The sequence below is a fragment of the Hemibagrus wyckioides genome, linkage group LG05, assembly GCF_019097595.1.
Source record: "Hemibagrus wyckioides isolate EC202008001 linkage group LG05, SWU_Hwy_1.0, whole genome shotgun sequence".
NCBI lineage: Eukaryota > Metazoa > Chordata > Actinopteri > Siluriformes > Bagridae > Hemibagrus > Hemibagrus wyckioides.
The window spans coordinates 677,343-749,431 of NC_080714.1; the positions used below are offsets into that span (position 1 = coordinate 677,343).

At 43.9% G+C, this 72,089-nt stretch overlaps 2 protein-coding genes across 4 annotated transcripts; both read right to left on the reverse strand.

Moving 5' to 3' along the window:
* Positions 1-32,680: 32,680 nt before the first annotated feature.
* LOC131352684 (rano class II histocompatibility antigen, B alpha chain-like) lies at positions 32,681-34,540 on the reverse strand. 2 transcript variants are annotated; one of them, XM_058388976.1, is made up of 4 exons: positions 34,408-34,540; positions 34,055-34,306; positions 33,582-33,761; positions 32,681-33,493 (listed from the first exon to the last, which is right to left on the reverse strand). In XM_058388976.1, exons 1-4 carry the CDS (start codon positions 34,460-34,462, stop codon positions 33,360-33,362), a joined length of 621 nt encoding a protein of 206 aa, XP_058244959.1. In that variant the 5' UTR covers positions 34,463-34,540; the 3' UTR covers positions 32,681-33,359. The 2 variants fall into 2 exon arrangements, with proteins under 2 accessions (XP_058244959.1, XP_058244958.1); XM_058388975.1 differs by having other exon boundaries at positions 32,686-33,493; positions 33,582-33,863.
* A 15,350-nt stretch (positions 34,541-49,890) lies between these two features.
* LOC131353582 (class II histocompatibility antigen, B-L beta chain-like) lies at positions 49,891-52,188 on the reverse strand. Of its 2 annotated transcripts, none has more exons than XM_058390721.1 (6): positions 52,080-52,183; positions 51,109-51,372; positions 50,732-51,013; positions 50,531-50,644; positions 50,178-50,204; positions 49,891-50,063 (listed from the first exon to the last, which is right to left on the reverse strand). In XM_058390721.1, exons 1-6 carry the CDS (start codon positions 52,129-52,131, stop codon positions 50,020-50,022), a joined length of 783 nt encoding a protein of 260 aa, XP_058246704.1. In that variant the 5' UTR covers positions 52,132-52,183; the 3' UTR covers positions 49,891-50,019. The 2 variants fall into 2 exon arrangements, with proteins under 2 accessions (XP_058246704.1, XP_058246703.1); XM_058390720.1 differs by having other exon boundaries at positions 49,893-50,063; positions 52,071-52,188.
* Positions 52,189-72,089: the final 19,901 nt, after the last annotated feature.

Here is a 72,089-nt window from a genome sequence, read left to right on the forward strand (position 1 = left end):
ATTAAAAAATAAATTAATAGTAAAAAATGTATTCACATAATTAATATTACCTATTAATTAAATTCTTATTTATAAATAAACAAAATCTGTTTGCAATGCCACATGCCATATGTATATTTAAAAAGAAATTAGAATAACTGGGGCAGGTAGTCAGTTAAGTAACAAGTACCACATTTCAGTTGTACAGAAATTTGTCGACGGTCCCTAAACTACCGCTTCCGAATGTCGGTCTAATGTCTGAATATCAAGCTAACTTCACTGCGGTGATTGTGACATATTTTCTCCTTGATGAGAATGTTCATGCAAACTTGCTTTAAAATAATAAGCTTGCCCAGTGACACATTACATAATTATGATTTTAGTTTCAAAACCAGGTCAAAACACACAATTATACATTTTACTGGCATTAAAAACTTATATAGATATATTTGCATGTCGCAAACAATGCTTAATGATCATATTTATGTTTTACAAACATTTTAACAATCTAATAAATATAATAAAATGAATAAAGATACTTACTTTAAACGATGAAGTGTGTCGTGATCTCGTGCTGCACGTTTGACTGACGTTCAAAATGGCCCATCACCTCCTCATCACCTGTGTTTCCTGCAATAAAAAAAATTGACAATATCAGGCAAAAAATTCAGGTTATTAACTTAAAACCAAATTATTTGATAGATAATCTTTCAGATAATATAACTATTTCTGATCAGAGTTTAGAATGGTTTACTCCACTTCAAGAGTCTGATCTAATTTCACTAATTTCATCATCAAAACTTTCAACCTGCATTCTAAATCCTTTACCCACGTCTTTCTTTAAACAGATATTACCAGTAGCTACCGAACCCCTTCTAAAAGTTATTAATTTTTTCCCTTAGCACTGGCTATGTGCCTAAATCTTTTAAGCTAGCAGTTATCAAACCCTTTATTAAAAAAACCTGACCTCGACCCCTGTCAGTTGTCTAACTATAGACCGATATCAAACCTGCCCTTTATCTCCAAGATCCTACAAAAGGCTGTAGCACAGCAGTTATGTTCATAATTACATAGGAATAACATTCATGAAATGTATCAGTCAGGATTTAGGCCTCATCATAGCACAGAGACAGCACTGGTTAAAGTGGTAAATGACCTGTTACTGGCTTCTGATCAGGGTTGTGTCTCCTTACTGGTGCTACTGGATCTTAGTGCAGCTTTTGACACCATTGACCACACTGTTCTACTTGATAGGCTAGAACATGTTGTTGGTGTTAAAGGAACAGCCCTCTGTAACGTCCTGTCAGACGTAGGAGTATTAGAATCCATTCGCGGACAATGTAAAGGGCCGAAGGCTAAGATCTTGGTCGAGGTCACAGAGAAACAGGGTCAAAACCAGAAAGCTATGAAGAAACAGTCAAAACCAAAACGCTAGTCCAGAAAACGAAGTCAGAAGAAAACAAGCAGGGTCATACAGGAAGAAACTAGACAATAGATAAATCAAGGCTTGGCAGGTAACACTAAGGAAACAATGCTTCGCAATGAGACTGAGATAGCGTGCTGCTTTTATACGTCACTGAACCGGAAGTGAGCAGAAACAGTTAATATTCGGGCGATGGCTCCCTCTGGTGTTCAGGCCTCGTGACAGAACCCCCCGTCTAAGAACACCTCCAGGTGTTCGGCGTCGAGGGCGTCCCCTCGGGCGAGGAGCGGGTCTGTGGGGAAAGTTCAGGTGGAATTCTTTTATGAGAGCGGGGTCCAGGATGTCGTGTGCATTGACCCAGCAGCGCTCCTCCGGGCCATATCCCTCCCAGTCCACCAAGTATTGGAGGCGGCGGCCCCGACGACGCGAGTTAAGGATGGTGTGAACCCGATAGGCGAGGGAACCGTCAATGTCCAGGGGAGGGGGTGGCTCATGGGCAGTGGGGCCCGGCGGTTTGTGGCTCGTGATAGGGCTTGAGCAGAGATACATGAAAAGTGGGTGCGAGGCGGTAAGAGGCAGGCAGCTCTAGGCGAAACGAGACGGGATTAACCTGGTGAATAATTTTGAAAGGACCGATGAATCTGGGGCTGAGCTTACGACAGGGCAGTTTGAGTTTCAGGTTGCGCATGGATAACCAAACCTTTTGACCCACTTGGTAGGTAGGATGGGGTTGGCGTCGGCGATTGGCTTGAATCACCTGCCTACGTATAGCCCGTTGAAGGCGAACATGGGCTCGTTCCCAGATCTCCTGGCTTCGCCTGGACCACTCGTCAACCGTGGGGACGTCGGAGGGCTCCCCGGACCACGGGAACAAAGGTGGTTGATAGCCAAATACACATTGGAATGGTGTCAGCCCCGTAGAGGAATGGGTTAAGGAGTTCTGAGCATATTCGGCCCATGGGAGGAATTCACTCCATCGGTGTTGTTCCTTGCTGCAGTAAACCCTCAAGGACCTTCCTAGTTCTTGATTCAGATGTTCGGCTTGCCCGTTAGATTGGGGGTGGTATCCTGAGCTCAGACTGACTTTGATTTTCAGCTGCTTACAGAACTCCTGCCAGACCCTGGAGGTAAACTGCGGCCCTCGGTCCAATACTATGTCTTCAGGGAGCCCAAAATTCCGGAATATATTGTGAAAAATGGCTAAGGCGGTTTCCATAGATGTAGGTAATCCCTTCATGGGGACCAATTTGCAAGCCTTGGAAAACCGGTCAATGATGACCATGATGGTCGTGAAGCCCTGTGAGTCGGGGAGGTCAGTGAGAAAGTAAATGGAGATGTGAGACCAGGGACGGCATGGGACGGCATGGGACGGGTAGCGGCTCCAACAGACCTTCAGGCAAATGGCATTCGGTTCGAGACTGGGCGCAGACGGAGCATGAGCGTACAAATTTCTCCACATCCTGGTGAAGAGAAGGCCACCAAAAGGTTTGACGCAGCAATTGGGCCGTACGATGGATGCCTGGGTGGCCGGAGCTGGGGCATTCATGCGTCCACCTGATCAGTCTTAGATGGAACGTGGTGGGAACATAACGTTTGGAGGGTGGACAATTTGGGGGAGGAGCCTCGGATGTGTAAGCCTTTTCAATTTCTCCAATGAAATCCCAAAGAATGGGGGCTACTAAAACAGATGGTGGGAGGATATTATTAGGGTGTGAGGGTGACTCAATGACCTCATGAATTCTGGAGAGGGCATCTGCTTTCCCGTTCTTCGAGCCGGGACGATAGGTGACCGTGAACTTGAACCGTGAGAAAAATAATGCCCACCTGGCTTGGTGTGGATTAAGGCGTTTTGCTTCTCGGAGATACGCAAGGTTACGGTGATCAGTGAGAATGAGGAACGGGTGAGCTGCCCCCTCCAACCAATGTCTCCACTCTTCCAGGGCAACCTTCATAGCTAGAAGTTCCTTGTTGCCCACGTCGTAATTCAATTCCGCCGGTGTTAGTTTTCGAGAGTAGAAGGCACATGGATGTAGTTTGCCGGACTTTGTAGTTTGGCTGGCATTGAGAGAGTACTGCTCCCACCCCGCTGTTCGAGGCGTCCACCTCTACTGTAAAAGGTAAGTCAGGTCATGGGTGTCGGAGTATTGGGGCGGAGGAGAAGCTGTGCTTAAGCTTATCAAAGGCTGTTCGGGCTTGATCAGTCCACTTTAGTTTCTGTGGTTTACCCTTTAACAACGAGGTTAGAGGACTGGCTATGGTGCTATAGTTCCGAATGAAACGGCGATAAAAGTTAGCAAACCCCAGGAATCGCTGGAGGCCTTTAACATTGGTGGGCTCAGGCCAGGACATGATCGCGGACACTTTGGACTGGTCCATCTCCACCCCCTTTTGAGAGCTCACGTAACCAAGAAATGTGATGGAGGAACGGTGGAACTCACACTTTTCCAACTTCATGAAGAGGTTATGGGTTGCCAGGCGGTGGAGGACTGCTCGAACGTGGGAAACATGTTGTTTCAAGTCTGATGAGTAAATCAAAATGTCATCAGTGTAGGCTATTACGTGGCTGTGGAGCATGTCCCTGAATATTTCATTTATCATGGATTGAAACACCGCCGGGGCGTTAGTGAGTCCGTAAGGCATGACTAAGTACTCGTAGTGTCCATTAGTGGTGTGGAAAGCAGTCTTCCATTCGTCTCCTTCTCTTATCCTGATCAGGTTGTAGGCACTGCATAGATTGAGTTTAGTGAATACTTTGGCCCCTTGTAGCTGTTCAAGGGTGGCTGGAACTAAGGGGAGAGGATATGGGTAAGGCACGGTGATAGCGTTCAAACCACGATAGTCAATGCATGGACGGAGCCCTCCATCCTTCTTTTCCACAAAGAAGAAGCCTGCCGCCACCGGAGATGTAGAGGACCGTATATAACCTGCTGCAAGGGCCTCTTCGATGTAGTCCTCCATAGCCTTTTTTTCCGGGATGGAGAGAGGGTAAACTCGGTTCTTGGGTGGTACGCATTGGGGAGGAGTTCTATGGTGCAGTCCCATGGTCTGTGTGGTGGGAGCCTGGTTGCCTTTTCCTTACTGAAAACCTCACGTAGGTCGTAGTATTCAGGAGGGAGTGAAGTGGGACTGGACGAAGCTGGGCTTTCAACAGAAGTAGCGAGGCATGGACGAGGAGTATGATTCAAAAAACAGTTCTTTATGCAGAAAGGGGCCCATCTTCGGAGGTCACCGTCCTTCCAGGAAATGTCTGGGTCGTGAAGCTGAAGGCCCAGCACTATGGGGTTGGACGGGGAAGAGATGACAAAGAAAGATAAACGTTCATGATGGAATAATCCGAGTTGGAGGTCAATAGGTTGGGTTTGCTGAGAAATAAGACCCCCTCCGATGGGCTGATCGTTGATGGCGGTCACTCTGAGCGGGGGTATGCATGGGACTGTGGGGATGTGAAGATCGCGCACCAGAGTCTCGTCCATGAGGTTGACCGCCGAGCCTGAGTCAATTAATGCTGTGACAAAAAACTGAGAATGAGCAAAGAGGAGATATGCTGGAAGAGAAACTTTGGATAAGCGTACTATGGTTTTCTACCTGTGGCGTAGATGGTTTTTCAGGACATCGGAGCACTCTATGACCGGGTTTTCCACAGTAGAAGCAGAGGTTGAGTTTAGTACGCCGTTCACGCTCCTCCGCTGTGACTCGTGCCCTTCCCAGTTGCATGGGTTCAGAATGATCCTCTGTGTACGGTCGCACTTCCATTTTATAACGTGGCAGGGGCGTGAGGTGGTGGCTGTAGGTCGGTGTTGGCGGCGCAGGTTATCCAGACAGATGGCAGTGGAAATGTATTGAGACAACGTGACGTTCGTGTCGCGGCATGCCATTTCTGCTTGTAAATCCGGGTTGAGCCCCTCGCGGAAAACCGCCATGAGAGCAGTAGCATTCCATCCCGACTGAGCTGCCAACGTGCGGAATTTTATAGCATAATCTGCGGCTGTGCCCCCCCCCCGGCGTAATTCCAGCAGCTGAACGGAAACATCCTTGCCGCCTGCCGGGTATTCAAACACTTCCTTAATTAAATTAGCCAAATAATCCGCGGATGATTTAACTTGGGGGTCGGAGTCCCAAACTGCTGCTGCCCAATCTAGCGCTCTACCGGTTAGCAGGGATAATATAAACACGCACCTGGTTCTTTCGTCGCGGTATGCCTCAGGTTGGTGAGTGAAATAGTTATCGCACTGACGAAGAAAACCCCGGCAACGATCGACGGATTCGTCAAACTTCTCAGGTAGAGCAAAACGAGGAAGTTCGCTGCGAGCGTCGTACACTGGCGCCGCGGCTGCCGCCTGATCCAGTGGCTGCTGCTGGAGCTGTTGGTTAGCTGCTTTCAGTGCATCGACCTCCGCCTGATAAGCTTGAATAAGGACTCGCTGTCGCCATAGCGCCGCTTGCATATCCGCTGGACTCATCTCAGGCGAAGCATTCTGTAACGTCCCGTCAGACGTAGGAGTATTTGAATCCATTCGCGGACAATGTAAAGGGCCGAAGGCTAAGATCTTGGTCGAGGTCACGGAGAAACAGGGTCAAAACCAGAAAGCTACGTAGAAACAGTCAAAACCAAAATGCTAGTCCAGAAAACGAAGTCAGAAGAAAACAAGCAGGGTCATACACGAGGAAACTAGACAATAGATAAATCAAGGCTTGGCAGGTAACGCTAAGGAAACAATGCTTCGCAATGAGACTGAGATAGCGTGCTGCTTTTATACGTCACTGAACCGGAAGTGAGCAGAAACAGTTAATATTCGGGCGATGGCTCCCTCTGGTGTTCAGGCCTCGTGACACCCTCTCCTGGCTCAGGTCTTATTTGACTGACCGATATCAGTGTGTAAATCTAAATGGTGACTTCTCTATGCATACCAAGGTTATGTTTGGTGTTTTACAAGGTTTTAGGGCCACTGCTTTTTTCTCTATATATGCTACCCCTTGGTCCAATTATTCGTAAACATGGTATTAGCTTCCACTGTTATGCAGATGACACACAGCTATGTTTCAGTGAAGTCGGATGAGAGACACCAGCTTATTAAGATAGAAGAATGTGTCAAAGTACATTAGACATTGGATGGTCACTAAATTCCTCCTGCTAAAATCTGACTAGGACCACATGCAGCTAGAAGTGAGCTTTCTGATTACAGAGTAACTGTGCATGGTCTTTCTGTTTCATCTTGTCCAGCAGTAAAAGATCTTCGTGTGACCCTGATATTCCTGTACAATTGGACATTTATATTTGCCTTTTTATATATATATTTATCTTATGAATGCACACTGTACATACTGTATTTATTTATTGTCATAAAATTTATATTTGTCTTTTTACAAACGTGTATATTATATATATTGTATTTTTCTATATATTATAGATGTTTATACATACTTATTATTTATATATTATTTGATATATATTATTATCCTTTATTATAATATAGTATATTATTATTATTATATATAATATTATTGTTTATTATTTAAAGTGAGTACACCCCTCACATTTTTGTAAATATTTTATTATATCTTTTCATGAGACAACACTGAAGAAATGATCCTCTGCTCCAATGTACAGTAGTGAGTGTCCAGCCTGTATAACAGTGTAAATTTGCTGTCCCCTCAAAATAACTCAACACACAGCCATTAATGTCTAAACCGTTGGCAACCAAAGTGAGTACACCCCTAAGTGGAAATATCCAAATTGGGCCCAATTAGCCATTTACCCTCCCAAGTGTCATGTGACTTGTTTGTGTTACAAGGTCTCAGATGTGAATGGGGAGCAGGTGTGTTAAATTTGCTGTTATCGCTCTCACACCCTCTTATACTGGTCACTAGAAGTTCAACATGGCACTTCATGGCAAAGAACTCTCTGAGGATCTGAAAAAAAGATTTGTTGCTCTACATAAAGATGGCCTAGGCTATAAGAAGATTGCCCAGACCCTGAAACTGAGCTGCAGCACGGTGGGCAAGACCATACAGCGGTTTTACAGGACAGGTTCTACTCAGAACAGGCCTCACCATGGTCCACCAAAGAAGTTGAGTGTATGTGCTCAGTGTCATATCCGGAGGTCGTCTTTGGGAAATAGACATATGAGTGCTGCCAGCATTGCTGCAGAGGTGCAAGGGGTGGGTGGGTCAGCCGGTCAGTGCTCAGACCATATGCCACACACTGCATCAAATTGGTCTGCATGGCTGTTGTCCCAGAAGGAAGCCTCTACTAAAGATGATGCACAAGAAAGCCCACATATAGTTTGCTGAAGACAAGCAGACTAAGGACATGGCCAGAACCATGCCCTGTGGTCCAATGAGACCAGGATAAACTTATTTGGTTCAGATGGTGTCAAGCATGTGTGGGGGCAACCAGGTGAGGAGTACAAAGACAAGTGTGTCTTGCCTACAGTCAAGCATGGTGGTGGGAGTGTCATGGTCTGGGCCTGCATGAGTGCTGCCGGCACTGGAAGCTACAGTTCATTGAGGGAACCATGAATGCTAACATGTACTGTGACATACTGAAGCAGAGCACGATCCCCTACCTTTGGAGACTGGGCCGCAGGGCAGTATTCCAACATGATAACGACCCCAAACACACCTCCAAGACGACCACTGCCTTGCTAAAGAAGCTGAGAGTAAAGGCAATGGACTGGCCAAGCATGTCTCCAGACCTAAACCCTAAGGTGTGGGAGCACAAGGTCTCTAACATCCACCAGCTCTGTGATGTCATCATGGAGGAGTGGAAGAGGACTCCAGTGGCAACCTGTGAAGCTCTGGTGAACTCCATGCCCAAGAGGGTTAAGGCAGTGCTGGAAAATAGTGGTGAAAGCATGCCAAAATGCTCTGGGCCAATCAGAAGCTCCGCTAAGCTTTTCACCCTCCAGCAGAGAAACACAACAGAGAGGCTGGCCCCGCTGGCCACACGAGGTAAGGCCTACCCCCTGCTGGACTAACAGGAACTCTATGCTTTGTTTACGGGCAGCTCAGACTAAAGCCAGGCCTTTGTGGAACCGCCGAAGCTCTGCTTCCCTTCTGGATCTGCACCAGCCGTCTCCTGCTGTCTTCAGCCTTTGCCAGGACCCCGCTGCTGCCTCCAGCCTGTCTTTGCCTGAGCCCTTTCTATGCCCCTTCAGGGAAGAATCGTCTTAGTTGGCTCTTTTTGCTATTTTTCTTTCCTCCCTTTTGCTCTCCAGCTATCCTGAGTTCCTTTTCTTCCCTACTTTTCTGTTTTATTTAGTATTTAATTTAATTTAATTTAATTTAATTTAATTTAATTTAATTTAATTTAATTTAATTTAATTTAATTTAATTTAATTTAATTTAATTTAATAATTATTTAGTAATTAAAAGCTGGTGTCAGCATGCTCCCTGGCTAGGTGTGGTGTTCTCTGTCCCCGCTCAGTGTGCTACAGTACAAAATAACAACACAAAACAAGACAAATAAGTACAAAAAGACCACACAAAAAAACAGGACACTTAGTGCCGAACAAGAACATGTGCAATGAAACGTGAAATAAAATAAAATGAAATGATGTACAACTTGAAAAACTGTAGAAAAACCAGGGAACTAATAACATATATGATTGTAACATATATATATATAGTGGCCTGATAACATGTATTGTGCAAAAAAATGCAGTAGCAGATGTTGAGGTAGTGCAATAAGTAATGAACAATATAAGTTTGTTCACACAGGTGAGAGATTGAGTGTGTGTGAGAGAGACAGACAGTTTTGTGCAGTTGAGTCCTGTGAGTGTGTTAGAGAGAGAGAGTTTTGTACAGTTCAGTCCTGGGTGTTGAGGAGCCTGATGGCTTGAGGGAAAAAACTCTTGCACAGTCTGGTTGTGAGGGCCCGAATGCTCCATTACTTCTTTCCAGATGGCAGGAGGGTGAAGACTGTGTGTGAGGGGTGTGTGGGGTCATCCACAATGCTGTTTGGGATTCAGACACAGACCCAGTGTTTAAGTCTAGGCTGAAGACACATTTGTTTAGTCAAGCTTTCAATGCGTAATTGAACATAATTATTCTTAGGTAAAGGAGCAGATCTGGAAGGCTCATGGTCATAGAGTGTTTGGTGTACTGGGATGTTTGGATGCTGTCATCTTACCACCCTCACAAGTCGCTCAGGTTTGCTGACTGTGAAGTGGTTGGACGCTTTATGTCCTGGGAAGCCTTCATGTCTGTCACCTTCTGGCTCTCCCTTTTAGGTATGCTGTCATAGCTAGTCTTGCCGGAGTCCGTGCCTGCACTTTACACATAATCTGCATTGTCCTTAAAAATCACATGATCACAAGCATACTTAATATCTTTCTCTCTCTGTCTTTCTCTGTTGAGCTATACACCCCACTCCTGAGCTCCCAGTGTTTGCCAGTTTCTAGTGGGACCACTGCCTCTACCCTTGGTCGGAGTCTTCTCACTTGGTGGTGCTCTCTGATGCTGTGGATGGATCTGTGTGGATAGCCTGTGACCCAAGAGACAGCCATGGACTTTCACACCATTATAGATCTTCCATTTCATCTGTCAGCTTGTGACAGCAGGGAATTAGTGTCTATAATGAACTCAGAAACTACACTGACCTATTAGTTCCTTATGGGCCATTGATTGCTGTTGTAGACATGGCATTAATCAGTTACAATTACATTTACTGTACTTTGTCACACAAATGAGGATGGGTTCCCTTCTGAGCCTGGTTCCTCTCAATGTTTCTTCCTCATATCATCTCAGGGAGTTTTTCCTTGACACCCTCGCCACAGGCTTGCTCATTAGGGATAAAATAAAATGGGGATAAAATAGTTTAATAATTTATTTTTATTTTTAGTTATTTTTTCCCCTCTTCTTTCTCTGTTTCTCCTCTTTTGCTTTGTGGCAATGTCCATTGTAAAAGGCGCTATACAAATAAGTTGAATTGAAAAAATTTAATTAAGGGCTCTGAGTGAGCAGAGCAAGTGTGACCTCTCCTGTTCTGCCGAGTCATGGGGCGGAAGACAGAAGGCATATAACAACTGGACTGGATGACTGGCCATCCTAGGCACCTTCGGGACATATCCATCCCTGGGGTGCTGGATAGCCTTGGACATGCCAGGGCCAATCTCCAGGCGGGGGGCAACCGATAGAGCCTGCAGAGCCCCTTCCCTAAAAGAAACCAAGGCTAAAAGCAGAACCGTCTTAAGGGTCAGAAACTTTTCTGAGGCTGACTCCATGGGTTCAAAAGGGGCTTCCAGCAACCTATCCAGGACCACTTCAAGAGGTCCCAGAAGGGGAGGCGGGGTCTGCAGGAAGGCCTCAGCTGCCTGGCACCATGCAGAAAGAGAGAGACCAGAGGGTGCCTAAATAGGGAGGCACTGAGGACAAGGGCATGGTTCGCAGCAATGGTGGCCACATACACCTTTAAAGTAGAGTGGGGGGAGGCATACAGGGAGCATACAGCTTCCTAGTGGAGCTAGCCCTAGCATTCAGGAGAGTCTCCAGAACCTCTGATGAGAGACCTGCCTCTAGAAACTGGTCCCCCTCATGGGCCAAACCCAGAGCTTCCACATCTCTGGGCGGGGGCAAACTGCCATGACGGGTGATATAAGCAACCACTGTGGTGCTGTCTGTGCGCACCAGTACATTGAAGCCACTGAGGCGTGGGAGAAAGCAGTTCAGTGCTAGAAAAAGCCCTCATCTCCAGGTACTTTATGTGCCACAAGAGTTGAGGGCCTTCCCAAAGACTGTAGGCAGGCCGTCCAAGACTGCTCCCCCGCCCAAAAGTGAAGCATCTGTCGAAGGAGTCCTGAGACAATGGCACACCTCTAGAGTGGGACCCAAGGTCAGAAACCAGAGTCTTCCACATAAGAAGAGTATGAAGCCCGCAGTGCATAACCCTTATGGCACCAAGGGGATGCGCCTCTGCAACAGAAAGGCATCGGTCTAGCCGAATAGCATTCACTGCTAACAGTATGGAAGCCACCCAAGCAGGAAATAGACATGCCTTCACTGTGGTGGAATCCAAAATTACCCCCAAGAGGGTGGTTCTCTGAGAAGGAGAAAGTACACACTTCTCTAGGTTCAACCTGAGGCCTAGAGTCTCATAAAGGTAAGCACAGCATCCTGATGAATGGCTGCCATGGCCTATGACTGGGCCAGGATGAGCCAGTCATACAAGAAATGAAGTACACGGATGCCCTGGAGATGCAGTGGTGCCAGGGCAGTATCCATGCACTTTGTAAAAGTGCGCAGCAACAAGGCTAGACCAAAAGGAGGAACCCGTAATGATAAGCTTCGTGCCTGAAAACAAACCTGAGGAACTTCCTGCGTTTTGGCAGAATACCTATATGAAAATAGGCATCCTTGAGGTCTCTCTGAGCATCACAAATGAGTCCTCGGACCTGATCTATGAAGTGATCAGTTTCATAGTGAGCATTTTGAACCTGAACGCCCTTATGGCAGTGTTCAAAGCTTGCAGATGACCTAAAATTGGACGCAGCCCCCTTCTATCTTGGGAACAACAAAATACTGGCTGTAGAAGCCAGAGTCTCGATCTTGAACCTGAACATCATTAGGGCAGAATTCAGAGCTCGTGAATGACCCAAAATTGGACACAGCCCCTGTCTCTCTCGGGAATGACAAAATACCAGCTGTAAAAGCCTAAGGCTCGATCTGGAAGGGGAACATGTTCTACAGCTCCTTTTCTCAGAAGAGAGAGAAGTGAAGGAACATAGTTTGGTGAGTGCCCACAATTGTGGGCAACATTGCCTGAAATGGAAGAGGACAGGTGGCAATCTAGATCCTGTACCCTTACCCTATGGAACCTAGGACCCACTGAGAGACACCTGCCAGAAGTTTGCTCGCTGCCAGACTGTCTGAGATGTCAACCTCGTGTCCCGAAACAGTGAACTGGCAGGTGAAAACCAGGGGGAATAGATTTATGAGAAACGGGAGAGAGGGTGGGCCCTACCAACCCCCAAAATGCCAGCGGTGGTGGGGTAGATGATAGGGAAAGCCTCACTAAGGAGGATGCTCTCAGGAACCCTAGACACTGGCCATCAGGATTCCTTCATGGTCCACCTGGCCAAGATGACAGATCTCAGGTCAGGTCTCATCAATTCAACTGTGGACCACAATCTGGTGTCCTCTGGAAGGCTGTAGGTGCAGAACACATGGTGGAATAGTGTTGTGGCAGGCCCTTGAGTGGCACCAGGTGGCATGCCTTAGAGAACCTGTCAATAACCACCAGGATAGTGTTGTAGCTCCTGGAGCTAGGGAGATCGGTCACAAAGTCGAGTACCATGTGTGACCAGGGTCATTAAGGGATGGGCAGGACCCATCGTGCTTCATGTGAGTTCAGTCTCTTGGTGTTATGTAAATATTCCAGATAATACGAGGAATGGATGGTATGCCCCCTCCAGCCAGTGATGCCACTCCTCTAGATCATCCTTTATGGAGAGTAGCTCTTGGTTCCCCACGTCGTAATTTGCTTCAGCTGGGGTCGATTTTTGTGAAAAGTAGGCACACATGAAAACTTGGGTTTCCATGGCACTGTGACAGGATGGCCCCTATCCCACAGCTGGAGGCATCCACCTCGACGATAAAGGGCAGGCTCAGGTCCAGTTATCTCAAGGTACCATGGTAAAACTGGCTTTAAGCTGTATGAAGGTGGTTTGTGCTTGGTCCATCCAGTGTAGTTGTTATATGCTTTACATAGGTCAGCTTTAGTGAAGAGTCCCATGGGCGGCATGGCAGTAGCTGGGTGGCTTTCTCCTTGCTGAAGACATAACATAAGTCCTGGTATTTGCATGGGATCATGGTGTTCCCAGGTGCATCTGGGCTCTCGACAGAGGGGGCAAGGCATGGACATGACAGGAACTGACAAATGCAGTGCTTGTGGCAGTAGGACGACCAGCATACCAGTTTTCCCTCCTTCCAGGACATGATGGGGTCATGATGCTGAAGCCAGGGGAAGCCCAGGATGATATGGCTGGTTGGGGATGAGATGATGTAGAAGGAGGTCCTCTTGTAGTGAAGTAACCCAACCTGGAGGGTGAATGGGCAGGTCTGACGTGTGATGAGGCCCCCCCGAAGGGGCCGGTTATCGACAGCCATCACTCACAGAGGGATCTTGCATGGTTGTGTGGGGAGGTGAAGCTCCTTGGCAATGGATGGTGGCCCCAGAGTCCACTAGCACTGAAACCACAACAGACCCCTGAGCATGATGCAAAACCACCTTTAGTGATAAACAAGAATGCCAGAAATCCTCTCTCACCTTTGAGGTGGATGACTACCTGGACAGTCCATGACCCACTGGCCTGAACCCCCGCAGTAGAAGCAAACGTTCAGAGGAACTCAACACTCTCTCAGGGATACTCTGGTGGCCCCTAGCTGCATGGGTTCTGGCCCTTCCTCTCAAGCACAAAATTAGTAATGGAGGCATGGAACTGCTGGCGGAGGAGGTTGTCCAGGAGGATGGCGGTAGTGATATTTTCCGACAGCGTGACATTAGTGCTATGGCATGCCATCTCGGCCTGGAGTGCTGGATTCAGTCCCTCACAGAACACAGCTAGGAGGGGCTTAATTTTTTGCAAGGCAACTTGAGTTTTATGTTCTGCATGGAAAGCCACAACATCTGTCTTGGTTGTTAGGGGGGTGAGGGTGCCATCAATAGTTTGCCCAAAGTTCTTGGAGTCATGCCACCAAGGTGTATGTGGGCCTTCTCCCACACCTAAATGCTGATTGAGACAGCTGTCTATCCTACATACATCGAATGTTTCAGTTGCCCAAGGGAAGAGTGGGGGGCTGGTAACCCAGAAGGCACTGAAAGGGAGTTATGGTGGTGGTGGAGTAGGTTAGGGAATTTTGGGCGTTTTCCACCCATACGAGGGTCTTACTCCAGTGTTGCTGTTCACTGCTCCTGGTTGACTCATTCGACCTGGCCACTGTATTGGGGGTGGTACCACATGATGAGGCTGAAATGGATTCATGAACTCTCACAGAAGGCCTGCTATACCTGCAATGTGATCCAGACTCCTAAATCTGATACAATGTTCTCTAGCATGCTGTAGTTCCTGAAGATGATATTGACAAGTGCTTTGGAAGTTGCCATGGACATTGGGAGCCCCTTCAGTGGCTTGGGCCCATTGTAACTCCTTCCAACAGACAGGAGCAATTTCAATGCAGGGTAGGAGTTGAGTTTGGGTGATACAGGCTTATTTATTGAGGTTGTGTCAGTGGGAGAGAGCATTGTCCTTGCTGTTCTTGGTGCCTGGGTGATAGGTTACTGTGAAATTGAACCTGGTGAAGAAGAGGGCCCAATGGGCTTGACAGGGGTTAACTCCTTTGGCATTCTTGGCATACTCCAGGTTCTTGTGGTCTGTCCCCTCCAGCCATTGCTTCTTTGATGGATAGCAGTTCTCTGTTGCCAGTGTCATAGTTATTTCAGCAGGGGTAAGTTTTCTGGAGAAGTAGGCACATGGACAAAGTTTGCCCAGGAAGAGCACACACAATGCCACAGTTGGATGAGTGCACTTCCACGACAAAGGGGAAGTTGGAGCCATGGTGTTGCAAAATAGGGGCCATCATGAAATTAATTTTGGGCATATTACCCATATAAGGATCTCACTCCAGGGCTGCTGTACACTGCTTGTGGTTAACTTGTTTGACCTCACTGCTGGATTGGGGGTGGTACCCCAAAGTGAGCCTGATGTTGATCCCCAAACTCTCCCAGAAGGCCTGTCATACTTGCACAGTGAACTGGACCCCTCAATTTGATATAATGTCCTCTGGCATGCTGTAGTTCCTGAAGACATGGTTCACAAGTGCTTTGGAAGTTTCAAGGGACTTTGGGAGCCCCTTCAGTGGCACCAGTTTGCAGGCCTTTGAGACCAGGATGGTAGCCAGAATGACAGAGTGTCCCTGAGAGTGTGGTGTCGGAGGAAAAAATAATATACCCAGCTTTGAATTATATACCTAGCTTTAAAAGTAGCTTAAGTAATAATGTACTCAATGCTCTAAGCTCTGACTCTGATGCAATATTCTGCCTAAGAGTAGTGTGTATCTCTCAAGAATTATTTAGCCATTGATTAAGTAGTTAACTTTGATTAATAATAGCTATAATAATCAGATATAGCCTCATAGTCTTTATAATAATCATGCAGAATTATTAATGGCAGCATGCTAGCATAATAACCACACTGGGACTGAAGAAACAGAAAAGAGGAGAGATTTATTGGAACATTAGGAGTTACAACTCAGTCAGCCAGCCTATCCAATGGGATCAGTGGGACCGGAGGGTCAGTTGTAGAAGACGGAATCTCGGGATCCTGAGGAGAAGTTGGAGAGTAATCAGTGGGAGAAGTTGGGGGCAAATAGTCAGGAGAAGACTGAGGAATATCATGAACACTGTAAGGCATAGGCACAAATTCAGGAGAAAGTTGGGGAATGTCAGGGGAATTAGGAGATGAAGAAGAGTCAGAGGAAGAATCATTAGAGGAGATCTCAACAGGGAAATCCTCAGTCTGGATGCCTTGAGAGGTGGTGCGTGTCCAGTGCCAGTAGAAGGTCTGAGTAGACTGATCACAGGTTGTGGGGTGAAATTGGGTGCTCTGATCAAGACAGTCGGTATCTCACAGTGTGGGAAGTAGGCCAGGTCACTGTGACATGATAGTGATAGGCGGGTAGAGGAGACAATAGCATTGGAATACTAGCAATCAACAGTGATGAAAAGAGAAAAGGATATGAGGGAGCTTAATGGCACAGCTTATTTTAAAAATAGTAAATAAAACTTAGATCAAGTAAGTAGAGGGAAAAGTTATCATGACATAGAGGAAGAGAGCAAGGTACTTACCCATTGTTGTGGAGGGTAATGCGCGAGGTCAGGATGAGCCGAGGAAGCACCTTTAACAGTTGACGGTCAAATGAAGTCAATAAGGAAGTGGCGCCTATAAGTAAGCGCCAATTTTTTCTAAAAATTGTTGACTTAGCCTAAAAATAAGGGGAACTGGAGAGGAGGAAAATTGACGTCATCGAGGGGAGGATGGTATCAATTTAGGGGCGGTATCGGGACAAATGCGAAAATAATGGGAACTGGGAAACGTATGTAAACTAAGGAAGGAGGGACTAAAGTAGCCATACACTGAATATAATGGGAAATTGCTGGAAATATTTAAATTAGAGAAAAGGAGGCGCCCCGGGGCACCTGGGGTATAAGTAGAGGGGACTTTTTCGGGGTTTTGGAGACCAGCTGCTCTCTTCAGATATGCATGTTGTTGACTGCATGGCTGAATAAAGAAACCCGCTTCTTCTCATCTGTTGACTGAGATCTCTTTTATTTCGGCTAAGTTTTATAGCTTGTGGAGGTCATTGGGAAAGCTAAGAGGAATAGATACAAACAAAAATTCCACCCCGTGATATGTCCACTCGGAGGGGGCTCTGAGTTCCGACATATTTATTGGTGCCGAAACCCGGGAACTTGCGTGGGAAGGCTGACGTGAGTCCGAAAACCTGAGCTAGGACCGCAACTACTACGGGCTGCAGATTGCCGGCATCAAAACAGAAAGGTAAGCAGACACCTGTTATATTCAAAGTCTGTGTTAAATCTATATCTGTAGCCTGAGTAGAGTGGCCCTGGGAAGGGTGAAGGCAGTTGGCCTCACACCAAGAATTAGAGGGTGGTGAAGACAGATGAGAACGAGCGGAGAGGTGTTTTTGTTTTTTGGTTTTATGAAGTGTTAAGGTTTTATAAGTGAATAAGTGTGTGCAAGAAAATTCCTGTGGGCTAAAGCAGGTGGCACAAGTGAAAAAAATTCCTGCCGGTTGAGGCAGGTGGAGTATGAGGAAATTCCTGCGCAGGTGGAATATTTGTCCCTAGATACCGCTGTTGTATATGGAAAACAGGTCTGCATGGTAGGGATGTCGGTGAGTCACTGCGGAGAACAGTATAGTTAGTTTTCAGGAACGCAGGGTTGGACCTGAGGAAATGTGTTAAAGTGTTAATGTGATATGTTAGTGTGAAATGAGGTGATGTGCCGTTGTTGAGAATGTGTTGTTAAGAAAGGAAGGATTGCTGCTGGCAGCAGGTGTGTGTGTATAGGAATTGCGTTAGGAAGAATAGAAGCATGAGTTGGAGTAGTGGCATGGATGGATAGGTGATTAACGGTACTGTTATATAGATCTGCTAGTATAAATACTGTTGTAAGCAGAAGCTGTAAAAAGGAAAGAGAGGAGGGGTAAGTAACCCAGCAGACACACACTCACAGAAGCAGCACATATATACACACACACACACATAGACACATAGACACAGGGGAAAGCCCCATTACACAGAAGGAGAGTTGAGTCGAGAAACTGAAAGTAAAAAGGGTAGAGAGAATAGCAGTGAGCGTGGTGTATGGCAGATTTGGCAATAGAAACAAAGGGACTGAGAACACATTTTTGAGACGAAAGAACTTATAAAGACAGAGACGGGGTTGAAAGAAGACAGACAGAACAGCATATTTGTGATAAACTGTGGGCATTGACGGCGTTTGACAGGCTAACCACATTGCGTCACCAGTTTCCTGAAATAAATTGGGTAGAACAGCTTAAGAAACTCTGGAGACCTCGTGTTTTGGGCCCACTATTGCGTGCGTTACTGGCAGCTCCTGAACCCCGAGAGGCCCAGGTAGTGATTTCAGTGTATGATTTCATTGATGATCCATACGGGGAGGAAGAAGAGCCCGTAGTGGAAGTGTTTGGAGCTAGACCAATACAGAGCAATTATTGTTCGGGGCTAAAGGTTATTATTACAATTGAACCCAGGGTAGTACTGTGGGAGAGAGGTCTGGGAACAGCACTTTTGATTGATAGAATAAATATATTTGAAGAACAATCCAGAAAAAACCCAGTGAGGCCAAGCGTGACTGTAAGAAGAATCTATGCGAGGGTGACCTGGACACCTCTAAACAGTAACTTGGGTCATAGAAGTGAAGCCCATAGGGCCAGACAAGGGTGTGTCATGAGTAGAGAGGAGACACCAACCACACCCGTAGGGGTGATTATACTGAAGCACAAAGAAGTAGAGAAAGAAATTAAAAAGTATATGAAAAAATGGAGTGACCGAACACGTGGGGAGTTGCAATGGCCACTAGAAGGCACATTTAATAATGAAAGGTGTGAAAAGATGAAGGAAAGACTAGAGTGCTGGGGAGAAATAAAGAAGGAAAGTAGGGACAGGACTGACAGAAAGAAGGAAATTGTGGATTGGTTCCAGGTGGAAGGGGAACGGCAGAGAGCACTTATAAATGAAAAGAGAGAAAAGGCTACAGCCCCACCAGCAGAGGAGCTTGTGGAGCAGGAGAGACCACCCCCATACAGAGAAGTGCCCCCAACACAAACAGCAGGAATCTATCCCGTCCTATTAAAAGAAGGACAACCACGGACAGTGAGGCTGGAGATAATGGAAGGGCAATTTGAAGGCAAAGTAGTATATACACAGAGTGAAGATGAAAGTGGAGAAAAGAATACAACAGCAATGCAGCGCTCGAAGCGAGAGCAGGAGCAGACCCATTTTAGGCCAGAGGGGTCCGAGAAGGAAGGAAGCCTGGAAGGAAGCAAGGAAAGTCTGGCGTGGGATCCAGCGTCATATAGAAGAACGGGGGCGGAAATTAACATGTGGAGAGAGTATCAGACGAATCTAGAGAAGGGAAAATACAAAGGAAAGATGGAGTGTTTAGGACTGGAAGACAAAACAAGCACGCCCGCACCCAGAGATACTTGGATAAGAGGTCCGCCATCGAGAGCGAATAGCGAAGGGAGCGAGTCTCTACAGAGGGACAACCCGGGTGAATGGGAGAATGATGCTGAGACAACAAGTGTTTCTGCCCCATATGAGGGAGACAATGGAGTGGAAATCATGCAGAAGGAAGGGTTCTACCCCGCACCTCAGAAAGGAGAGCAAGGCGAGTACAGAGAGGAGGAAGAAACCGAAGCGGAAATGGAAGAAGAAGAGTATCACATAACAGGGAAAGTTAGACTAATGCCATCAACAAAAGGGAAAAGAGATGGCGGGTTCCGTGAAATAAGTGAACGGATGGAGAGAATGGAAGAAAGAATGGAAGACAGTCGCTTAACAATGGAAGAGCTGAGGGGGCAGACACAAGCACACATAGAAGAAGAACTGGAAAATACAAGGAAGAAACTGGAAAGGATGGAAATAGACGTGTCAGAGGATAAGGTCCTGCGTTGCCAAATAATGCAGAAGGTGTATGGATTAGAGCACTCACAAGGGGAGCTGTCCGCGATAAGTCAGATAAAAATGAAGAAAAGTGAAGAAGAACTGGCCCACCTCAAGAAAGAAATAAAAGAAGCACGCTGTAATCTGGAACAAAAAGTGGAGGAAGCCAGGCAGACGCTGAGAGAACTGCAAAGCCAGGTGGGAGGAGAAGAAAAAGGAAGGACAAGGAAAGTAATACCCCCTTTGGCTATGGAATTAAGGTCTGCACGGAAACAAGGTGCAGGGGAAGGGCCTCCAGAAAACAAGGAAGAGCAGCAGGTGGAGGCATCCCAGATGCCAGTGATAATAAAAGGAAACGATGTGGCTTATGTCCCATGGTCATTCATGGACCTGACGGGATTAATTGGCAGATTGCCAAGTATTTGTGAAGGAGCTCAAAAATGGATCACACGGTTTGAAGAGCAAACAATGGGACAGGTGCTGGCACTGGGAGATGTCAAAGCAATATTGTCTCAGTCATAGGGGAAGGCCAAGATGATCGAAATTTTTCACAATGTAGACCTAAGAAGAGAGGCAGAGGGGCAGAAATATGATCCAAGCCCATTTGGGACTCACCGTAACCAAATCTGGAAGGCCCTGCGGAGTGCATACCCAACACGGGCAGATCCAGGAAGAGTGGAAAAAATCAAATTGGAAGAGAATGAGAGTGTAGCAGAATTTGTATTAAAACTACAGAAGGCATGGAGAGAAGAGATGGGAGGAGCATGGGATGAAACAGCAGCAAGCCAAACCCTGTTTCGTATGATGGTAAAGAAGGCTCTTCCAGTGGAAGTCCAGGACCAACTGGACACAGTAGTGGGACTGGCTGCAATGGCGTGGCCCACCTTCAAGGCTAATGTAATACATTATGTGGAGCTGCACAGGCGGAGAGAAAGAGAAGCAAGGAAAGCAGCTGAAAGCATGGTGATGCAGCTCCACAAGGCTCAACTGAGTGAGTTAGCCCGCAACAAACAGGAAAGCATGGAAAGGAAAAAGGAGGAGAAAAACATAGCAAAGCAGGCAGCGGTGCTGGTGGCACAACAAGCAGCACCCCCAGCGGCTCAGCCTGCACCTCCAGTGCCACAGCCAGCAGCCATGGCGCAAACTATGCCAATGATTCCCCCGCAACAACTGCAGCCTGCTTACTATGCACCTCCACCACTGGTAATGTACCCCCCAGTTCAACAATACCCCCCCCAGAATCGAGAATGGGGTCAGGGACGGGGACATGGTCGAGGAGGAGGAGCATTTCAGCAACCTTTGAGAGGAAGAGCTCCAATGAACCAAGGAGGAAGAGGATGTTGGGCATGTCAAGATCCCAGTCACCTGAAACAAGACTGCCCATATGCCTATCAACAGGAAATGGTGTCGCCAAGAGGAGGCGCACAGCAAAATCAAGGATGGCAAGGTCCAGGAAATTGGATGGGACCCTGGATGGGGCCTAATCAACAGCCCCAAGGAGTGAACTCGGGAGCAGGCCCCATGGGGCCACCCCCGGGAAGTATGTGAGGAGGCCCAGAGAAGCCAGAGGGGGAGCTGGTGCAGTATACCACCTCTCTGCACCCCTCTCAAGAACCCACTGTCTCTGTAATAGTGGGAAGACAAATTCGCTCATCATTCTTAATCGACACAGGTGCAACATTTACAAGCATAGGCAAAGAAGGCTCAAAGCTCCCCCTCTCCAGTAAAGCAGTAAAAACAGTAGGCTTCTCAGGGAAAACACAGACTTTACGCTTTACTGAGCCTCAAGAACTGAACATACAAGGAGTGACAGTGCAAGCACCATTACTGTTCTCCCCAGAAACTCCAGCGAATCTACTTGGAAGAGATGTGCTCTGTAAGTTAGGAGCTAAGATACATTGCGGAGAAAGAGGAGTATGGGTAGAACTCCCAGAGCATTTAGTTCAACAGTATGCCATGATGGAGACAAAACTTGAACTAAGTACAATGGACAAGGTGTATTGGTTGGAAATAAATGACATGCACAGTGGGATAAGGGATCTGTACACACAGTGGAAATCCTGGCTGATCAAAATGAGACCAGACTGTCAAGAAAGCAGAGAACCATGGCACTGCACGATGATGTATGATGAAGAAGGACAAAATGAAGAATACGAGGCCATGTGGGACGAACGGATTGCAAAAACACAGTACACTCTGAAGACTATAAACGTAATTGTAGGACCGCAAGGGGTAGCTGCATCAGTTCAACTGCCGTCACAACTCGAACAGTGGTACCAGATTCCTGATGCTGCTCCTCATGTCTCCCTGCTGGTTGGGCAAGGTTTTGAATCAAAAGAATTAGGATTAATGGTGAGGGAGGCAAGTCAGAGGATGCAGTGGAAACAGATAGGACAGGGAGTCAGTGTGTCCCCAGATAGAAAGTTCCTTAAAATAGAGCAGGTAGCAATAGATGAGGTAAGGCCACAGACTGTACTAATAAGCAGAGCTGAGAATTTGAGGATAGAGAAGAACAAGATGAAACAATTGCCCCAATGGGCTGAAGAGCAGGAGATCACAGAGAGAGAAAGGGAGGAAGCACTAGCACAAATACCTGACCAGCTATGGACCAAACATCAAACAGATGTCGGACTGGTAAAGTCGGCAGGATTAGTTAAGATACAGCTTAAACCAGGAGCACAATTGCCATATCAGAAACAGTATCCCTTGTCAAAAGAAGCAATAGTAGGGATAAGACCAACGATTGAGGGACTGACGCAAGCAGGAGTTTTGGTCTTAACAAAAAGTCAGTGCAATACCCCCATCTTTCCGGTCAGAAAACCAAACTCAGACAAATGGAGACTAGTCCATGAACTACGACCAGTAAACCAGGTGGTGATAGCGGAAAATCCTGTAGTTCCAGATCCACACACACTTTTGTCTAACATTCCAGAAGGAACGAAATGGTACACAGTAATTGATCTGTGCTCAGCATTCTTTAGTGTTCCATTACATCCAGATTCACAGTTCCTGTTTGCTTTTACCTATGGGGGACAGCAGTATACATACACCAGACTGCCACAAGGCTATTATGAAAGCCCATCAGTTTTCAACCAAGTTCTAGCCCGAGATTTGACTAATTTGGATGTGTCCAGCACAATATTGCAATATGTGGATGATCTGCTGATCTGCAGTCAAGCCAAAGAGCAATGCGTACAAAATTTGGTGCAGGTTTTAAAAACTCTGGCTCTAAATGGGCATAAAGTAAGTAAAGAAAAGTTGCAATTCTGCCAGCAAAAGGTAGAATACTTAGGTAGAGTGCTCGAAGGCACTACACGAAAAATCTCACCAGAACATGTAGAAGCAATCCAAAAAGTTCCCAGACCTCAAACTGTCCAACAGATGCTATCCTTCTTGGGATTGGCGGGTTTTAGCAGACCGTGGATTTGTGATTTTGCAATGAAAACGCAGCCACTTAGGGATATTGTGAAAGCAGCAGACCAAACAAAGTCTAGTGCCATGTTAACATGGACAGAGGAAGCAAAAGTGGCATTTGATATGCTAAAGACTGCATTGTCATCTGCACCTGCATTGGCATGTCCAGACTATGGTAAACCATTCTATTTGTATGTGTCTGAAAGAAAAGGGTTTGCCTCAGCAGTGTTAGCACAGGAACAAGAAGGCATGGGGAAAAGACCAGTAGCATACTTTAGCACGGCACTCGATAGTGTGGAGAAGGGCATGCCACCATGCTATCGAGGATTAGCAGCTGCGGCATTTGCCTATCAAAAGGCATCATCAATCACAATGGGGCATCCAGTGACCCTGTATACATCCCATGCCTTGCATGCACTGCTGACTAGTCAAAAATTTGTGATAACCAATGCTCGAAAAACAGGTTATGATGTCATTCTGTCAGCTCCTAAACTAACAATTGAGAAATGCCGCACAATAAATCTTGCAGATAGGCTGGGGCTCCCAGAAGACAGAGCCCCATATGAGTGTGCTGAAGTGACAGAAAAATACCTAAAAGCTAGGTCAGACTTAGAAGCACAACCACTGCCTGGTGCTCAATGTATCCTCTTTGTGGATGGATCATGCTATCGTAGTAATGAGGGAAACAAAGCTGGCTATGCAGTAGTTCAATATGATGACCAAGAAGGAGTATTTAACACAGTAGTGACCGTGGCAGTGCCACAACCATGCTCTGCCCAATTGGCAGAAATAAAAGCACTAACAGCAGCCTGCAAACTGGGGGCAGGCAAAACATGTACAATATACACTGATTCGGCCTATGCTTATGGAGTGTGCCACGTGTTTGGACCAATCTGGGCACAAAGAGGTTTCCAGAGGGCAGATGGATCAGCCATTGTACATGGGCCGGCAATTTCAGAGCTGTTAGGAGCAATGATGCTCCCTAAAGAATTGGCAATCGTAAAATGTAGAGCTCACAAGTCAGATGGAGAATGGGTCAGCCGAGGAAATGCAGTAGCTGATGAGGCAGCTAAAAAGGCAGCAGTAGGTGAAACAAGTGTCACGGTAATGATGCAAACAGGAGAGCCAGATGATGAAGGGCAGATGCAGGTCACAATGGCTGATATCAGGGCCTTCCAAGAGTCTGCCTCAGCAGAGGAGAGTTATGGAAGAAACGGGGAGCGGTATTAGATCCCCAGTCTAGGACATGGAGAAGTTGTGACGGAGTGTTTGTGGCCCCACTAAGTTTTCTTCCAATGCTGATTAAAGAAGCACATGGAATAGATCATTGTAATCGCAGGAAAATTATTGAAACAATTCGAGAGAACTGGTGGTCTCCATACTTAGCGAGTATGGTGGACAAATTCCTGCGATCGTGTGAGCTTTGTGCAGTACGCAATGTCAGAAAACATTTCACGGCACCCATCAGCCACATACCAGAACCCATGGGACCATTTAGACACCTAGTGATAGACTTTGTGGATATGGGAACTACAGAAACAAAGGAAGGAAAGAGGTATATTCTGGTAGTGATAGATCGGTTCAGCCGATGGGTAGAGGCGCAGGCTACGGCCAAAAATGACTCCAAGACAGTGGTTAAGTTCCTGTGCAGGGAAGTGATCCCCCGCTTTGGCATCCCAGATCAGCTGAGCTCAGACAATGGTCCACATTTTGTGAACAAAGTAATGAAAGCTATGGCAGAGGCCTTATGCCTGAAACACCGTCTAGGTTGCGTTTATCACCCATAGTCTCAGGGGATAAGAGAAAGAGCTAATGGAGTGCTGAAAGAGAAGATAGCTAAGATCTGTGCGAGCACAAAGCTAAATTGGGTACAAGCATTGCCGTTAGCACTGATGAAAATGCGTTCGCAAACCAACAGGAACACTCACTTGACACCACATGAAATGCTTACAGGACGGCCAATGCCAGTAGCCTTCATTCGGGGGCCTTACAAGGGCCCATCGCTGGAACAGCTAGAGGGCGAAATGTCAAGCTATGTAAGACACCTAACCCAAATACATAGAACTCTGTATTCACAGGTCTGTGAAGCCACGCATGGTGTGAGGGTAGAGAAGGAGGAGCTTCGTCAGGTGGAGCCAGGAGACTACATGTATAACAAAGTGTTCAAAAGAAAGCATTGGAGCCAACCAAGGAGAGAGGGACCATTCAAGGTAGTATTGGCAACGCCAACAGTGGTCAAGGTTGAAGGAAGAGAACATTGGTATCACTTGAATCATTGTTGTAGAGCGGCAGGGAAAGGACCAAAGTGGAAAGACTCGCGCCCAAAACTGGTGCAGCTCGCTCACTCGGAGGAAGACACTGACCCAGAAGACGTAGAACATCCAGAAGCACCAGCATACAATACACGGGGAAAAGGAAAGAAAGCGCAGCAGAAGGCGGAGTCCCAGACCATAGAGTCAGGCCCGATTACTGAGGAGCAACCGGGAGAGCCCCTGAGTTCACCAACTCTCGACTTCGAACCTATAGTGCACCAATTTTTAAGGGAGCCTGAAACGATAGGAGATTTGTCAGGCGAGCCCAGACCAGGTCCATCAGGGTATAAACCGTCCCAAGCATTTGATGCATCAGATCTAACAACACTGAATTTAGCAGATATAACCCAGGACAGTACAGAAGAGTCAGAATGAAGGTCATGGTAGCAGGCCGCGAACAAACGCTGAAACTGCGCCACTGCGCTATAGTGGCAGTACTAATTAGTGTATACATGGGGATAGTTTGGATGCTCGCGGCAGTTGGTCACACAACTACGACGTTGGTAAATATGACTGATAAACGCAACTACAAATATGATATGATAAAATATGATAAATGCAATGACAAAACTAGTTAATGAATCACACCCCACACTGACCCACAGGACACGGCAGCACTCTGAAAAACAGGCTAATTCACGGTTCAGAAGAAACGTAGGGTATGGGGAGGCATCCATTGGAGGCCGTACAGTGTATCGAGAACAACAGCGCACACTGGATCTTACAGAAGGGAAGGCTCAAACCGCGGTTCAGGATCACCTGAAATGTGCAATAGGACTGATAGGACATGCTTTAAAGGTAAACATGATACCGAAGAATGAAGGGGTGTTCGTCATGTACTCCTTTGAGTACATGGGGCCCGATCCACCAGTAAATGTGGATCCTATCAGTTGGGCGGAGAACAATTCGGCGATAAATTATACAGTGACAGCTGAGGTACGTATTAAGTCGCCCCATAGTCGCCATAACGCAAGCAGCCCAACAAGCAGTGTAATTATAGCAGGAAAGCCAGAGGAGGCGTACTGCAGAGTAATTCATCCGCTCTGGTATTACAGTATCTTTGGGAATGCTACCTTTAAATGTAATCTTTAGAAAACCGTCCTGCTAGACGACTACAAGGCTCGTGTGTTTGTGCCCACGGGGCACCCCTACACAGAAATCCGCCAGGCAAGGAATTGACTTCGGGGTAAGGATTGTAGCACCGAGGCACTTTGTGATTTGACCGTAGGAAAATTGACCCAGAATGTGCAAGAGGCAATAGATTATGTTAACATCACAAAGATCACGCAGTACAACAGTACAAATGGCGCCGAATCTCCACAGAACCTGTACCGCCAATAGCTACATGATGCAGCACGCAAGACTGTTACCAACAGCACATGTATGGTATGCCATAACCGCATGCATAGCCCCCTGCTTGTGATGCCTATGAGGGGAATCCAAGAATGTGCTAACCCCCCATATAATGAAAGCTATTTGTGCCCTGCAGTATGTCTGCTGGGGTCTGTAGCCAGGACTCATGGTGCAGACTGGATGCGTAAATTAAGTTCCTCTTGCATTTTTCATCCCGTTGCCACTCAGGCTACCGATAGTATACGCGTACGTTCTCATCCTCTTGAATTGTTTCCACTGTGCGTCCGTTCTAGAGGTACGGAATATGTAGGGGATCTACCAAAAGCATCGTGTGATAAAATAATGGAGGCAGCACACCCTATAGTTAATGTAATGCCAACCTGTAATGTGTCAGAGTACGGCTGTGAACCCGGTATGGTGGTCCAACTGAAGATCCCAAGCTTGTGTCTGGGAACATTACCCGTTGCAGACATCTTTTGGTATTGTGGAGGTACGGAAGTCCTACAAATTCTACCCAGATTATGGCATGGGCTATGTGCCCCAGTGGTACTGGAAGGACGACTCTCGGTAATCGCCCTTAATGACTCATACCTCGCATCCATGTTTGAACCTGCACATTTACGCCGCCCCAAGCGTGAACTCACAAATACAGTTGCTAGAAGCATTTTTACCCGTACTGGTCTTCCAGGCTCATATCGAAAAAAGTACTTACAGGTCACAAACTCCTCAATACTCCCAAAATGGGGTCCGGACACGAATATTTATATAAATTGGGAAGGGATACCAGTTGGAGTTCCTAGTGAACATTTAGCCCTTCGAAGAGGCTCGTCTACAGCTTGGAACATCTTGCTTCCAGCAGTACAGGTACATTGGAACACGGCATGGGTTAATTACATTTGGTATAACCAGCAACGGTTTATTAATCATACCATTGAAGCATTAAAATTGGTATCAGATCAGCTCCATGCGACGACCCTTATGACTGTACAGAATCGTTTCGCTATATGCATGATGCGCGGACCCGATCAGGGAGTATGTGACATGATAGGATCTGCTATCACAGATGAAAGCGGCTCGGGACGAAATGGTCTCTAATAATGCTTCCTCAGACCCAGACTGGCTTGACTGGCTGTTTTCCTCTGATTGGTTGGCCGGACTCACGCGCATCGGGACAACCATTTTAATAGTGTTACTGGTAGTTGCTCTCATCGCTTGTTGTGGAATACCATGCTTACGTGCCTTATTGGACAAGATTGTGCACTCTCTTTTCGGACAGTATATGCAGCTCTACATGCAGGACATGAGTGACCCCGTCTTTATGGGCACGGCCGAGGACAATGGAGAAGATGGAAAACAAAGGCAGGAGACCGATTGTCCCCTGCTGGACAATATGATGTACTATTGTTAAAGAAAGTTAAAGGTGTTGGTATGTGTTGCTTCTTGTGCGTCTTTTCCTGTCTGTTGTCTCTCCTCTTTGTTGTGTATATAAATGTTGTGTGCAGGATTCATGGCAGCATCACAGAGCCCAGGTGCAGTCTTTCAGTGCAGGCGCTACCATCGCCCTAACCGAACATCTCTTCTGTGTGGTAAACTAAACTAAAACTAACAACTAAACTATCAACTAAAACTTGATTCACAAGGGAAAGGCTATCTGGAATGGCATAATCTCCAGTGTGTGGCCTGCTGCAATATGATGGCAACCTTAGAAGCCCTGCATGAGTCCCGAGATCCTCAGGCACGATGGAAGGTCTTCCACGCATGTTGTACAGACCCGGAGTGGACCTTCAGCATGGAAGCGGCATGTCCCATCGAGCGGCTGCTCACACAGGCCGACTTCTACTATGAGGAAGATATGTGGTTGGTCGAGAAGTACTCGACATGCTTTGAGCTTCCTCGCAACCTGTCTTTAACCGTGGCCACGTATTTGCTTCGGCGTCCCATATCATTGGCTTCGGTGTACGGGGTCCCCAGGCGCATGGATTCCTCGTCACGCGTAATGTTGTCCAGTCTACTATGGTACAAGTAGTGACTGTGCATTTCTGTGGCTACTTTTTGTGGACCTCACATTCCAAAGGAAAACGCAGACGCTTGGACAACCTCAAGCCCATGCCTCACTTCTTTTATGTATGGAAGAATAAAGACTCAGAAGTGGTGGCCTGCAAAGGAATAGGTGCTGGCATGAAAATGCACACCGACGTATGGGATGCGCTGCGGGCACGCTCGCGCATATGCGTGCCCTTGCCAAAGTGGATTTCAGCGTTATACAAACACCACTATTGGTGGTGGAACTGATCGGTGACATTGTAAGTGCTGACTGGACCTGGTGAATTGTGTTTCTGTGTGCAAAATGTCATGAATGTATGTCTGTATGTGTTTGGTGATCCTGGCAAAACAGGCTGTCGCGCAAATGACAAATTGCAGGCAGAGTGGGACTTTTCCCTTACAATTAGCTCTTGAGGGTTTTTCGCCCACTCCTGGTTCACCTTGAGAAGAAGCATAGTGAGTGAGTAGGGGGAGTGATGTGGGGTATGGTATGGACATCACTATCGGACATCACTATTGTAATAGAAATACTGTTGGGTGGGTATATAGGTGGAGGATGTTAGAACAGTGATATAAAAGCGTACTTGATGCGTTAGAAATACAGAAAAGAATTTAATAATGTGGAACTTAGAATTTTCATGGCCATAGATGTTTCTGATGTCTACTTGACAGTTTTGATGTCTACCCGACATAGATAGTGTCCACGTGACACATTGGACTGTGTAGTGATGAGCTACCTGGTGAAGTGCTGGTAACCTCTCCCAGGAGCTCCATCGGACCCTCTACGGCACGCAAAGTGCCTGGGTCAGAAGAAATTGTGCCTCATCTAAAAGGACATTGTGCATGAATACCATGTGTGAAGTGTCGCAAGAAGATGATGTAACTACTATGGGGGATAAGAACACAGAGTAGTGGAACTAAGACATGTACAAGCTGATTGTGAGACTCAAGAGTCTCAAAGGGGGGAGTGATGTCGGAGGAAAAAATAATATACCCAGCTTTGAATTATATACCTAGCTTTAAAAGTAGCTTAAGTAATAATGTACTCAATGCTCTAAGCTCTGACTTAGCAATATTCTGCCTAAGAGTAGTGTGTATCTATCAAGAATTATTTAGCCATTGATTAAGTAGTTAACTTTGATTAATAATAGCTATAATAATCAGATATAGCCTCATAGTCTTTATAATAATCATGCAGAATTATTAATGGCAGCATGCTAGCATAATAACCACACTGGGACTGAAGAAACAGAAAAGAGGAGAGATTTATTGGAACATTAGGAGTTACAACTCAGTCAGCCAGCCTATCCAATGGGATCAGTGGGTCAGTTGTAGAAGACGGAATCTCGGGATCCTGAGGAGAAGTTGGAGAGTAATCAGTGGGAGAAGTTGGGGGCGAATAGTCAGGAGAAGACTGAGGAATATCATGAACACTGTAAGGCATAGGCACAAATTCAGGAGAAAGTTGGGTAATGTCAGGGGAATTAGGAAATGAAGAGGAGTCAGAGGAAGAATCATTAGAGGAGATCTCAACAGGGAAATCCTCAGTCTGGACGCCTTGAGAGGTGGTGTGTGTCCAGTGCCAGTAGAAGGTCTGAGTAGACTGATCACAGGTTGTGGGGTGAAATTGGGTGCTCTGATCAAGACAGACGGTATCTCTCACGATATGGTGAGCAAGGTAAGGAAACTCAGGAATAGAGGATTCAGATAGGTGTTCCAGGAAACCAGTAAGTTCGATGGCCAAACAGGACAGCTGATACTGGCGATAGCGTCGCAGAGCACCCCTGGGACTTCTCCGGAAGATAGTGCGGCGGGCTGACTGAGCTGGAAGGAAAAATGGGAAGTGGGGAGAGATGAGTGAAGATGAGTGAAGTGAATATTGCGTGACTATGTAATCAGCAAAAGAGAGCGTGTACTAAGGCAAAAGGAACACAGTGTGGGAAGTAGGCCAGGTCACTGTGACATGATAGTGATAGGCGGGTAGAGGAGACAATAGCATTGGAATACTAGCAATCAACAGTGATGAAAAGAGAAAAGGATATGAGGGAGCTTAATGGCACAGCTTATTTTAAAAATAGTAAATAAAACTTAGATCAAGTAAGTAGAGGGAAAAGTCATCATGACATAGAGGAAGAGAGCAAGGTACTTACACATTGTTGTGGAGGGCAACGCGCGAGGTCAGGATGAGCCGAGGAAGCACCTTTAAGAGGTGATGGTCAAATGAAGTCAATAAGGAAGTGGCGCCTATAAGTAAGCGCCAATTTTTTCTAAAAATTGTTGACTTAGCCTAAAAATAAGGGGAACTGGAGAGGAGGAAAATTGACGTCATCGAGGGGAGGATGGTATCAATTTAGGGGTGGTATTGGGACAAATGCGAAAATAATGGGAACTGGGAAACGTATGTAAACTAAGGAAGGAGGGACTAAAGTAGCCATACACTGAATATAATGGGAAATTGCTGGAAATATTTAAATTAGAGAAAAGGAGGCGCCCCGGGGCGCCTGGGGTATAAGTAGAGGGGACTTTTTCGGGGTTTTGGAGACCAGCTGCTCTCTTCAGATATGCATGTTGTTGACTGCATGGCTGAATAAAGAAACCCACTTCTTCTCATCTGTTGACTGAGATCTCTTTTATTTCGGCTAAGTTTTATAGCTTGTGGAGGTCATTGGGAAAGCTAAGAGAACTAGATACAAACAAAAATTCCACCCTGTGATATGTCCACTTGGAGGGGGCTCTGAGTTCCGACAGTGGGAGATCGGTAATAAATTCATCCGCTATGTTGGACCATGGTCGTCAAAGTATGGGGAGTGTTTCTAGTAGGCCACAAGGAAGCTGGTGGGGTGTTCTTACTGAAGTTGGAGTTATGATGTTGCAAAATGCCATCGTGAACTGATGCTTTAGTTCCTCAAAGGCCTCCCAGGCAGTGGCAGGGCAGTGGAGCTTTCTGGGCTCGCCGCATAATAGTGCTGTGAGTGGGCCATGGAACTGTAATTGTGAATGAAGTGCCGGTAGAAATTAGCAAAGCCAAGAATCCTTCATAGCACCTTCATATTAGTGGGTGTGAGCCTTTCTTTTACTGCCCACACTTTGCTTATGTCCATTTGTATCGATCATTATCTTATTATGTGTCCCAGGAAGGTGATGGGGTCTTTATGGAATTCACACTTTCTGCTTTGACCATAAGCTGGTGTTGCAATAGTCAAGTTAGTACTTTGAGAACTTGGCTGATGTGGAGATCATAGGTCTTAGAGAAGATGACTATATCATCAATATAGACAATGACATAAGAGTTCAGTAAATCTCAAAAGATTTTGTTCATGAAGGCCTGGAATACAGCTGGTGCATTGGTCAGGCAATACGGCATTACCAGATATTTGTAGTGCCCCCTAGTGGTTTGGAAGGCTGTTTTCCATTTGTTTTCTTCCTTGATTTGAATTAAATTGTATGGGCTTCACACGTTTAGCTTTGTGAAGTAGCGGGTCTCCCAGAGTTGTTCAAGTGCTGAGGGGACCAGTGGTAAGGAGTAGGAGTATCGGATCAAGATAGAATTGAGATCCCAGTAATTGATACATGGATGTAGCCCCCCATTCCTCTTCTCATCGAAGAAGAACCTGGCTGTTCCTGTAGGCCTTAGTTTCTGGAAGTGGTTTCATGGCACCCTCAGATGGGAATTGCAGGTGGAATCATTACAAAAAATACTATTATTGTTTTTGTTGTTATTATTATTGTTATTATTATTATTGTTGTTGTTGTTGTTGCTTTTACAAGTGTGACATTTTCTTGCAAACTCAGCTTATTGCACTTTTTATTTTTATTTAAAAAGTACAGGATAAATACAGATGAATTAGACTGAAGTGAAACTAAACAGGTAAATGTATTTGTAATTACACTTAATTGTTCAGATATTTTATTATTTATTAAATAAGAACTCATTTAAAATAAAAAATAAACAGTGTTGTGCTCAGTTTCAGGACAGAAATGAAAAATCTTTATTTTTTTTATTTATGTTCCATAAAAGTATTCTTATGTCATGGAATAGTTCAGTGTGAATGTTTATAGTGTTGCTAGAGAGCAAATAAATCCTGTAAATGAGGTCATAATGAGAGATAATACAATAGAACCTGAAGGATGAGTTGAATATGAAACTCAGAGTTAACGAGATACAAGAGTTAAAGTGATAGTGAAATAAAACATTCACAAAAACATTTCCTCCTCCACATTCCAGCCTCAGACACACCACAGAAGGTATGTTTATTGTATCTGCCGGGGATTTCCATCCCATCTGTGGCTTTTTTTTAATGATGACAGGCGAGATAATTATCCTCAATAATAGTTCTTTCTTCTCACATTCTTCTGACTGGTGGTCAGGTGGTGATTAGTTCTCTCTACCAACAGCTCTGACAGTAGAGCAGGTTTATATACAGTACATGCTAGATTTATCTCTTATTATCTCAAAGAGAGAGAGAATAAAGTTCAGTGGGAAACACTGATTATAGCTGCTATAACTGTAGAGACAATATGAACTGACTCGCTTCAGAAACATTAAATGTAACTATAAATGGATAAAATGTACATTAATTCAAGAAAATATACAGAAAGTAATGAACTTCAGTGCTGTAACAGGAACTTATCGGAAACATGACGCTTTAATGACAAAGAACATTCCCGTGGCCAATCCCAGAATTCCCACCACAATTCCCACCGCAAGCACCACCGTTGGAGTTTCACTCGGAGTTTCAGATGGAGGTTCAACCGATTCATCTGTGGAACACACACACACACACACACACACAGTCAGTGTTAAGGCAAAGTAAACTGAAATAATTCCAGTGAAGAGGTTTCTTCTTACCCCATGTTCTAATCTGAGGCGAGTCCAGAGCTTCGTGCTCCACCGTGCAGCTGTATTCATCTCCTACCCTCGGAGTACTGGTCAGGGTGGAGAATGAATTGAAGGTTCCGTCATTGTTTAGTGCATACTGGCTGATGTACACTCCCTCTGTCACCGACACACCGTTCCTCGTCCAATTCACTGTGATGTGTGGAGGATAGAAATTTCTTATGAAGCAGACAAAGTTATTTTTTTCTCCAGGAACCACATGGTGTCTCGTGTAGATGCTGAACTCTGGAGGAACTGAACAAAAAAATGCCACATTTTTATGATATAATATTTCTGATATTTTTTTCACGCTCAGATAGTAACAAGAAGGTGGAAGATGGAATCAAATTTACATTCTATATAAAGCACATCACAAGGTTTTGTAATCAAGAAACAGTAATCAAGAAGCCTGGAAGAAGTTTTGTTTGAGGTCAAAATTTCATTACCTCTGACCTCAGCTGGACTTCCTGCTGCTGCGATTACGTTTGGGATTTTCTGAAGACATATGTCTTTACAGCCAACTGCCTCATCATATAGATCTGGAACGCTGATCTGACTCACAAACAGAGGCAGTCTGTTGATTTGTTTCTGCGCTTTAAAATCTCCAAAGAGCACTTCATTCTGATTCAAACTGACGAAAAACTCAGTTTCATTCACAGAGTTGCTGCAGCCACACTGGACACAGAGTCTGTGCACAACTGGAAAAAAAAACAAATCAATTCAGGGCTAAAATATTCTATTCTATTCTATTCTATTCTATTCTATTCTATTCTATTACATTATATTATATTTTACTTACAGACAGCGTTGGCTGGCAGAATCATTGAAATGATGAGAATCACACGGAGCTTCATCGTGACTCCACTTTACTGTACTGTGTTCAAACTGCTACTGTACAGCATTACACACCTCTCCCTCTCTCTCTCTCTCTCTCTCTCTCTCTCTCACACACACACACACACTTTCAGAAATAAGAAACATACTTCCTTGTACATTAGTCACTCAGATCATGTGGGTTCCAGCGTAAATGAATCCCTTATCACATCTAACTTCAACTTTGTCTTGAAGCATAAAAACAGAAAAAATATCACTTTAGGCTCTTTGTGTTAAATTTTATTATTTGTAAATTATTATTATTGTTTATACTTCATACTTTTCATAATTTATTCTTTATACTTTTGAATTATTATTTCACACTCCGCACCATCTGACTGATAAGTCATACCTCAGATCACAATTATAATAGCTACTGTTCAACTCACCAGACAAATGCACACATAACTCATCCTATAGAAACTGTGTCTGTTCCCTGATTAGTGAGATCAAAGGATAAATTTGTTAATAGCTCTCAAAATAATCTAATCACATTTAAACCTGACAAAGGCAAAATAAGTAAAGAAAAACAATTTCTAAAGTTTGGGCTTCCGAACATTAGATCCCTTGCACCGAAAGCACTTATTGTTAATGAAATGATCTCAGATTATAGTTTCGACGCACTCTGTCTTACTGAAACCTGGCTTAGACCAAATGAATACATGAATTCATTTTTTGAATGAGTCTACTCCATCAGGATATTCCTATAAGCATGAGCCCAGTCAGTGATGGAGGTGGTGTTGCCACTATCTATAATAATTCTCTTACCGTTACTCAGAAAACAGGACCCAGGTTTAGCTCAGTTGAAGTGCTTGTCCGTAATGTTGCACTTACTGACATAAAAAATCCCTGCTATCTCTTGCTATGGCCACCGTGTATAGACCCCCGGGGCCCTACACTGATATTCCTCAAAGAGTTTGCACACTTACTCTCAGATCTTTTGATCAGTTTTGACAAAGTGTTAATTGTAGAAGACTTTAACATTCATGTAGATGATGCTAACGATTCTTTAGGACATTTGGATATTTTAGGACATGACCTCGAGCCAAAGTGGAGAAAAAATAAATTAGAAGTTTTTAGAATTGCATTTAAAGACAGTTTGTCCAGGTATAGAAAAGCTCTAGCTGCTAGGGCTGAGCATCTGAGCCAACTGATAGAAATAAACCAGAACAATCCCAGATTCTTATTTAGTACAGTGGCTAGACTAACAAAACATCAGATTCCTGCAAAGAGTATGTCAGCACAGTTTAGTACTGAGGACTTTATGAATTTCCAGTCCAGCCTAAATCTACACATCTAGAGCTACAATGCTTTACCAGTATAGGGCAGGAAGAGCTATTTAAACTTATCACCATGGCTTAATCAACAACGTGTTTGTTAGATCCAATTCCAACTAGATTGCTGAAAGGAGTGATACATGCAGCTGGAGAGCCTCTTTTCAATATTATTAATTACTCGTTATATCAAGGTCATGTCCCAAAATCTCTAAAGTTAGTAGTTATTAAGCCTCTTCGTAAGAAGCCTAAACTAGACCATAATGTAGAATTTTGTAGAACTTTGTAGAATTAAATGGAGAACAGTCCAGTGTAGTGCCAGTGAAATATGGGGTCCCACAAGGATCAGTTTTAGGACCTCTGCTTTTCTCAGTATACATGCTTCCATTGGGTGACATCATTAGAAGGCATGGGATTAGTTTCCATTGTTATGCCGATGATACCCAGTTATATATCTCATCAAAACCAGATGAAATATCTAATTTGTCTAGACTAACTGAGTGTGTCAAAGATATTAGAGATTGGATGACCGATAATCTTCTATTACTAAATTCTGATAAGACAGAGATATTACTTATTGGTCCAAAAACCAGTACACAGAAGCTTTCGCAATTCAGCTTGCACCTAGAAGGATGTACTGTTACTACTAGCTCAACAGTGAAAGACCTGGGTGTAATATTAGACAGCAACTTATCCTTTAAAAATCATATTTCCAATATCACAAAAACTTCTTCCATCTTAGAAATATTGCCAAGCTTAGGAACATTTTATCTGTAGCTGATGCAGAAAAGTTAGTTCATGCATTCCTGACCTCCAGACTGGACTATTGTAATGCATTACTAGGTGGTTGTCCTGCATCTTCAATAAACAAGCTACAGTTAGTCCAGAATGCAGCCGCCAGAGTTCTTACCAGATCAAGAAAATATGATCATATAACCCCAATATCATCATCCCTGCACTGGCTACCTGTTAAGTTTAGAATTGACTATAAACTAGCTCTACTCACGTACAAGGCTCTAATTGGTTTAGCTCCCACCTATCTCTCCAGTCTTCTGACACGTTACAATCCACCACGCTCTTTAAGATCACAAAATTCCAGACTTCTGGTAGTTCCCAGAATATCAAAGTCCACAGAAGGGGGTAGAGCGTTTTCGTATTTAGCTCCTAAATTTTGGAATAGTCTTCCTGACAGTGTTCGGGGCTCAGACACAGTCTCCCAGTTTAAATGTAGACTTTAGCCTGGCATACATTTAACACTTCCCATAACCTTGTGCTCCAGTAAATCTGATTAAATGCACATTATCGTCTAGTGTTGCTAATATTATGAACAGCAGCTATGCTAATTCTGTTCCACTTGTTTCCCTTCTTCTACCCATCCCGAGGCATACAGAGACTGTGCCGGCTCCAGTGGCATCCGGAGATGGACCAGCTCCAGCCGAGTTCTACTTTGTGAGGATTGGGGTATTCAAAGCAACGCTGCCAACCTTATGTGGATGACAACAACCTCCTTATTAATTTACATAACATTTTACACATGCTGTATCTGCATCACACAATTGACTACACATAAATGTACAAAGGACATTGGTTATATCACACTCTCCGGTGTTTAGAATAATTTATAATCACACTCTCTGCTGTCACCCAAATGAGGATGGGTTCCCTTTTGAGTCTGGTTCCTCTCAAGGTTTCTTCTTCATACCATCAAAGGGAGTTTTTCCTTGCCACAGTCGCCACAATCACCTCAGGCTTGCTCACTTGGGATAACATCTAGGACTGTTTGTCTGTTTATGTTTGTTGTTTCTTATGTTGTTTCTTATGTTGAGCTGCTTTGAGACAATTCTCTTTGTCAAAAGCGCTATACAAATAAATTGAATTTAATTGAATTGAACTGTAAAAACATTTTTGTTTAAATTGAGCTTTACTGAACAAACCCAAATCCATTTAGCAGATTTGAAGAAAGGAAAGAGAATTAGAATTTTCATGTTCACTCAGAGAAGGAGTCTGCGCTTTGTGCAGGTTCATCAGAACTGATTTAATGTCCAGACCAAAGGATATCACGGTCAAAAGATGAGGTCATGAACAAATGGTATCACACAGTCAGCCTGGGGCAGAGCGTACTGAAATATATTTAAAATATATCAATGCCCTCTTAGGTCCCAACGAGATGTGTACACACTCTTAAGGAACATCAAAGACAGTCTCACTGCCCACTGGGCCGTCCCCACAGCCCCAACCTCACACCACAGTCACCCTTTAATGCTGTGCATTCCAGAGGTCAGAGGGTGGTCCTGTCCAGCAAAAAGCAAGACCTACTTTACAGAGTTGAATGGAATTGCTACGTAAGTGTTATTGTCTATGGGATGTGTGGATCACCTGAACAAACATACATGGTGACCACAGAAAGGACAAACAATGATCAAACAATGATTGGTACAGTGGAATACAAAATCCAAAAGCATTATGTATAATGAACATGAGATAAATTGTGAGCAATTTCTATAGAAGCCAAATTTCCACAACACTGCTGCTGAGGCATAAGTCTGTGTATACAAGAGCATAAGTGTATAATTTTTAAATCGCTTATTGTGTCTAAGCAGTGGTTGAGTTAGATCAGGATCGCAAGGTGAGCAAGTTCTAGAATGTGCAAAGAACAATAATAAATAAAAGCAAGGTTTACAGATTTTCCATTTTGTAGTGAAAATAATAATTTATTTATTCAATTCAAATTCAAATTTTTGTTTGTCACATACACAACCATACACAGTATGACATGCAGTCAAATGCTTACACGACTGTTTAAGCATGACCTTGAAAAGGAAAAAGGAAATAAGGAGGCAAAATGCCAATAGGAAAGAATAAAATATAAAATCTACAATTTTGTTACAATAAAAAATATATATATATGATGTTAAAAAAAGTAGATCTGTATAAATAAACTGTATGAAGTGTGTGAAGTGTGCAATGTGCAGACAGCAGCAGTATGGGGTGGTCATGGAGTCAAATGAAATGATGAGCAGCAGTGTTATTGTCCATCTTTAAAGTGCAGTAGTGCATAGTAGTTCTCTTTATATGTAAACAGAACCAGAAATATGTAACATATATGTTTTATGTGCTTCAGTCCTGTGCAATGTGCAAATGTTCAGAGTGGTTGGTTTTGGTGTGTTCCAACACATGTGTGAAGGAAACAACATAAGAAAACAACAAACATATAAACAGACAGACAGACAGACAGTCCTAGATGTTATCCCAAGTGAGCAAGCCTGAGGTGACTGAGGCGACTGAGGCAAGGAAAAACTCCCTTAGATGGTAAGAGGTAGAAACCTTGAGAGGAACCAGACTGAAAAGGGAACCCATCCTCATTTGGGTGACAATTGTGTGATGCAGATACAGCATGTGTATAGTGTTATGTAAATCAATAAGGAGGTTGTTGTCCACAGCGCTGCTTGAATATCCCAATCCTCACAAGCAGAACCCGGCTGGAGCTGGTCCATCTCCGGATGCCACTGGAGCACAGTCTCTGTATGCCTCGGGATGGGTAGAAGAAGGGAAACAATGGATAAAATATTAGCAGCACTAGATGATAATGTGTATTTAATCAGATGTACTGGAGCACAAGGTTATGGGATGTGTTAGATGTATGCCAGGATAAAGAGATAAGTCTTTAGTCTACATTTAAACTGGGAGACTGTGTCTGAGCCCCGAACACTGTCAGGAAGACTATTCCAAAGTTTTGGAGCTAAATACAAAAATGCTCTACCCCTTTTGTGGACTTTGATATTCTGAGAACTACTAGAAGTCCGTAATTTTGTGATCTTAAAGAGTGTGGTGGATTGTAACATTTTAGAAGACTGGAGAGATAGGTGGGAGCTAAACCAATTAGAGCCTTGTATGTAAATAGTGCTAATTTATAGTCAATTCTAAACTTAACAGGTAGCCAGTGCAGGGATGATAATATTGGGGTTATATGATCATATTTTCTTGATCTGGTAAGAACTCTGGTGGCTGCATTCTGGACTAACTGTAGCTTGTTTATTGAAGATGCAGGACAACCACCTAGTAATGCATTACAGTAGTCCAGTCTGGAGGTCAGGAATACATGAACTAGTTTTTCTGCATCAGCTACAGATAAAATGTTCCTAAGCTTGGCGATATTTCTAAGATGGAAGAAGGCTGTTTTTGTGATATTGGAAATATGATTTTTAAAGGACAAGTTGCTGTCTAATATTACACCCAGGTCTTTCACTGTTGAGCTAGTAGTAACAGTGCATCCTTCTAGATGCAAGCTGAATTGTGAGAGCTTCTGTGTACTGGTTTTTGGACCAATAAGTAGTATCTCTGTCTTAGAATTTAATAATAGGAAATTATCGGTCATCCAATTTCTAATATCTTTAACACATTCAGTTAATCTAGACAAATTAAATATTTCATCTGGTTTTGATGAAATATATAACTGGGTATCATCGGCATAACAGTGGAAACTAATCCCATGCCTTCTAATGATGTCACCCAATGGAAGCATGTATACTGAGAAAAGCAGAGGTCCTAAAACTGACTCTTGTGGGACCCTGTATTTCACTGGCACTACACTGGACAGTTCTCCATTTAAATCTACAAAGTGGTATGGATCAGACCGGTAGGATCTAAACCATTTTAATGCCTGTCCCTGCATACCTGTGTGATTTTGTAAGCGATCTATGAGAATATTATGATCTATAGTGTCGAATGCAGCACTAAGATCAAGCAGGACTAAAATGGAGATGCAGCCTTGGTCCGAAGGTAAAAGCAAGTCATTAGTGATTTTAACTAGTGCAGTTTCTGTACTATGATGGGGCCTAAAACCTGACTGAAATTCTTCAAGGATATTGTTTTCCTGTAGGAAGGAGCATACTTGCGCTGACACCTTTTCTAATATTTTAGATATAAATGGAAGGTTTGAAATTGTAATTGGTCTGTAATTTGATATTTCATCGGGGTTTAGCTTCGGTTTCTTAAGAAGAGGCTTAATAACTGCTAATTTAAGAGATTTTGGGACATGACCTAGATATAATGAGGAGTTAATAATATTAAGAAGAGGCTCTCCAGCTGCATGTATCACTTCTTTCAGCAATCTAGTTGGAATTGGATCTAACAAACATGTTGTTGATTTAGCCGTGGTGATAAGTTTAACTAGCTCTTCCTGCCCTATGCTGATAAAGCATTGTAGCTTTAAGTGTGGAGCTATAGGCTGGTCTGGATCACTGAATGCCGTCAATGGTTGAACATCCATTATTTTGTTCCTGATACTATAAATTTTTTCAGTGAAGAAATTCATAAAGTCCTCACTACTAAACTGTGCTGAAATACTCTCTCCAGAAATCTGATGCTTTGTTATTTTAGCCACTGTACTAAATAAGAATCTGGGACTGTTCTGGTTTATTTCTATCAGATTGCTCAGATGTTCAGCCCTAGCAGCTTTTACAGCCTGTCTATAGCTGGACAAACTGTCTTTATACGCAATTCTAAAAATTTCTAATTTGGTTTTTCTCCACTTTCGCTCAAGGTTACGGGTTTCTCTGTTGAGGGCATGTGTATGACTATTGTACCATGGTGCAGGTGTTTTATCTCTGACCTTTTTTAGTCGGATGGGGGCAACAGTGTCTAGTGTGCTGGTAAAAATAGTGCCTATGCTGTTGGTTATTTCATCTAGTGCATCTGCATTTAGAGGTCTAGTAAGAAGTTGAGACAGATCCGGCAGATTGTTTGTAAATCTGTCTTTAGTGGGCGGAGTTATAGTTCTACCAAGTTTATAACATGGAGAGACGTGTCTAATATGTTCTACAGGTAGAGTGTACAGTAAGAGGTGATGGTCTGTGATGTCATCGCTTTGAGGTAGAACGGTTATATCGGAAACATCAGTCCCATGTGATATAACTAAGTCTAGTGTATGATTAAAACGATGGGTTGGTCTATTAATGTTTTGTTTAACCCCAAAGGAATTTAGTAAACCTATAAATGCGAGTCCTAATGCATTGTTAGCATCGTCTACATGAATGTTAAAGTCTCCTACGATTAACACTTTGTCAAAACTGATCAAAAGATCTGAGAGTAAATGTGAAAACTCATTAAGAAAAACACCGTAGGGCCCCATGGGTTTATACACGGTGGCCAGGGCAAGAGATAGTAGGGATTTTTTATGCCTGTCTGAGAGTGCAACATTAAGGACAAGCACTTCAAATGAGTTAAACCTGGGTCCTGTTTTCTGAGTAACGGTAAGAGAATTATTATAGATGGTTGCAACACCACCACCACGATCTATCTGACGGGGCTCATGCGTACATGAATATCCTGACGGAGTAGACTCATTTAGGCCAAAGTATTCATTTGATCTAAGCCAGGTTTCAGTGCGTCGAAACTATAATCTGAGATCATTTAATTAATAATAAGTGCTTTTGGTGCAAGGGATCTAATGTTGAGAAGCCCAAACTTGTTTTTCTTTACCTATGTGGCCTTTTTCAGGTTTAATTGTGATAAGATTATTTTGAGAGTTATTAACAAATTTATCTTTTAATCTCACTAATCGGGGAACAGACACAGTTTCTATATGACGAGCTATGTGTGAACTTGTATTAGTCTGGCGAGTTGAACAGTAGCTATTATAGATATAATCTGAGGAATGACTTACCAGTCAGATGGTGCGCAGTGTCCTGGGGACTGCTGCTCCAGCTCTGCTTGGGTTCAGGCCATTGTAGACAGTAGAGCCTAGGACGCTCCCAGAAAACATTCCAATTATCAACAAATGGTATATTCTGTTCTTGACACCAAGACTGTAACCATTCATTAAATGCAGATAGCCTACTGAACCTTTCGATTCCTCGCTGGAACGTGGGAAGTGGTCCTGACACAATGATCCTCGTCGGGGGCGATGTGGTGCGAACCTTCTCCACCAGGTTCCTAAAGTCCTTCTTCAGGATCTCCGTCTGCCTCAGCCTGATGTCGTTCGTGCCAGCATGGAGAACCACAGCTCTGATGTTCTTGGTGAGGATCGCGGGTACCTGTGCAGCGACATCAAGAACATGAGCACCAGGAAAACAACGAGTGTGCACCTTACCTTTAGCCGCAGTAGCACGGACATGCTGGACGATGGAGTCTGCGATGATCACCGCGTCGCGCACCGTCTCGTGAAGCGGTTGCAGGTTGAGATCTTGAAGACGGGTGGCAGCGGAGGGGGAGAGGTCCTCAGCAAGGCGCGTGTCTTCCGCTGCTGCTGCATCTGAGTGAACGAAACCTGGGCGGGCTGCCTCCTAGCTGCGCTGGGCCTGGGCAGAGAAACATGCAGTGTTGAGGTAGTGGGAGTGATGATATCACGCCGCGGATTTACCTGGGACAGGTGCGCGTCAGCCCAGGATGATTCCAGCGCGGCTCTCCGCTGTCACAGCTGGGCTAGCTTCACCTGAAGGTCGCGGATCTGCTTCTCCATGGCCTCCAGCTCCTCCACATCCACTGAGTGCAGCTCAAAGGAATCCTCACCTGCACTCAAAGGCAAACCCACAACCGACATAGTGTTAAAATGAAGTAGGATAACAGAGATAATTGGTGAAAAATGTAAAATCTAAACAGAATCAAGATAGCCGGGCTAGTGGGTTAGCGTGCTAATAGCCAGGCTAATGGGTTAGCATGCTAGTTGGCTAACCAGCTGTAAGCAGGTGTTCAGGAAAACAAATAAAACTAGTGATTTAAAAAGCGTTTGGAATGAGAATGTTATGTGACACTATCAGCTAATGAAGATGTTATAAAAAGTTATGATCTAGAATAGAAATCTAGAAAACTGGACAAGTGAAATTGTAGGTCAGCTTGACAGAGCTCAGAAAAACATGTCTGCACTCTCTCAGAGTAAAACACACACACTTCAGGGAGCAGAAGCGCTTTCCTGATCGCAACAGAGAGAACAGTCCATTGTCGAGGTGGCTGAGGTCCTTCACTATCTTCCTGGACTTGGTCCAGCACTGCTTGTTGTAGATTGAGTGCAGGTCAGGGAGCTTGGTACGGCTGATGCGCTCAGCTGAATGCACAACCCTCTGAAGAGCTCACCTGTCCTGCATGGTGCTGTTCCCGAACCAGGTTGTGATGTTTCCCGTCAGGATGCTCTCTATGGTGCAGGAGTAAAAGTTCTTAAGTACCTTTGCGGGCAGTCTAAAGTCTCTCAAGCGCAACACCACAGTGTTGATGTGAAAGGACCATGACAGGTCCTGCGTGATGTGAACACTGAGGTATCTGAAGCTGTACACTCTCTCCACTGGGCTCTCATTGATCACAAGGGTCTGGTAGTTCCTCTCCTGCTTTGTACTGAAGTCCACTGTCAGCTTCTTAGTCTTGCTGAAGTTAAGGAGGAGGTTGTTCCTCTGGCACCAGTTCTCCAGATTCCTAATCTCCTCCAGGTAGGCTGTCTCATTGTTGTCAGAGATCAACCCGACCACAACGGTGTCGTCAGCAAACTTGAGGATGGTGGTGGACAACAGGAGGCTCAGAACACAACCCTGGGGGGCTCTAGTGCTGAGGGTTAGAGAGGTTGAGACATGTCTTCCCATCCTTACTGCCTGTGGTCTGCCAGTTAGGAAATTGGAGATCCACTGACACAGAGATGAGTCCCAGGTGCTCCAGATTGGTGGTGAGTGTGGAGGAAATTATAGTGTTAACTGCTGAACTGTAGTCGACAAAATGCATTTTAACATAATTTCCCTTTCTAGTATCCAGGTGAGTGAGTGTTCTGTGAAGGAGGTGAGAAATGGCATCATCTGTTGAGCGATTCGGGCAGTAAGCAAACTGTAGTGGATCCAATGTATCAGGTAGTGAAGAGATGATGAAGTCTCCGACCAACTGCTCAAAGCACTTCATCATTTTCGTTTTTGTTTTTTAAGTTAACTTCCAGTAACTTTAAACCAGTAAATTCTTCACAATGGAGTACATTAGGTATGATAGAGATACTCTTATTTCTATTGGTATACAACATACTCACAATTCAACATTTTTAACCCCGGATCCAAGCTGGCCAGTTGAGGTCCTGAGGGAAAACAAAGGGGGAAACAAGCCGGCGTCAGGAACAGGCTGAGAGCCCATGCACACCACACACCTCAGCCTAGCATCCTGCTCGCCAACATCTGGTCACTGGAAAACAAGCTTGATGACCTTAGGGCCAGGGTAAAGTTCCAGAGAGACATTAGGGACTGCAATCTTCTCTGCTTCACCGAGACATGGCTGAACCCAGTGGTGCTGGACCACGCCATCCAGCTGGCTGAGTTCTTCCACATGGACAGAACACTGGAATCTGGGGAGTCAAGGGGAGGCGGCATGTGTTTAATGGTGAACAGTAGCTGGTGCAACAGCACAAGGCTCTCATCCCCCGTTTGAGAAATCCGACCATCTTCCTCACGCCAAAATATAAACAAAGGCTCAAGCAGGAAGTTCCGGCTCAGAGGGAGGTTGCATGCTGGACGGACCAATCAGTGGCCACTCTACAGGATGCACTCGATGACGCAGACTGGGACATGTTCTGGCACAGTTCTGATGACATCAACTTGTTTACGGAAGAGGTTGTGGGATTCATCGGGAAACTAGCGGATGATACTGTGCAAAAAACGACCATCAGAATGTTTCCCAATCAGAAGCTGTGGGTGGATAAGACCATCCACGATTCTCTGAGATCTTGCACCGCTGCCTACAATGCGGGACTTGAGTCGGGTGACATAGACTTGTACAAGCCTGTGTTATACAATGTGAAGTGTCGGAACTCAGAGCCCCCTCCGAGTGGACATATCACAGGGTGGAATTTTTGTTTGTATCTATTTCTCTTAGCTTTCCCAATGACCTCCACAAGCTATAAAACTTAGCCGAAATAAAAGAGATCTCAGTCAACAGATGAGAAGAAGCGGGTTTCTTTATTCAGCCATGCAGTCAACAACATGCATATCTGAAGAGAGCAGCTGGTCTGAAAAACCCCGAAAAAGTCCCCTCTACTTATACCCCAGGCGCCCCGGGGCGCCTCCTTTTCTCTAATTTAAATATTTCCAGCAATTTCCCATTATATTCAGTGTATGGCTACTTTAGTCCCTCCTTCCTTAGTTTACATACGTTTCCCAGTTCCCATTATTTTCGCATTTGTCCCAATACCGCCCCTAAATTGATACCATCCTCCCCTCGATGACATCAATTTTCCTCCTCTCCAGTTCCCCTTATTTTTAGGCTAAGTCAACAATTTTTAGAAAAAATTGGCGCTTACTTATAGGCGCCACTTCCTTATTGACTTCATTTGACCGTCACCTCTCAAAGGTGCTTCCCTCGGCTCATCCTGACCTCGCGCGTTGCCCTCCACAACAATGTGTAAGTACCTTGCTCTCTTCCTCTATGTCATGATGACTTTTCCCTCTACTTACTTGATCTAAGTTTTATTTACTATATTTAAAATAAGCTGTGCCATTAAGCTCCCTCATATCCTTTTCTCTTTTCATCACTGTTGATTGCTAGTATTCCAATGCTATTGTCTCCTCTACCCGCCTATCACTATCATGTCACAGTGACCTGGCCTACTTCCCACACTGTGTTCCTTTTGCCTTAGTACACACTCTCTTTTGCTGATTACATAGTCACGCAATATGCACTTCACTCATCTTCACTCATCTCTCCCCATTTCCCATTTTTCCTTCTAGCTCAGTCAGCCCGCCGCGCTATCTTCCGGAGAGGTCTCAGGGGTGCTCTGCAATGCTATCGCCAGTATCAGCTATCCTGTCTGGCCATCGAACTTACTGGTTTCCTGGAACACCTATCTGAATCCTCTATTCCTGAGTCTTCCTACCTCGCTCACCATATCGTGAGGGATACCGTCTGTCTTGATCAGAGCACCCAATTTCACCCCACAACCTGTGATCAGTCTACTCAGACCTTCTACTGGCACTGGACACGCACCACCTCTCAAGGCGTCCAGACTGAGGATTTCCCTGTTGAGATCTCCTCTAATGATTCTTCCTCTGACTCTTCTTCATCTCCTAATTCCCCTGACATTCCCCAACTTTCTCCTGAATTTGTGCCTATGCCTTACAGTGTTCATGATATTCCTCAGTCTTCTCCTGACTATTCGCCCCCAACTTCTCCCACTGATTATTCTCCAACTTCTCCTCAGGATCCCGAGATTCCGTCTTCTACAACTGACCCTCCGGTCCCACTGATCCCATTGGATAGGCTGGCTGACTGAGTTGTAACTCCTAATGTTCCAATAAATCTCTCCTCTTTTCTGTTTCTTCAGTCCCAGTGTGGTTATTACGCTAGCATGCTGCCATTAATAATTCTGCATGATTATTATAAAGACTATGATTGCCATAAAGGCTATATCTGATTATTATAGCTATTATTAATCAAAGTTAACTACTTAATCAATGGCTAAATAATTCTTGACAGATACACACTACTCTTAGGCAGAATATTGCTAAGTCAGAGCTTAGAACATTGAGTACATTATTTCTTAAGCTACTTTTAAAGCTAGGTATATAATTCAAAGCTGGGTATATTATTTTTCTCCGACAGCAGAAATTGGTGAAGGAGGCGAAGCAGCACTATGGGAGGAAACTAGTGTTACAGCTCCAACAGAGTGACTCTCGGAGCCTGTGGCAGGGACTAAAGATAATAACTGACTATAAAGCACCAATATCCGGTATGACTAATGTGGATGGGTCTCTGGCAGACGAGCTGAATACCTTCTACGCTCGCTTCAAGGCTGCAGCTAACGATGCTAATGCTAAAGCTAATGCTAATTGCTGCAGACAGGAAGAGAATACCAACACCGGAAATGCGTTCATCATCTCCGAGCATGACATGAGGAGAGCCTTCAGGAGAGTGAACACCAGGAAAGCAGCAGGACCAGACAGAATCTCAGGTTGAGTCCTCAGAGCCCAGCTTGCACCAGGGTTCACAGAAATATTCAACCTCTCCTTAACACAGTCAGCAATCCCCACATGCTTCAAAGAGTCCATCATGTTCCAGGCCCAAAGAAACCCCATCCTGCTTCCCTCAACGACTACCGCCTTGTAGCCCTGACATGTAGCTATTAAGCAAGATGATTCTGCTTGTGAGCAGATATAATATAAGTACATACATGCAATGACTCGTTTCATATTTTACAATAAGTAGATATGATTAACTGCAGAGAAATTATACAATAACTATTAAACTTTTATATTATTCCATTAGAGTGTATGAACACTTGTATTGTAGAGAGCAGGGCACGTTGTGAGTATATAGATACACACACACACACAATCAGACAGTATAGTCACATGCTGTTACATTGGTAACTTTAAGATAAAATACTCAGAATGTGTATTAGGTGAGGAGGAGAGAGGGACTGAGGATCTTAATGATAATGTCATTATTTTATACACTGAACAAAATGATAAACGCAACACTTTTGTTTTTGCCCCATTTTTCATGAGCTGAACTCAAAGATCTAAGACTTCTTCTATGTACACAAAAGGCCTATTTTTCTCAAATATTGTTCACAAATCTGTTTAAATCTGTGTTAGTGAGCACTTCTCCTTTGCCGAGATAATCCATCCACCTCACAGGTGTGGCATATCAAGATGCTGATTAGACAGCATGATTATTGCACAGGTGTGCCTTAGGCTGGACACAATAAAAGGTCACTCTAAAATGTGCAGTTTTATCACACAGCACAATGCCACAGATGTCGCAAGTTTTGCGGGAGCGTGCAATTGTCATGATGACTGCAGGAATGTCCACCAGCGCTGCTGCCCGTGAATTGAATGTTCATTTCTCTACCATAAGCCATCTCCAAAGGCATTTCAGAGAATTTGGCAGTACATCCAACCGGCCTCACAACTGCAGACCACGTGTAACCACACCAGCCCAGGACCTCCACATCCAGCATCTTCACCTCCAAGATGGTCTGAGACCAGCCACCTGGACAGCTGCTGCAACAATCGGTTTGCATAACTAAAGAATTTCTGCACAAACTGTCAGAAACCGTCTCAGGGAAGCTCATCTGCATGCTCGTCATCCTCATCGGGGTCTTGACCTGACTGCAGTTCGTCATCATAACTGACTCGAGTGGGCAAATGCTCACATTCGATGGAGTCTGGCACTTTGGAGAGGTGTTCTCTTCACGGATGAATCCCGGTTTTCACTGTACAGGGCAGATGGCAGACAGCGTGTATGGTGTCGTGTGGGTGAGCGGTTTGCTGATGTCAACGTTGTGGATGGAGTGGCCCATGGTGGCAGTGGGGTTATGGTATGGGCAGGCGTATGTTATGGACAATGAACACAGGTGCATTTTATTGATGGCATTTTGAATGCACAGAGATACCGTGACGAGATTGTGTCATTGTGTCAGTCCCGTTGTGTCATTCATCCATGACCATCACCTCATGTTGCAGCATGATAATGCACGGCCACATGTTGCAAGGATCTGTACACAATTCCTGGAAGCTGAAAACATCCCAGTTCTTGCATGGCCAGCATACTCACCGGACATGTCACCCATTGAGCATGTTTGGGATGCTCTGGATTGGCGTATACGACAGCGTGTTCCAGTTCCTGCCAATATCCAGCAACTTCACACAGCCATTGAAGAGGAGTGGACCAACATTCCACAGGCCACAATCAACAACCTGATCAACTCTATGCGAAGGGGATGTGTTGCACTGCGTGAGGCAAATGGTGGTCACACCAGATACTGACTAGCCCCCCCCCCCCTACCCCCCCACCCCCGACCCCCCTGACCCCCCCTAATACAGTAAAACTGTAGATTTTAGAGTGGCCTTTTATTGTGGCCAGCCTAAGGCACACCTGTGCAATAATCATGCTGTCTAATCAGCATCTTGATATGCCACGCCTGTGAGGTGGATAGATTATCTCGGCAAAGGAGAAGTGCTCACTAACACAGATTTAAACAGATTTGTGAACAATATTTGAGAGAAATAGGCCTTTTGTGTACATAGAAGAAGTCTTAGGTCTTTGAGTTCAGCTCATGAAAAATGGGGCAAAAACAAGTGTTGCGTTTATCATTTTGTTCAGTGTATAAAAGATCTCAGCATGCATGTGTAACTATACTTTATTACAGGAAATAAATATTAATTAACTGTAATCAATAACAGACTTTTAGAAAAAAAAAAGACAGGAAGATTTGCAAAGCATTTTAATATGAAGATATATAAAAGAATTTTAAAGATTTAATTCATTTTAAAGATTTTTAAGAACTGAGCAAAAACCACTACAGTGTGCTATTGATCTGAAGCTTGAGAACTCGTCTCTGAAACAGTGGGCTCTGTGAAGACAAAAGAAGATGTTCAGTTATCTGGAATTTATCTGTTATAGAAATAATCTGCTGAGTATTTGGTTAAACATTGCAGATGGTTTTATTCACATGAGCTTTCCTTACCTAAAGCAATACCAGGTGAAGTTTGTTCTGCCAAAAACAAACAAACAGAGAAACATGAAACATATGAAAAAAACCAATGTCACAATCACACAGTCAAAGGTTCAGTCACCATCGAGAATCATGAACATCTCCACATAATAATCTAGTTCAAAACAAAACAGCTTGATAGGCTGTGCTGCAGTATCATTAGTGTTAGACTGTCCTGTCTTTTACATTGTACTGTTGTGTTTCTGAGTGTAGTTGCGTTGTGAGGAAGTGGAGGAAGCTTTTCAGTTATGTTCTGAGGTATGAAGTGAATACATTTTACTGTATTAAATTAAATTAAATGCTTATTTTATTCTCCCTGTACTGACCTTTAGACATCAGCATGTAATAAAGAAATCCAGCAACAGCCAAAGCGATCCCCAACACCATGAGAAAAATGCCGATGATCAGCTTGTTCTTCTGATCCACAGGAAGGGGACGTTCTGTCAAAGCAACAAGGAACACTAAAGCTTTAAAAAAAATGTAATCATTATTAGTAAAGAATAAGAGAAGGGAGCCCCGGTTCTCACCCCAGGTTTGTATGAGCGGTCGTGTTAAGCTCTCGTGCTCCACCACACAGGAGATGTTCTCCCCAGGTTTTGGGATGTAGTCTAGATAAGAGTGGATCTGATAGTACCAGTCTCCATTTGAAAGCTCCTCAGTGGAGGAAACTCCCTCAGTCACGACCTTGCCGTCTCTCATCCACGACACTTTGATTCCTTTGGGGTGATAATCATACGCACTGCACAGCAGCATGGACAAGTGGGACTGAGGCTCAGACCTCAGTGAACTCACTGTGACCTCGGGCTTCACTGAACACCAGAAAGTTTGGCAGTTAATGTAAAAAAAAAACAGTGTGAGTGTGGATTATTATGTATTATTGTATATAGCTCAGAAATATCCCTACCTGTCTTAAGGACGGCGGTAAAGTATTCATCTCTGTATTTTTTGCAGAGCTCATCAACATAGAGATACAAACTATTACTGGGATTTTTGTTCAGTTCAGCTGCCTCTTTCTCTCCGTACACGGTGAATCCTGTGTATCTATCTGTCGTGCTGTTGTACCTCAGATATTCAACCTTGTTGAAGTACCAAGAGAAAAGGAATTCAATGGTCTTCAGATCTCCAGTGTAATAACACTGCCAGTAGCCTTGTCCATAGTAACCATCCACTGAGGAAAAAAAAGGTTTAAACAAAATCATTAGACTCTCAGAGAGCTGAATCTTCTTCCTCTGTCACTCAGTGTCCAGGCCAAACATTTACTGTTAATAACCACAAAATCAAAGTCAAGACCAGTTAGTCCATTTCAAGGAGTCTGTAAATGGCCCAGATTGGGTTTCTATCATCTTAGGTGTTGAGAGCGAGCTCTGACTTGTTAATGCTTTACGTTCTAGTGCACACCCTGTGGTCATGTAGTACTAGAGCATGAGTTGGGGTCAGAGTGAGCAGCTAGCAAAATACAACAGTCTAATTATCTCAGACACCTTCTCTGTTCCACCAGATCGCTCTGAGAAACAGAGCAAGAATAAAGTTATATTTGTTTACAGAGACTACAATTTTATTGACATAAGATTACTTTAGAGAGGTCTCAGCACACGTACATACAAGAATATCCAGAGGTAATAGACACCCCTGGAAGCGTGAAACAGCTTTAATGTTCAGAGAAGGAATTTCAGGGTCTGTGTCTACTGTGATATTTATACTTTACACCGAATTCATCTGGGAAAAAGATTCAGTTCTTTACCACAGACACCGATCATGTGTTTGTTTTTAAAACCCTGATTCTGAACAAAAATGAAAGACAAATTATTGACCAACTCCAATTACATTCAGAGTTTAAATTCTGATAGATTTATTCTCACTACTTACCTGCTTTACCTGAAAATAAAGACAGCAGTATGCAGAGGAGAGTCGGAGCGCACAGACGCATTGTGTCTCATTAAACACACACACACACACACACACACACCTGAATGAGGAAGAACAACAACACAGCAGCTTGTTTTAGTCCGGTCACATGCTGGAATTTACCATCAAATGGGTTTGGCATCACAGATGAGTGTCACAGCTTAGTGGGTTTCTATGTTAAGGCTTTGTTAAGCGTTTATAGATTGTAAGAACATGTAAGGGTTCCACCACAGGGACAGCCTCAGAACCCTTATGTTTAATGGATCTTATTAAGGACACAATACAGAATACTCAACTTTTGGGGGCAAAAAGTGCTGTATAAATACTCCACACAAGCAAATTAAAGAAATTATTTATTTTTCCTAAAACAAGTTTTTTCTAAAACAATCTTTTGGTAAAGGTGTGATGATAATAATGTTCAGTTCCATCTTCTCACACTGAGGACACCTGAGAGACTTGTACACAGCTAATACACAAAGTGCAAGAGGACAAAGCTGGGGGATTATTGTTATTATTTTTCTGTTTATTTACTCATGCCATTTAAAAGCTACATGAGATATCTAAATGTTTCCTAGAAGACAATACACAGTGTGACTCCATTCAACACATCCTGTGACTCCTGAAGGAAACTGCACAGGGGCAAATACTTACACAATGAGAACTTTTAGATTTTCCATTTAATTCCATTTCAATTACATTTGTGAACTATATTTTGCGTTCCCACCACTTACTTCTTTCTATTTCAGTTCAGCACAAAAACAAGGAAATTATGTAGATTATTTATCACTGGTTAGTTACTTACCAGATTAATCTATCACCATTACAAAAATCTGGTAAATCAAGTCCTGCAACATTCACACCCACTGCTTGTTTTCCAAATAGATCTTCCTCCTCACTTCATAAAAGTTTGCCTGTTGATAACAAATCAGTGACTTCCTTCAAGAAGAGATTAATAAAAATAATAATAATAATAATAATAATAATAATAATAATAATAATAATAATAATAATAATAATGTATATCATGCATTATTTTAATCTATACATAATGACTGTGCAGCACAAGTTACCATGGCAATGTAAAGGCTTAATAAAACTCATGGGTCACTGAGTGAATGATCTGGTCATCCTGCTAAGAAGAACCTCAGACTCTGGTTGATTGAATTGATTTTCAGTTTCAGGGTGCACGGTGTATAAAAGCTTTTCACACTCCAATAATTTCCAGCACATAAAACACAAGCAGCTGAACCCAGCTCAGGTTTCAGTGAGTTTCAGATGAAGAGATGAGACTGATTGTTTAGGTCCATGTGTTTCACTCATTCTGGTCACATGGGAATATTTTAAAAAGCTTTGTGTGTCATAGTGTCAAGAAATAAAAATGTGATGCCACACAAGCTGGGGACTGAACCCGAGTCTTCTGCAGGAGAGCTCAATCACCCACAGTACAGAGTCCAGCTCCAAAATGTGGGGATTAAAACAAACAAACATTCATTTCAAAAAGTGAAAAAAGATAATGGAAAACACAGGAAAAAAAACACAACCACAAAAACAAAACACATAAGGGCATTTACAGAAAGCCTTATTAAGGGAAACAGGTGAGGGCAAAACACAGAAACAAAACAGTGGAATAGGTGGGACAAAAAATTCCTGGGAAAAACATAAATGAGAACACAGAAAATGAGTCCTGCAAGAAGGCCCTCTGGTGTTCAAGGGAAGTGTCTGAGCAGTTCCTGACACTTACTGAAGGATTCATAGAAGAATAAATAGGGTTAAATAATATATATTTAAATTTTAAAATTAAATTATTGTTATTCTGAATTGTTATACTCAAGTTAAGATGCTTTGTGACAATGTCCATTAAACACAATATGCAAATAAAATAGAATAAAATTGTGTAGCCACTACCAACTCCACCTCCATCATTAAGTTTGCTGACAACACTGTTGTGGTAGACCTGATCACTGACAATCTACCATCTAGACAGTCTACCTAGAGGAGATTACACAACCTGGAGAACTTGTGCCGAGAGAACAATCTCCCTCTGAATATCTGCAAAACAAAGGAGCTGATAGTGAGTTTTAGCACAAAGCACGAGGGGAACTACCAGCTCCCCATCTTGAACCCCAGTGAAGAGAGTGGAGAGCTTCCATTACCTTGGTGTCCACATCTTGCAGGACCTGACACCGTGGTGAGGAAAGCCTGACAGCCTCTATAGCATCTTAGACACCTGAAAGACTTCAGACTGCCCTCAAAGGTGCTTAGGAACTTCTACACCTGCACCTTAGAGATCACCCTGATGAGAAACATCACAACCTGGTTTGGGAACAGCACCAAGCAGGACAGATGAGATCTACAGAGAGTGGAACAGCTGAGCATATCATCCGCACTGAGCCTCCTGACCTGCCATTGACCTACAGCAAGTGGTGTTGGACCAAGGCCAGGAAGACAGTGAAGGACCTCAGCCATCTGAACAGGAAATTCTTCACAAGCACAAACACAGGGAGAATGAGGAGGAGCTTCTTCCTGCAGGCCATTTGGGCCTCAACCAGTTGGACACCAAGAACTTAGAAACAATTGGACTTTATACACACACACACACTCACACAACCAACCAAAGACTGGATAATCATGATAATGCACATTCTACACATTGTTGCACTCAGCTCATTTGTACAAACCCTATTTTGCACCCATACTGTAATATAACTCCTCTGTCTACTTTTATTTGTGGTGTGGTGTCCCTAGGACACAGGACTTGCAGTCTGTAGTGTTGCAAATAAGCTGAAGATAGATGTAAACATGAACATAAACATGAAGATAAATGTAAACATTCAAATGTAAACATTCAAAAAGTTAGATGCAAAGAGAACAGCATGTATAATAGCAGTAGTGCAATAAGACTGTAAGGTGTAAAGTGCAAACAGTGTCAGAGTGAATAGTTTACACATGTAATGCTGAAACATGTAATGTTTGAACAAGTGTTTGTAAACAGATCATTGTGTATAGAATTTTTGTCAACAGTATAAAGTGTCTAATGTGCATTGAATAGTGGGTGAGCTGTAGTTTCAGAGTTCAGGAGTAGGTATGGGAGGAGGGACATGATGGACAGAGTTCAGCATTCTGACAGCCTGATGGATGAAGCTGTTTGAAAGTCTTGTGGAGCGAGCCCGGAGGCTCCGGTACCTTCTCCCTGAAGACAGGAGGCTGAAGTAGAGGTTTGATGGGTGTGAACCATCTGCTGCGATGCTGAAGGCTCTGCCAGTGAGGCGGGTATGGAAGATATCCACAAGGGAGGGTAGAGGGACACCGTTGATCTTGCCGGCTGCTTTCATGATGCGTTGCAGAGTCTTTCAACAGGAGGCAGTGGATCCTCCATACCACACAATGATGCAGCTGGTGAGAATGCTCTCAATGGTGCCCCGGTAGAAGGAGCACATGATAGGAGGCGGGACTCATGCTTTCCTCAGTTTGCAAAGTAAAAGCATGACTGAGCTTTCTTGGCCAGCGATGTGGTGTTCTGTGGCTGAGAGGTCCTCAGAGATATGCACCCCTAGGAACCTGGTGCTGTTCACCCTCTCCACTGCAGCACTGTTGATGGTTAGTGGGGAGTGCTGTGGTGGTCCTTTCCTGAAGTCAATGACAAATTCTTTGGTCTTCCCCATGTTGAGGAAGAGATTGTTGTCGGTACACCACTGGACCAGTCGGCTCACCTCGCTCCTGTAGTTGGCCTCGTTGTTGTTGGTGATGAGGCCCACTACGTCTGCAAACTTGATGATGTGGTTGGTACTATAACTGGGTACACAATCATGGGTCAACAGGGTGAAGAGCAGCAGGCTGAGCATGCAACCTTGTGGTGATCCTGTGCTCAGTGTGATGGTCTTAGATGTTTTTCCACCGACTCGTACATTCTGTGGTCTCTCTGACAGGAAGTCCAGAACCCAGTCACAGGGAGGGGAGTCACATACACATGCACACAAACACTCACATACACATGCACACAAACACACACATGGTACACACACTCCAGTAGAATACATTATAATATGTTTCATGTTTCTGCTGGGATATGGCTGTCATCTTTCCATTTTTTTTACTTAACAGTTAAATTTGATGTGGTGGAGACCAATATTTATATTTTTAAAAATATATTATATATTTATTTCATATTTATGAAATTGTATTAATATACATATATTTGGGTTATAATTCATTTTTTTTTTTTTTTTTTTACAAAATATATATCTCATTTCTCATGATGGATTTTCATGTTTCAGTTGTTGTGCTCAGTTAAAAATCTCCATAGGATCCTATAGGCCCCTCTAATGGCTCTAACCATAAAATGCAATTTATGTCATTTTCCCCACCAGATGGTATGAGAGACACTCAGTGACTCAATTCCAAGGCTGACTCAGCATAACTCAGCTATATTACTAAATACTTCACAGCCTTGAGCAAGACGGCTTGTTGGACTTGTCAGATTCCCTTCATGTGTTTTGTACACATTATGTGATCCTCTGAAGCATGACCTCTACACTTTTTCTGAAGGCTGGGACAATCATCCGTTACAGTCTGAAAATGGACTACCTGTCTAAGTGAGGCCAAGTCTAAAGCGTCAGAAACTTCTCTGACTCCATGGGCCCAAAGTGGGCTTCCAGCAACCCGTCCAGGACCAGTGGGTGCCTACCTAAGGAGGCACCAAGGACAAAGGCGTGGTTTGTAGCAATGGCAGCCATGTACACCTTTAAAGTAAGGGGGGGGGCTGAGAAAGGCGAGACTGTAGGAATTCCAGCACTGTACCGATCGAGCAGTGCACTGGGTCCTGCTTGCTCTGATCACACCAGAGACTAAAAAGCCTCCACTTTAGAGCATACAGCATCCTAGTGGAGGGAGTCCTACCAGTTAGCAGAGTCTCCACAACCTCTGATGAGAGACCAAGCGGCGAGACTCCGACCAGGGGTAGGGCAGTGGTCACACTGGAAACTGGCAAACACTGGGAGCTCAGAAGTGGGATGTATAGCTCACAGAGAAAGACAGAGAGAGAAAGAGAAAGATATTAAGTATGATTCTGATCATGTGATGTTTAAGACAACGTAAATTATGTGTAAAGTGCAGGCAGGGACTCCGGCAAGACTAGCTATGACAGCATAACTAAAAGGGAGAGCCAGAAGGTCACAGACATGAAGGCTTCCCGGGACATAAATCATCCAACCACTTCACAGTCAGTGACCTGAGTGACCATGTGAGGGTGGTAAGATAACAGCATCCAAACATCCCAGTCACCAAACACTCTATGACCATGAACCTTCCAGATCTGCTCCTTTACCTAAGAAAACTATACATTAAAAGCTCGACTAAACAAATGTGTCTTCAGCCTAGACTTAAACATTGAGACTGTGTCTGAATCCTGAACACTAATTGGAAGGCTGTTCCATAACTTTGGGGTTTTGAGGTACTACCAAGTAACCAGCATCCTTTGATCGGAGTAGACGTGGCAGATCATAAAAGACTAAAAGATTGCTCAAGTACTGTGGCGCGAGACCATTTAGTGCTTTATAGGTCAGTAACAGGATTTTATAATGTGAAATTTGACTGGGAGCCAATGTAGTGTGGATAAAATAGGAGTGATGTGTTCATATCTTCTGGTTCTAGTTAGGACTCTAGCTGCTGCATTCTGGACTAACTGGAGCTTGTTCCTGCTCCTACTGGAACATCCAGACAGTAAGACATTACAATAATCCAACCTAGAGGTAACAAAAGCATGAACTAGTTTTTCTGCATCATGAAGTCACATCATATTTCTTATCTTAGCAATATTCCTAAGATGGAAGAAGGCTACCCGAGTGATATTATCTACATGAGCTTCAAACCAAAGACCAGAATCAATAATCACACTAAGATCTTTTACTGCTGGACAAGATGAAACCGAAAGACCATCCACCGTTACTCTGCAATCAGAAAGCTCACTTCTAGCTGCATGTGGTCCTAGTACTAGCACCTCTGTCTTGTCCGAATTAAGCAGGAGGAAGTTAGTGGCCATCCAATGTCTTATGTCCTTTACACATTCTTCTATCTTAATAAGCTGGTGTCTCTCATCTGATTTAGCTGAAACATATAGCTGTGTGTCATCGGCATAACAGTGGAAGCTAATACCATGTTTATGAATAATTGTACCAAGGGGTAGCATATATAGGGAGAAAAGCAGTGGGCCTAAGACTTAAACTTGTGGAACACCGAACATAACCTTGGTATGCATGGAGAAGTCACCATCTAGATCTACAAACTGATAACGGTCAGTCAAATAAGACCTGAGCCAGGAGAGGGCTGTTCCTTTAACACCAACAACATGTTCTAGTCTATCAAGTAGAACAATGTGGTCAATGGTGTCAAAAGCTGCACTAAGATCCAGTAACACCAGTAAAGAGACACAACCCTGATCAGAAGCCAGTAACAGGTCATTTACCACTTTAACCAGTGCTGTCTCTGTGCTATGATGAGGTCTAAATCCTGACTGATACATTTCATAAATGTTATTTCTATGCAGGTCTGAACATAACTGCTGTGCTACAGCCTTTTCTAGGATCTTGGAGATAAAGGGCAGGTTTGATATCGGTCTATAGTTAGACAGCTGACAGGGGTCGAGGTCCGGTTTTCTAATCAGGGGTTTGATAACTGCTATCTTAAAAGATTTAGGCACATAGCCAGTGCTAAGATTCAAAGATTCAAAGAACTTTATTAATCCCAGGGGGAAATTCCTTTGCCATGTTACAGTTGCTCTAATGAAAATAAAAATATAAGAGAAAAAGAAAGAAATATAAAAATATGAAAATAAAATATAAGAGAAAAAGAAAGAAATATATACACTGTTTTATAAACTGTAAAAAAGAATAAATAAATACAAATAATGTACAAATACTACACAAATACTGTACAAATACTACACAAATACTGTACAAATACTACTGTAGAGCTGTAATATTGCACACAAGGATTGTAATTAGGTGATAATTAATTCAGAATTAATAGGGAAGAATTAATGATTTTTAGAAGGGGTTCAGTAGCTACTGGTAATATCTGTTTAAGGAAAGATGTGGGTAAAGGATCTAGAATGCAGGTTGAAAGTTTTGAAGATAAAATTAGTGAAATTAGATCAGGCTCTTGAAGTGGAGTGAAGCATTCTAAATTCTGATCAGAAATAGTTATATTATCTAAAGGATTATCTATCAAATAATTTGGTTTTAAGTTAATAGCCTGAATTTGTCCATTGTCTCCCTTCTTCTACCCATCCCGAGGCATACAGAGACTGTGCCGGCTCCAGTGGCATCCGGAGATGGACCAGCTCCAGCCGGGTTCTGCTTTGTGAGGATTGGGGTATTCAAAGCAGCGCTGTTGATGACAACAATCTCCTTATTGATTACATAACATTCTACACATGCTGTATCTGCATCACCCAATTGTCACCCAAATGAGGATGGGTTCCCTTTTGATTCTGGTTCCTCTCAAGGTTTCTTCCTCATAATATCTAAGGGAGTATTTCCCTCATCTCATTTCCAAAACATCTAGGACTGTCTGTCTGTCTGTCTGTTTGTTGTTTCCTTTTGTTGTTTCTCATGTAAAGCTGCTTTGAGACAATGCTCTTTGTTAAAAAGCGCTATACAAAAAAAAATTGAAAAAAAATTGAAAAATTTTTTTTGCCTTATATTGTCAATTTTTTTCATTCATGAAAAAATCCATGAAGTCATTGCTGCTACATATAGATGGTGTGTGCTTTTCTACAGTAGTTGTACTCCTGGTTAGTTTTGCTACAGTACTAAATAAAAATTTAGGATTGTTATCTTATCTTCGATTGAATTTTTGTATCTCAGAAGGCTTTCCTTCCACACTAACTGAAATACTGCCAATTTAGTTTGACGCCATTTACGCTCTAGTTTCCTAGCTGATTGTTTTAAAGCTCGTGTGTGGTCATTGTACCAGGGTGCTAGTTTCTTCTCTAATTATTTTCCTTTTAAGTGGAGCTACAGTGTCTAGGGTGTTGCGAAACATTGACTCCAGATAATCAGTCGCCTGGTCAAGTTCTGTAGGGTCAGATGGCAAACCAATCATGCATGATAATTCTGGGAGACTATCGGTAAATCTCTCTGAAGTAGCAGACGTAAATATATGCTTAATACGGTGATGTGGCAAATTGCGCATCTCGTGTCTAAGACACATTTTATATGAAACAAGATAGTGATCTGAGATAGCTTCCAACTGTGGAAGAGTGACTATGTTTTCTATATTTAATCCAAATGTAAAAATGAGATCCAGAGTGTGACCTCCATTATGAGTGGGTCCTATTACATTTTGATTAACACCTAATGAATCTAAGATGGACAGACCTGCTGTTCTCAGAGGGTCTTCTGGCTTATCAAAATGAATGTTGAAGTCTCCTACTATTAATGCTTTGTCTAAAGAAACAACAAGGTTTGAAGTAAAATCTCCAGATTCACTGAGGAATTCAGAGTATGGCCCTGGGTGTTACGGGGGGAACTTTGGTACATTAGGAAGGGGGAAGTTCCGGGTCAGCCCCGTCCTCTACGAGGATGCTGAGGGGAGAGAGGACTGGTGCCCGGGGCAGATAGGGAAAGTGTGCGACTGAAGCAATGTATAGTAGAATTGTTGGGTGTATCAGTTATGAAGGATGAGAGAATAATATAATGGGATAATGAGGGTTTTAATAGAGTGCAGATAAAAAGTGGAGTCGAGTGCTTGGTGTATGAAAGGCACGTCCAGAGCAGGGTTCAAACCGAGGAGGTTGCGATCTCTAGACACGTGCCAAGCGTGTCCGGAAGAGTCGCTTGTGGAAATGCGCAAGCGAGGATCAGGAAGCTGCACCGCTACGCTGCTGAGCTTCTCGTGCGCCGCCCACTTTCGAGATTACCTCTCGGGGCGCTGAGCGCTCCAGTACGAATTACCGTATTCTGACCTTAGTGAAAACTTTGTTAAATTGCTTTTCGAAATATTACCTCTCAGAGCACCTAGCGCTCTGATACAAATACCGAGAAGAGAATAAGGGATGCTTTTAGTAATCGTAGACCTCTAGATATTACCTCTCGCCGCGCTATGCGCTTCGATACAGCATACCACCCTAATTCTAGCACAGACTATGTCCGCACGTGGAGTGAAGGAATTCTGTGGTTTAAGTAGCAACGCATGCAGGTGCCACGAGTTGCGCTAATTGCTGGTGGCCGCGGGTTTGCCTGAGAAGGCACCGGCGATGTTACACTGGGGGTCTGTAAATAACAATTAGTGGAATTGACTCTGTGAACTTATTATTTGTAGCTGCATACGTTAGGTTAATATAAAGAACTTCAAATGTGTTGAACTGATGTCTGGGTTTTTGTGTGGCGCTTAGCTTATTATCATGAATAACTGCGACACCTCCTCCCCTGCCTGTTAGACGCGGTTGATGTATATAGCTATAGCCAGGCGGACAAGCTTCATTTAATGCTACGTACTCGTTTTGTTTAATCCATGTTTCTGTTAAACAAAGAACGCTGAACTCCTGATCAGTAATCAGTTCATTAATAATAAGTGCTTTAGTTGACAGAGATCTTATATTTAACAGTCCTAGCTTCAGATCAAAGGTGCTGGCTGTGCATTCACTATCATCTAGTTTTATGTTAATCAGGTTACTAAAACAAATTTTCTGATTGTTAAAACATTTTCGTTTGGTTCAGGGAACAGACACAGTCTCAATGTTATGAACCCTGAGTGACGAATCTTTGCAGCTAGCAGACGGTGGGATTAACCTGCTTGTCTGCTCCCTGGCCCTGGATTGTCACTGATTAACTAGATCTGCTCTAAGACTACGTGCTATGCTGCAAGAAATGAGAGCAGCACCCTCCCGAGTGGGATGGACACCGTCCCGTCCTAACAGGCCAGCCTTGCCCTCAAAAGAGCTACAATTATCTATGAAGCCCACATTGTTTTCGGAACACCACCTGGACATCCAGCAGTTCAGCGACCATAACCTGCTGTAAGCTACATCGCCATGCCACATTGGGATGGGGCCAGAGCATACTACGGCATCGGACATCGCCTAATTTACACACCTCTACAACATTACTCTTAGTAATCTCAGACTGACGAAGGTGTCATCTTCAAGAACCTGTGCTTGCCTAGGACCCTAAGATTACCTGCAATGTCTGGTGCCCAGGCTCCCAGAATACACCTAACCTGTGCTGCTGGAGCCCCTAAAGGCCTAGCTAATTTCACATGCTTTATTATGGAACCAGAGCTCTTTCAGGTTTCTCAGCAGGTGCTTCAATGAGGAGAGCAAACCTGTTGGACATGTGAAGAGGAGAGGAATGGTGCTCCCGTGGGCAAGCCTTAGCGTTAGCCTTGGCTATGTGACTATGTCGCCGAGTTGTCACCCATTCGCCCCGCTGTGTCTGGATGCAAACCTCTAAAGCTAATATCTTCTCCAACAGAGAGCTAACTAGCATAAACGTATTACAAGTAAAATTAACACTAACAATGGAGGAAGAATTACTAAACATCCTGCAGCTCACACGCTATACAAACTGAATGTTAGTCATACTTTATGATTATGTAACTTAAGTGAATTTGACCTGGATATTTAAGAGCTTCGAAGTGGTTTTTCCTTCGATTGCTGTTTAAAAAACAGGAAAAAAGCTTCTCCCAAGAAAAAATGAAAGAACAATTAACTGCAATATGCAAGTAAAGATTTTGAAAACGAAACCTGACAGTGTAAAATATTCGGGCAAAAGAGAAAATTAGATGATATAAACTTAGAATAAAAAAACGCAGACACAAGCAAGAAACTCGCAGTAAGCACTTCAAACACAGGAAATCAGCAGATTATTTTTTTAATATTAAACATCAATTACTAGAAAGACGAAAAATAGGAGGCGGCTGGTTGCTGGTTGCTTTAGACTCATGTCCACCGCTCCAGCTCCTGGTGAAAGTCCCCCTCCTTGTTCGTCTGCTTTGGGAGCTGGAACAAGGGTAATCCAGTCTCCAAGCAGTGCTTGGCACACTGGGTGGTAGAGGCCATTACCCAGGCCTACGAGGCGCATGGTATTGCTTCGCCTCTAGGAGTCAGGGCTCATTCCACTAGGGGCTAGAGGTGTTCCCCGCCAGGAGATGTGTGTTGTGGCGAGCTGGTCCTCTCCACACACCTTTATCAGGTTTTATAACCTGGACCTGGACCCCACTCCTGGGTCTCAGGTCCTTCAGGGCTAATGGGTGTTCTGTTCCTGGTCTGCTCATGCTCTCTCATGGCCCCTGGGATAGACACTGACCAGTGTGTGGTGGCGTGGGTATTGATGTTCCCATAGTGTCAGTCATGATGCAGCATCAAGTTACCTCAAAAGGGAATTACAACAGGTTACGTATGTAACCCGGTTCCCTGAGAAGGGAACAAGACACTGTGTCACTGGCCACACCCCAAGCATCCTCTCGTGCTTCCTTCAGACAAAAGGCAAGCTGAATGGATGTGACGTAGATGCCCTTATATGGACATTCTGGCACATATTCCTCCGTCACGTGTCTTATCTGAGCCAATGAATTGGCGTGTGTGCACATGGAGATTCAGACATACTTTCTCAACAAAATGTTCCCATAGCATCAGTCATGACACAGCGTCTCGTTCCCTTCTCAGGGAACTGGGTTTCATAAGTTACCTGTTGTAGTTTCCAAATATAAGTGCATGTACTCGCACAATTACATTTCCTACAGCTCATTTGAAAACACTGAATGAATTTAAAAACATAATGGAAATGGCTATGAAATATGGGGAGTCATTTGATAATGTTTAAATGTATTTGATGGGGTTCTCTTTGAGTCACTGTTTATTGGCACAAGTAAAACTGTTCCTTTGACAATAATTGTCCAATTTTCATGTTAAAGAAACAATACAAAATCATTAACTATTCTGAATTTTCATTAAAAATTACTTTTCATACAATTCATTCATTGTACTGCTTTGGGGTACAGTTGCAATTTTCAAAATATGTACACATTTTGTAAAATAAATGTTTATAATGGTTTCACACAGGTGTTTGTGTATTTTAAAGAATTTCAAAATACTGAACCAAAGATATATAAATATCTATTTTTATCTATTCTGCCATAACAGTCAGATGTTGCAAGAAGATTAAAGATGGATTTTATTGTTTCCATCAGAGCTGGAGTGAGTGGGCACTCAATTTCTGGAACATGAACTCCAATACCATCTTCTGTCACACTATCAAACATCATCTAGTCTGTTCCAAACTGTTCCAAATCCTAAAATGAAATAAAAACAAATTACTTACTGCATCATTCAAAAGCACAATTTGACAATATGACTAAAGGCAAAGAAAATCAATAAAAAATAAACCTGAAAATTCTGTTCATCGTCACCAGAGGAGTTGTGCATGTGTCCCATTATCCACAACTGGTTAGGGGTGAGTCCATTTTCAGACTGTAACGGATGATTGTCCCAGCCTTCAGAAAAAGTGTAGAGGTCATGCTTCAGAGGATCACATAATGTGTACAAAACACATGAAGGGAATCTGACAAGTCTAACAAGCCATCTTGCTCAAGGCTGTGAAGTATTTAGTAATATAGCTGAGTTATGCTGAGTCAGACATCTCACCACAGGTGTTCAATTCTAGAAAACAGAAAATGTATTGATTAAAAATTATAAATTAAAAGATAATCTGACAGCCTAACTTGTTTATTACCTCTGATATCGTACGCTTTTCCTGGCAATGTACACCCTGGACAAAAAATGGAAGGGGTGGAGGGAAAGGCTAAATCTGCTTGACTGCCATAATGTTAAAAAAATACACAAAAATAAACAAGTTTACTCACCCGTTCCTCCTGAATCTATAACAGAAGTGTCCTTCCCAGGTGAAAATTACCCGAGGGCTAAAAATGTTTTTTTGGTCCAGAAATCTTGTATTGATCCATTTTTATAATTTTTTTCTAAATATTTATGTAGGTTTTTTATATTATTTTCTGGTGATTTTTATCATATTTACCTTTCATTCTGGATATTTTTAAGAAAATATAAGCAAATAAGCAGTTTTTGTACATTATTTCACCAAAAAAACAAAAAAAACAAATAAAGACACAATTTCATTCCTGTTTTATCAAAAACTAACAGCTGGAACTGAGTCACTGAGTGTTTCTGATGCCATCTGGTGGGGAAAATGACATAAAATTGCAAAACAACTGAAACATGAGAATCCATCATCTTGAAAAAAAATAAAAAAATAAAAATAAAAAATGAAAATTCTAACTGAATTATAACCTAAACATATGCATATTCATACTATTTCATAAATATGAAATAAATATACAATATATTTTTAAAAATATAAATATGATATAAACTCATTGGTCTCCACCACATCACTCAAATTTAACTATTAAGTCAAAAATAAAATGGAAAAATGACAGTCATATCCCATCCACTCTATGCATGGATTCTTTTATGCGGTTCAATTGAACTCTATGTCCATCTGCTTGCAGGCAGCCTTTTATCATCCTATATCCAGCATTTGGTAGTCTTCTTTTGATGGTCAAAATGGCATTATCCAATTCAGATATGGTGCTATACATAGTTTTTACAGATAAACCCAAGTCACACAATCGGCGGAAGATTGTTGATTGGCTTACTCCTAAAATGTTCGCAATAATAAACTGGTAAAGACATCTCAATGAGCCGGGACAGCATTTCCTCGGAAACAATAAAGTTAGGTCGACCTCATCCACCACCACATTCCCTGGTAAGAACTGGGGCCAACTCTTGGGAAAGAACTGCATGAATTTTTTGTTGTAGATCTGTGGGGGTCTCCAAAATATCATCAAAAACAGTGGAGGCTGATGACAAAATAAACACTTCTTGATTGAAAACATGCTGAAAATAGTCCAAGTCCAGCTGATGGCCATCTAAAACTGCACTTTGTCCTTACCTGAGGTGTTCTAGTAAGTCAGTCATCAGCAGTCCCTGTAAGTCAAATTACTCTGATGTTAATATTACGTAGACAAAATCCTCTCTGTTATTAGTGAAAACTAACCCTTAAACATGTCTGAATTTGAAAACAAAAAAAAAACTTCCCTGAGACAAAGAGTGAGCGCTTGGCTGCTGATTTTGCATTTTGGCAACAGTGGTTTAAAATGGTGACGGGGTGCATGCGCACTTCGTGGAATCAATTCATCTTCCCTCGGATAGTAATACCTGTGACATTGATGGCGTATTTTTGACAGTCGTTTTGCACACCACACTTTATACGGTCATAATTCACATGTTCTGCATTTAACAGAGCTGTTGTAAAAACAAACATTGTCTGTAAACTGTCATAGTCATACATTTTGGAGTTGTACTCTAACAAACACACAAAATCTTGTATCTCGTATCGTAACTAAATTACGCACGAGTAAATTAAAATTACACACAAATGTTTTGAATTACATACAATTATTTTTGACAGGATTGACTCCCGAAGCCTTTCCCATGAGTGAGTATGGCTGTAAGGCAGCAGAGGTTCAAAGTCAGAGTTTTCCTTCTCTAGATTTTCTGTCAGGGTTTACTCCCCTAGCCTTTGCCTATGATAAATGATAAATATTTGCATATGTAAACTGTACACAGAAAGGGTTATATACAGAAAAAGGTTATATACATTGGTAATAATGTGTTTAGTCAATGTGTGTGTGATCGGATGGAGGCAGAGTTCAGCAAAGAAACAGCTGTGGGGAAAAAGCTGTTCCTAAACCTTGGTCCGGAGGCTCCTGTAGCGCCTCCAAGAAGGCAGGAGGGCAAAGAGACTATTGGCAGGGTGAGAGAAGTTCTTTATGATTTTGCATGCTCTGCTGAGACAACGCTTTCTGTAAATGTCCTCGGTCTTAGGAAGTGGAACTCCTACGATGCATTGGGCAGTTTTCACCACCCTTTGCAGCGCTTTCTGGGTTGACACAGTGCAGTTCCCATACCAGACAGTGATACAGCCGGTCAGGATGTTCTCGATGGTGCAACGGTAGAAGTTCACCAGGATGTCTGAGGAGAGATGGTTCTTCCTCAGAGCCCTCAGGAAGAAGAGGTGCTAGTGAGCCTTCTTGACCAGACTGGAGCTGTTGGTAGTCCAGGAGAGATCCTCAGAGATGTGGATACCCAGGAATTTGAAGCTAGTGACATGGTCCACCATCTCTCCATTGATATGAATGGGTGTGTGTGTGTCACCTTTCTCCTTCCTGAAGTCCACTATGAGCTCCTTGGTCTTCGTAGTGTTGAGCAGCAGGTTGTTGTCAGCACACCACGCAGCTAGACGGTCTACTTCCTCTCTATAAGCTGACTCATCATTGTCTTTGATGAGTCCAATCACCGTGGTGTCATCTGCAAACTTGATAATTGTGTTGGAACTATGTACAGGCTTGCAGTCATAGGTGAAGAGAGAGTAGAGAAAGGGACTCAGCACACAGCCTTGTGGTACTCCGGTGCCAAGGATGAGGTTGGAAGAGCATTGGCGATCTATCTGAACATGCTGGGGCCTGTTGGTCAGAAAGTCCATGAGCCAGTTGCATAGTGATGCATTGATGCCCAGGTCTCCAAGTTTGCTGACTAACTTGGAAGGGATGACAGTGTTAAACACTGAACTAAAGTCCAAGAAAAGCATTCTGGCATAGGTGTCTTTACTGTCCACGTGAGAGAGGACTGAGTGCAGCGCTGTGGATACTGTGTCCTCTGTGCTCCTGTTCTGATGGTAAGCAAACTGATGAGGGTCAAGGGTGGCAGGAAGACAGGTTTTAAGGTGTGCCAGGACCAGCCGTTCTAAGCACTTAGTGATGATGGGGTGAGCGCTACTGGGCAGTAGTCATTAAGGCAGGATGCAGTGGAGTTTTTTGGTACAGACACAATGGAGGTGGTCTTAAGGCAGGTGGGCACAATAGCTTGGGCTAGAGACAGGTTGAATAAGTCCGTAATGACCCCCGCCAGCTCCCCAGCACATGCTCTGAGGAGACACCTCAGAGAGTTACTGATACTGTCAGGCCCTGCAGCTTTCCATGCATTGATCCTGCTTAGTACTGCACTGACATCATTAGTGGAGACTGTGAGAGGCTGGAAGTCTGCTGGGAGCTTGATTTTGATTGCTGGCTCCAGATTATCCCTTTCAAAGAGAGCATAGAAGTTGTTTAGCTCACTGAGAAAGGAGATATCAGTAGACAGGGGTGAAGGGTTGATGGCCCTGTAGTTGCTAATGGCCTGAATGCCCTGCCACATCTGCTGGGGATTGGAGTTGGAGAAGTGTTCTTCAATACTCAGCTTGTAGCAGTACTTGGCCATCTTAATGCCCCGCCTCAGATTGGCTCTGGCTGTACTGTATGCCTGTGCATCACCAGATCTAAAGGCAGCATTGCAGGCCTTCAGTAAGAGGTGAACCTCTTTGTTCATCCAAGGCTTCTGATTCGGGTACATGGTGATCAGTTTCTGGGTGGTGACGCTGTCTGTCATGGTGTTAATGTAATCCAGTACAGAGGAAGCGTAGCCTTCAATATCCAAGTGGGAACCACAGGTCGGCTGAGTGGCAAACATGCTCCAGTCAGTGCATTGAAACCGGTCCTGAAGTTCAGAGTCTGCCCCCACTGGCCACACTTTGTCTTTACTGTTGGCCCCACACTTTGGATGAGTGGTAAATATGTGGGGGAGAGGAACAAAGAGAGGTGATCCGATTGTCCCAGGTGGGGGAGGGGGGTAGCCTTGTAAGCTCCAGGTATGTTGGAATAAATGATGGCTGGAATAGTAAGTGCAAGAGTGTATCCACATGCCGGTGGGTCATGCACACTATAACTCTAGGGTTTCAGCCTGGGGCCTCAAGGTTACCCAGAAAGACAATGAGAATCAAGCAAACAAACCAAAAACACAAAACCACAAAAACTCAAAAAACCAAAACATGAGGCAAAAGTCAAACACAGTAATCCACTACACAAACAAGCAAGAGTAATGACTCGGTACATTGCTAAGAACTATACTTCACATCTCAACGTAACGATTACGCTGCTTAAATGTCTGAAAACCCCGGAGGTGTTCCTCGTTGGTGGTGCTAAATCTCGGGCGAGGGCTCCCTCTGGTGGCCTGACACCGGTGGTGATGTTACAGAGCCCCCCCCTCTAGGAACACTTCCAGCTGTTCTTACATTTACATTACATTTCTGGCATTTGGCAGATGATCCAGGACGACATACAAAAGTGCTTTAAGTCTCGATCATTGAAAACATTAACACTGGTTCAATAGATGACAGACTTAGGATATCATTAACCTAAAATTGGATTTTTTTTAACATATAATGATACATAAACAGGGAAAGATAAGAGCTAGTTTAAGTGCTTCAGGAAAAGGTAGGTCTTAAGATGTCGTTTGAAGACAGTCAGAGACTCTGCTGTACGGACATCTGGGGGAAGTTCATTCCACCACCTCAGTGCCAGAACAGAGAAGAGTCTAGATGAATACCTACCTTTTGCCCTGAGAGATGGTGGGACCAGTCGGGCAATGCTAGTGGATCGGAGGGAGCTAGGTGCAGTGCGAGGAGTAATAAGATCTTTGAGGTAAGATGGTGCTGGTCAATTCTTGTCCATTTGTGGGTGCAGAATGCCCTCCAGACTCTCGAAGTGAACTGGGGCCCTCGGCCCAACATAATGTCTTCTGGGAGACCATAGGTGTGGAATACCTGGTTAAACAGTACTGTGGCAGTTTCCATGGTTGTGGAACCATGGAAACTCCCATGGTTCCACTGGGAGGAATCTGGGAGGTTAGTGACAAAGTAGACCACCACGTGGGACCAGGGTGTTCCAGAACGTGTTCCGTATCAGGGCCATGGTCCGGAGGCAGGATGGGATCTGGGACAGCTGGGGAGCTTACGGGATCATGTTGGCATGATAATGCATCAGCTTTGCCATTCTTTGTTCCTGGCCAATACGTCACTTAGAACTGGAACCGCGTGAAGAGCAGTGCCCACAGGGCCTGACGTGGGAGTGTTGTGGAGATGTTTGAGGTTCCCCACATCATAGTTCACCTCCACTGGGGGTAGGCTTCCAGGACAAGGTGGCAGCGCAGGTAAGCGCATAGATAGACTTTCCCAGGATTCCCGTGGAGTTGAGACAGCACGGCTCCTATCCCACAGCTGGAGACATCCACCTTGACAATGAATGGAAGATTGGGGTCTGGGTGTCTCAGGATCAGTGCCATGGTAAAGCTCTTTTTCAGTTGCATGACGGCTACCATTGCAGTTATCTGAGTTTGCCCCATTGGAGAGAGTTTAATGGGTTGGCTATCCTGCTGTAGTTGCAGATGAACCGATGGTAGAAGTTGGCCAACCTGAGGAATCGCTGCAACTCCTTAATGGTGGTTCTGGCCAGTCCGTAACCGCCCTCACCTTGCTGGAGTCCATCTCTTCTCCCCTCTGAGAGATGATGTACCCAAGGAATGTAGTGGTGTCATTGTGAAACTCACATTTCTTGGCCTTCACATAGAGCAAAAGTGAGCACAGTTTGAACATGGAAAACGAGGCGGAGTTGATCAGGATGTTGTCGATGTAGGTGATGACACATCGGTTGATCAGGTCCTTGAAGATCTTATTGATGAATGCCTGGAAGACTGCAGGGGCATTGGTGAGTCCATAGGGTCCATGACCAGATACTCATAGTACCCCCTTGTGGTCTTCCATTTATCCCCCTATGATCCATATGAGGTTGTAGGCACTGCAAAGGTCAAGTTTGGTGAACACCCATACCTCACTTAGTTGTTTTAGGGCCACTGGGACCAGAGGTAGTGGGTAGGAGGCCCTGGCAATCAATGCATCGTTGGAGACCGCCATCCTTCTTGAACCCCTCAGCCTCTTCAATATACTCCTCCATAGCTTCGGTCTCAGGTAGAGAGAGAAAGTAGACCTTGCACTTGGGTGGCATGGCGTTGGGTAGTAAGTCAATAGCACAGTCCCAGGTGCGGTGGGGAGGGAGCTGTGTGGCCCTTTCTTTGCTGAACACCTCACGTAGTTCGTGGTATTGCCATCAGATCATGGTGTTCTTGGTGGCATTAGGACTCTCACTGGACGTGGTGAGGCAAGGGCATGAGATGATCTGGCAGTATGGTGTAAGTAAGTAAGGTTTATGGCTGCTCTGGAGTCCACTAGGGCTGAGACTATACTTTGCATATACTTAGCACTTATACTTCTTAATTGTCTGAACACTGGAAGTGTTCCTTGTTGGTGGCACTAAAACTAAGTTAAGGCCTGACGCCAGTGGTGATATTACAGGGAGGCACTGTGGGAGTCTTGACTGGCAGTGCAGTATTGTTCATCACTAATGAAGTTTGTGACTGTTAGATGCAGAATTCACTACCGCTTTTATTTTTGGAGTGTACATTCCCCCCAGCACTAATGCTAAGGAGGCTCTGTGTGAGCTCTATGGAGCTATTAGTGAGCTGCAGAATGATCAAAACAGTGCTCCAAAAATTTCATCAACATGTGGACTTTGTGATGAGAGGGGCGAACATGCTGGATCTTGTTTACACAAACATTCCCGGCACGTATCATGCGGCGCACCGCCCCCACCTTGGCTACTCAGACCACATTTCTGTTATGTTGATTCCAGCATACAGACCACTCATCAGACGCTCTAAACTGGTTCTGAAACAGGTTAAAACCTGGCCAGCAGGAGCCATCTCTGCTCTTCAGGACTGTATTGAATGCACTGACTGGAATATGTTCAGGGAGGCTGCAACCAACGGCGACTCTATCAACTTTGAGGAGTACACGGCATCAGTGACTGGCTGCAAAAGTGTGTGCTTTCCTGAAGTCAAGAGACTCCACCTTCAGAGCAGGGGACAGGGCAGCCTTAAAAACAGCAAAGGCCAAACTGTCCCGAGCCATCAGAGAGGCGAAGTGCGCATACGCCCAGAGAATCCACGGCCACTTTCAGGACAGCGGAGACTGCCGGCGC

Bases quoted from the DNA above. Each gene is read 5' to 3' on its own strand.
- LOC131352684 (XM_058388975.1), bottom strand. From the start codon at position 34,462: ATGAAGCTCCGTGTGATTCTCATCATTTCAATGATTCTGCCAGCCAAC. The intron at 34,307-34,407 runs GTAAGTAAAATA...TTTTTTTTCCAG, and splicing joins TCTGCCAGCCAACGCTGTCT to TTGTGCACAGACTCTGTGTC. The intron at 33,494-33,581 runs GTAAGAAGAAAC...TGTGTTCCACAG, and splicing joins GCCTCAGATTAGAACATGGG to ATGAATCGGTTGAACCTCCA.
- LOC131353582 (XM_058390720.1), bottom strand. From the start codon at position 52,131: ATGCGTCTGTGCGCTCCGACTCTCCTCTGCATACTGCTGTCTTTATTT. The intron at 51,373-52,070 runs GTAAGTAGTGAG...TTTTTTCCTCAG, and splicing joins TTTATTTTCAGGTAAAGCAG to TGGATGGTTACTATGGACAA. The intron at 50,205-50,530 runs GTCAGTACAGGG...TGTTTTTGGCAG, and splicing joins TTACATGCTGATGTCTAAAG to AACAAACTTCACCTGGTATT.